The 72089-nt window shown below is 30.2% G+C and overlaps 9 protein-coding genes across 9 annotated transcripts; 7 read left to right on the forward strand and 2 right to left on the reverse strand.

The window, feature by feature from the left end:
- The first annotated feature begins 5174 nt into the window (after positions 1–5174).
- Positions 5175–8803, forward strand: LOC125841099 (protein STRICTOSIDINE SYNTHASE-LIKE 10-like). The gene is made up of 3 exons (XM_049520109.1): positions 5175–5558; positions 7437–7700; positions 7935–8803. Exons 1-3 carry the CDS (start codon positions 5275–5277, stop codon positions 8503–8505), a joined length of 1119 nt encoding a protein of 372 aa, XP_049376066.1. The 5' UTR covers positions 5175–5274; the 3' UTR covers positions 8506–8803.
- A 5977-nt stretch (positions 8804–14780) lies between these two features.
- LOC125806951 (uncharacterized) lies at positions 14781–17733 on the forward strand. The gene is made up of 6 exons (XM_049486703.1): positions 14781–15251; positions 16210–16316; positions 16519–16627; positions 16748–16909; positions 16989–17162; positions 17519–17733. Exons 1-6 carry the CDS (start codon positions 14928–14930, stop codon positions 17546–17548), a joined length of 906 nt encoding a protein of 301 aa, XP_049342660.1. The 5' UTR covers positions 14781–14927; the 3' UTR covers positions 17549–17733.
- Positions 17734–17913: 180 nt separating this feature from the next.
- On the reverse strand, positions 17914–20075 carry LOC125806950 (protein HYPER-SENSITIVITY-RELATED 4-like). The gene is made up of 2 exons (XM_049486701.1): positions 18889–20075; positions 17914–18303 (listed from the first exon to the last, which is right to left on the reverse strand). Exons 1-2 carry the CDS (start codon positions 19894–19896, stop codon positions 17914–17916), a joined length of 1398 nt encoding a protein of 465 aa, XP_049342658.1. The 5' UTR covers positions 19897–20075.
- Positions 20076–21445: 1370 nt separating this feature from the next.
- LOC125806875 (IAA-amino acid hydrolase ILR1-like 6) lies at positions 21446–32535 on the reverse strand. The gene is made up of 5 exons (XM_049486633.1): positions 32021–32535; positions 30796–30921; positions 24912–25226; positions 24055–24183; positions 21446–22140 (listed from the first exon to the last, which is right to left on the reverse strand). The coding sequence occupies exons 1-5, from the start codon at positions 32528–32530 to the stop codon at positions 21772–21774; spliced, it is 1449 nt and encodes a 482-aa protein (XP_049342590.1). The 5' UTR covers positions 32531–32535; the 3' UTR covers positions 21446–21771.
- A 13013-nt stretch (positions 32536–45548) lies between these two features.
- On the forward strand, positions 45549–47168 carry LOC125806812 (transcription factor ORG2-like). The gene is made up of 3 exons (XM_049486562.1): positions 45549–45860; positions 46191–46556; positions 46995–47168. The coding sequence occupies exons 1-3, from the start codon at positions 45549–45551 to the stop codon at positions 47073–47075; spliced, it is 759 nt and encodes a 252-aa protein (XP_049342519.1). The 3' UTR covers positions 47076–47168.
- Positions 47169–48908: 1740 nt separating this feature from the next.
- Positions 48909–50644, forward strand: LOC125806810 (transcription factor ORG2-like). Its single transcript, XM_049486561.1, has 3 exons — positions 48909–49247; positions 49866–50231; positions 50561–50644. Exons 1-3 carry the CDS (start codon positions 48933–48935, stop codon positions 50642–50644), a joined length of 765 nt encoding a protein of 254 aa, XP_049342518.1. The 5' UTR covers positions 48909–48932.
- Positions 50645–52284: 1640 nt separating this feature from the next.
- LOC125807015 (uncharacterized) lies at positions 52285–53746 on the forward strand. The gene is made up of 4 exons (XM_049486766.1): positions 52285–52407; positions 52909–53015; positions 53100–53181; positions 53267–53746. The coding sequence occupies exons 1-4, from the start codon at positions 52285–52287 to the stop codon at positions 53744–53746; spliced, it is 792 nt and encodes a 263-aa protein (XP_049342723.1).
- Positions 53747–55681: 1935 nt separating this feature from the next.
- On the forward strand, positions 55682–59503 carry LOC125806808 (tRNAse Z TRZ4, mitochondrial-like). Its single transcript, XM_049486559.1, is given in 13 exon segments — positions 55682–55723; positions 55962–56051; positions 56170–56214; positions 56290–56344; positions 56468–56523; positions 56611–56973; positions 57071–57330; positions 57404–57557; positions 57640–57678; positions 57975–58205; positions 58207–58376; positions 58489–59047; positions 59237–59503. Coding segments are annotated over 13 exon segments (2331 nt in total).
- A 4137-nt stretch (positions 59504–63640) lies between these two features.
- LOC125806874 (transcription factor bHLH100-like) lies at positions 63641–66011 on the forward strand. The gene is made up of 3 exons (XM_049486632.1): positions 63641–64015; positions 64948–65319; positions 65919–66011. Exons 1-3 carry the CDS (start codon positions 63641–63643, stop codon positions 66009–66011), a joined length of 840 nt encoding a protein of 279 aa, XP_049342589.1.
- Positions 66012–72089: the final 6078 nt, after the last annotated feature.

Consider the following 72089-nt stretch of genomic DNA (forward strand, 5'->3'; position numbering starts at 1 on the left):
TCAATAAAATTTTGACCCATTCATTATAAAACCATTATTTCAATTGATATAACTTATTGTGTATTTTTTGAAAGTAAATCAAATTAGAGATTTTTTTTCAGACGTTGTATTTAGTGGAAAATTTTTTATTGACGGTGTTGATAGTAAAGTCGTTAGGTAGAACAAGATGGATATAAATCCATACCAAAAACTTTTGTTCGTTGCCTTCAAAAAATTTGCACACCCTTCATAAAAAGTCTAGCTTCGCCACTGTTTTGACAGGGTAGTGTTAGTGAAAAATAAGTAAAAAAAAGATTATGGTATAGTGATGAGATTACTCTATTCTTAAGCAGAGATCTCAAATTTGAGATTTCGATATGAAAAAGATTATGTTGGAAGCAACATTTTCGAATGGACATTGCAATGCGTGCCTCAAATTTTACGAACAACTTATTCAAATTTGATGTTTTAACCTATTTCTTTTGTCTCATGTCAATTGTTATATATTTGACTTCTTAAAAGTCAAATTATGTGAACTTTAATCAACATTTTAAAACATTCTATATATTTTCATCAAATTAATAACATGGTAAAAATTGTAATTCATGTGCATTTTACCTATGAATTATGATTTTGCCATGTGGTTTGTCTTAAGCTGTCGTTTCATTGATGGTTAGAGTTATGCAAGTTATAATAATTGATAATATTAAAATTAGTTATATATAAATTAATCATGTAGCATAAAAATTACACTTCCTTTTTTTTTTTATATAAAAAAAGACACACTTTCCATGCCTACAAACATACCCTTAATTATTCTTCGTATTATTGGGCAACAACGTCCTTCTTATCCTTTCATATATATATATATATATATATAATTTTGTTTTTTTCGTTGATTACCTAAAATTCAAGGAATTCTCTATAATTAGAATAATTTGGTAGATTTGGTCGATTGATTCATTTTAGATTAAAAATATTTCTATAAAGTTTTTTCATGTTATTTTTATGTTCTCTTTACTCGAATCCAGAACCTCTTGATTAAGGATGAAAGAGTAATTACCACTCTATCGCCGCTTCTATGATTATTGGTGTGTTTAATTAGGTTAACAATATTAAGTTAGGTTTTGTTTGGAGGGTAGCAATTTATGCTGTTTAGGTGGTACCCCACTACATAATAATACACAATTTAATGTGCCCTAATTAATTAATTAAGGACTATTCATATTGCATGTGTGACTGTCCCAAAAGTAGTACTTTGTGATGCTGTTTCTATCAAAACACAATATTTGGATTGACATGTGTGTGAATTATTAACTAATTAAATTGACCAAATAAATAGAAATATTTTTTCAAGTCTATCATATTATTAAAAAAATGGTAATCATATAGAAGTCAAATATTAGGAAGTATTTTTAAGCCTTAAGTTTGGAAATAAACGTCCATGCATGGTAATTTCTTCCTGGAAAATTATACAACTATATGATGTCAAAATTTTAGTTATTCCATTTTTGGTATGATTTATTCTTATCGTAGTCTTCTTAAACTGAAAGAAAGTCGTGTATAAATCGTATATGAAGGAGGAGTAAAATCGTATCTGAAAGTGATTTTTTTCAGTCGATCATAGATTCTCAATCATATTGTTTGACTTCCACTCTACGTGATCGATTTTGAATTTTCAGACACATCACACCAATTCTACTTGGATCTTGACTTTCTATATATACAAATTACGTTATCATGTTTTTCATATTGTTCCTACTTGATCCAATTTTGTTAATGGATTAATTGATGAACCTAACACGATAAGATATATTATATATCTTAAACATAAGTGTGAAAAACATGTTTATGTTTTGGTGGGATCAGGCAGGTTAATCAACTCAAAAAGTAGGTATGTTAATTAATCAACTCAAAAAATAAAGAATATATGTTGAAAAAAGCATCTTCAATTTCTGAACATTATAATAAATTATGAAAATACACATTATTTATGCTGCATATATAGCGCGCTTAATTTACAAAGAACTTATATCTAGTGAAGCAAAAGTTCAGTTTCAAAAAATAAAACAACTCTATAAATGTTCCATAATTTAAGTCGAGAGGGCATAATGTATTTCAAAAAAAAAAAAAAAAAACCACAAAAACCCACGTACATTTCTACCATCTCATGTCGGATCGCGTAAAAAACATATTTCTCGAAAAGTATAATTCCAATTTTTGAACACTACAGAAAACTCTGAAAATTAATACTGTCTTTGTCCCAATTTTATGTGACACTTTTCGTTTTTTGAGAGTTCAATAATTTAAGTTTGACTGGAAATTTGCGCGTGGAATCTTCATTATTTTTTAAATGAAATTTATATATTTGTAAACTACGTAAAAAGTACTATAAGTCATAATAATTAAAAGACATATGAATAAATTACAGTCCAAGATAGACTTGTTTGAATCTTGAAATCCGAAAAGTGTCACATAAATTGGAACGGAAGGAGTACTATTTTGTTGGGTCTATGTTAAACTTCTTGGCTAATTGGGCCTATGATGTTTGGAGATCCAATAAGACAATGGTTGGGCTTACTTCAGTGTGGGCCTATATCTTGAATTGAGAATGGGCTGTTTTTGGAGATCCAATAAGACTAAGTTGGCTAAGAGAATAAATATGGAATATCACTTGTTGTCAATTGTGGTTTAGTGGTTTGGTGCTACTAAGCTAGCATTATCGTAGATTTTAGATAAGATTTTGAAAATTTACATTTACTTATCTATATGGTCATGTTAAGATTGGATCTTTAAATATTTTCAAGTTTTAAAATGACTTAGTTTTTGAGACTCTCACTCATAAAACTTCAAAAAAATTCCAAGTAATATATAATTAGGATAAATTACCTATATACACATCTTTATTTTCCATAATTTCCATTATTCCCTACCATTTCAAAATATTTCCAAAATCCCTTATTTTTTCCTAATTCTCAAGTCAGCCGGATACATAAGTGTCCAACCTTACCCACGTTTCCCTTCCTTTTTTCACTCCTTTAATCTCTCCCTAATTTTACTCCACAATCTTATCAGTTACAATTTCAACTCAATTTGAATGGTAAAAGAATTCTCTCTCCAGTCAACCAAATTCAAATCAATTAATTTGTAAATTTTCATCTTCTTTGTTGCTGTCTTCTCCACTGTCATCTTCTTAAAAAAAAAAACTCATTCTTATTTTCTGATATGGATCACGTTCCTTCAAAAAAAGGGTAGAAAAATTTCGTCTACAATTTCTCGACCTACTCTATCCAAGGTAATGATTTTTGATTTATTTCTACGATTTTTTTGATGTTCAATCTTGCATCTAGTTGTCGATTTAAATGCATGATACATTGCTGGAAAAATGATAGAAAAGTTTCATCTACAATTTCTTGACTCACTCTACCCAAGGTAACGATTTTTAATCTATTTCTACGCTATTTTTTTTATGTTCAATCTTGCATCTAGTAGTTGATTCAAATACATGAAACATTGCTGAAAAAGTAATTTTATTATATTGCATGTATCATATTCATATTTAAGGTATTGATATATACACTAATGTTGTTGAATCAAGTTCTTTAATGTATCTTCAATCTTATTTAAATGTTAGTTTTATAAAATTTTGTTTTAAAGTATTTGCAGTTGCGTTTGCTGAATTTCTTAACGATGAAATTTCAATTCCATCTAATGATTTCTGATTCGATTATCTCCGCTCAAGATATGCAACTTTGCTATGAAAATACGGCAGTGAAAAGGCTGAAGCATCAAAGCCTAGGGGTCATTTCATACTACTAGACTATAAGGATTTAGTTAATATGGAATAGTTATAGTGTAACAATGGAATATATATAATAACAGAAGTGAAGAAACTATGAAATTACGTAACCACACAAAAATATGGATAAATATAGTAAGTTTTTCCTTTCCACCGGTTTTATTTATTGAAATAAAGTTCTAACTATGACGATTTTCATAGGCAAAGAAATTTTTCGATATCTATATAAAGTTGCTCATTTATATTAAAGTTAACACGATTTTTTTTTACTTTACACATTTTTTTAGAGCAATTTTCCTTTGTTCCCCCCACTATAGCCAATACCCTCATTTCTGAGATATTTAGAAAGTAAAATTTTGATAATATTCAAAAGATTGTTTATCAATGCTTTTTCAATATCATTTTTGCATTATTGGGAGGGAAGTAATTTGAGATATTGGTAGTTTTCTATATTCATTTGCTTTCTTGAATTTTTAAATGCTGGAAAGTTAGTATAAATATTTTTTTTGGGATCTTTAGATCATGATTTCACAAATAAACGTAATATCTTTTAGATTGCTTATTTGATTTGATTTTTCTTATAAATTTATTTTTAAGAATGATTATTTAGTTAACATTTAATTTTTTATAATCGCATAAACAAATTAATTAGTTAAAAAAAATACATGATGAGTTAACCTAGATATCCGTTCATTTAATTATTAGTATTTAAATTAGAAATAATTAATCAATGTGTAATATTTACAATGTTTAAAAAAATAAAGAAGACATTTGAATTTTGCATTGTTAAACTAAAATTATGTTGACTGTATCAAGATATTCTTTGACCTTAATGATCTTACAAACATGTCATATTATGAAGGACATAATCACCTAATAGGAGATTATGGGTGCCGAGAATTAGGGCAAAAGGAACAATTAGTAATAATTGAGAGTTTGTCTCGCTTATCTTTCATACTAATAGTCGTAACTTTACTTTGAAAGTTTCATGTTACATTTGTCTTGACTTTGTTCACTTGTGTTTGTTTTCTTTCTCCAAACTACTTTGTGGTGATACTTTTACTTAAAACATCAAAGCTTGTGTACATATTATTCTCTCTAGATTTCACTTGCGAAATTATATCAAACATCTCGTTAACATATCACATAGTATGTCGGGCTCATTTGATACGAACGATAAGATAAGAAATAAGTAATTTCAAAATTAATCTTAAAATAAATTTATTCCATACTATGATTGAAATAAAATTACGAAATAATTTATTCTGATACTAATTATTTTGAGATTATAATTAAAAAGTAGAATAACAATTCTGAAATAACTATTCCTCCGATTTAACAAGGCTTCAAAAGGAACAAAGGTCCCAAACTCCCATTGAAATTTCCGTCTTTGTTTAATATATAATCTGATTTCTTCTTCTTCTTCTTCTTCTTCTTCTCACAACTTCCCCTGTTTTTTTCTTCTACTCCACTTGTTAACAGGGAAAATTAACTCCATGAATGCTACAAAGCTCATTTTGAGCGCAGCAGTACTTGCAATAATCACTGTCCTATTGACTTTAAGCTCCAAAAATGTTTACAGTCCACCTTCAATACCAGGATCCAAAGATCTCTTATCGAAATCTGAAGTAATACATCTGAAAGGAGCAGTTGGGCCGGAGAGTGTTGCGTTTGACCCGAACGGAGAAGGTCCATATACCGGCGTTGCTGATGGCCGGATTCTTAAGTGGAATGGAGATTCTGACGGTTGGGTTGATTTTGCTGTCACTTCGTCTCAAAGGTAAAGCAAAAATCCCCAATTTCTTTTGCTAATTTTTGGTAATTTTTGTTTTATAGTAATTTTTTTATTCTCAAGCCTTAATTAGTCTTGTTAGATATGCTTGTTACGGAGTTGATTTCTCATATGGTCAGTCGAGTACTCGAGTAATAGTTACTATTAGAAGTATCTCGAAAGTCACTGTCTTTGTTAGAGAAAAATGGAATTAAGAAAGAAAGATGGCTTTTTGAGTTGAGTTATTATGTGAGCTATTAAAAAATCCCTTATTAGAGACGAATTCAGGATTTAAAGTCTATGTGCTTAACTTTTGAAATTATGGGTTCTTATATACTATTTTGTGTGATTTTAATGAACTTTTAAACATACATTTATGCTATGCGTCGAAAGTACTGAGTTCAGATAAACGATGGTTTGTGTCTGCTTCTACCCTCTAAATTGTATTGTTATCATGGATGATGGATAGTTTGGAATGAGAGGGACATATTGAAGGAAAAACTAACCATAGGAATTTGGTGTGAAAAATTGTATGTATAGGATAAGAAAAGTATGATAGAACTGTTAGAAATGTTGCATGAGTGAGTTTGTAAATTTTTTTTGTTTCATTTTTCTGATAACCAAGAAATTGTCGAGGGCTAACTGGTAGACAGTTTGAATCTCGGAATTATCATTAAACTGTTAATTTTTGCTTTGATTATTGATTATTGTTAACGGTGATAATCGTAATCGTATAGTATCTTTTAAAATGATAATGGTGGTATACAGGCCAGTTTAAAAGTATGTCGTGTAATTCTAGGTCTTGTGAGGTAACTTTCCTTCTTAAGCTCTGGACTTACTTTTCTTATGATTAATGGAAGTGTCCATTTAATCTTTTTCCTTGAGTTGAGGGTCTATCAGAAACAACTTCTCTACCTCTGAAGTAGGGGAAAGGTCTGCGTACACTCTACCCTCTCTAGACGCCACTTTGTAGGACTACATTGGGTATGTTGTTGTTGTGTTAATGGAAGTGTCAATTGTGACCAAAGTTCAAAATTTTAGACATATTTATATGAGTTAATGGGCCTCCGGTTGTGGAGTCTATATATTCCGGAGGTTGAAGAATCCTACTTTACTCAATTTATCTTTCTATAGTGACACATTTTTTCATAGATGGAGTCAATTGTAAAATTGTTTATTAAATCTCAAGACATAGAAAACAAAGATTTTGGAAAAATCCATATACTTTATAAAGACCATCAAGTGGTGTGGTGGGATGGATAAGATCCTTCTATTCTTACCTAAAGGTCTTGGGTTCGAATCCTGTAAATAGAGAAACCTTTAGTAGGGAGAGTTCCCCACTTTCATTGGCCATACTTAGCTAATCTGGATTATTCGAGCTAGTGGGTTCCGGTAAACCTTTAGTAAGTTCCAAAATGTTAAGTTGCGATGTCATGTTCCCTCTATTGCACCACCTTTACCTTCAAGTTCAAAAATAAATCTTTAGTAACTTGTCTTATAACTAGAATATGTAAGTCATCTTCTTATTTGTCTAGTTCATATCTTCTGTCACATGAGGATTCATACTGTACGTAATTACAGTATGTCATCCTTTTAGTTTATGGCTAGTTCACCGTTGTTCATGTGGTGTTTATTTTTTCAGATTCCTACTATAAACAATCCTTAATACGAGTATTGTCAAAGACGAACACAAATAGCTTTGTCTCAGCAGGGAAACACTTGCAATTTAATGTTTTTTGTTAGTGTGTTTGATAAGTATGACTATATCCTTTTCCTCATTACCCCCAAGAAACCGTTGAGATGAACTAATTTTTGGCTTCTCTTTATATTTTTCTGTGTACACCTTTTTCAAAATTATCTAATGGAACTTGACATGATATCATCAAGGAAGGAATGTGTGCACCCTTTTGCTCCCCAAATGGAGCACGTATGCGGAAGACCGCTGGGCTTACGATTTGATACAAGAACCGGAGACCTCTACATTGCTGATGCCTACTTAGGACTTCACGTTGTGGGTCCATCTGGTGGATTAGCTACCCCACTCGTCACAGAAGTTGAAGGCCAGCCTCTGTGCTTCACAAATGACCTTGACATTGATGAGCAAGAAGATGTAATTTATTTCACAGATACCAGCACACAATTCCAGAGGAGGTAATTTATTGCCAGTGGACTATATTTTAATTTGAATCTGTTCATGTGAAGCTAAATTGGGTGTGATAGCCGATAGGTTGGTATAATGTAGATTGCGTATAGGGTTGTCATTGATAAACATTAAGCAAAACAGAGAAGTCAGTTTCATTATTAGCTTATAATTAGTTATATGCCACTTTGTAACATATAGATACTCGTGCAGAAACTGATTCCGATTTCTCATCTTATATCTAGGCAATTTATTGCATCTGTTGTAAGTGGAGACAAGACTGGCCGGCTGATGAAATACGACAAATCAACCAAGGCAGTGACAGTCTTACTACGAGGCCTTGCTTTTGCCAACGGTGTAGCCTTGAGCAAAGACAAGTCGTTTGTACTAGTGGCTGAAACTGCTACCTGTAGAGTAGTAAGGCATTGGCTTAAAGGCCCTCATGCAGGAAAACACGATACATTTGCTGATCTACCAGGATATCCAGACAACATCAGAAGAAACTCGAGAGGGGAGTTTTGGGTTGGTTTGCACTCCAAAAGATCGCTGCTTGCAAAATTAGTCACATCCTATTCATGGCTCGGAAAGACAATACTAAAACTTCCATTCACCTTCCAGCAACTGCATTTCTTGTTAGTTGGGGGACAGCCTCATGCAACTGCAATTAAGCTAAGCGAGGACGGGCAAGTTTTGGAAGTTTTAGAAGACCTCGAGAGCAAGACGTTGAAGTTTATAAGCGAGGTTGAGGAGAAGAATGGCAAGCTGTGGATTGGTTCTGTACTGGTGCCTTTTATTGGAGTTCATGAATTGTCTTAAAAGTTGCAGCATCCTAAATAGGTTAACTCCCAACTTTCTGATGAAATTTTTTTAACTTGAGCCAAGAGTTTATCGGAAACAATGTCTCTGCCTTCACAAGGTAGGGTAATGCTGTGAAAACCCCACCCTCGTCAGACCCTACTTGTCGGATTACACTGGATTTGTTATTGTTGTTTCTGGTGATAAAACTTTCTTAGGTGAACTATTTGTGAATTTCTCAGTTTCTTCTGTAGTGGCCTGACTAAGTTTAAACTTTGAATTAGAGTTATTTAATATACCTGTGTTCTTAGTTATCTCGGGATTATAGCCATGAGATTATAATTTTCAAACTAATTTATTCTATCTACTATCAACCAAACGCAATATAAATATAACTCAATCATGAGAAGTATTCGATTTCATCGACTTAATGCACATACTAGTTGTTGATCACATGCTGCTGACTAAAAGTAAGGGGACTTGGAACACATTACCATATCTTCTAATAATAATAATTAAATTATGACCATATAATATATATCCACATTCTTGGGAACACAAATATTAGAAGCTTCCTCAAAAAAATATCCAAGTTCAACCTTAGCAGATGATATAATATAGTAATTAATTTTTATCTTGTTAATATGTAGTGGAGTGTTGTCTTTCTTTCGAAGAAATCAGATTTGTTGGTGTTTGTCGTTGAGTTCTATTCTTATTAGTTTTTAGTTATTGATAATTATCTTTATCTGTTTATTATGTTTTGGCTATTATACTATTCTGTTGTTTGTATTTTATTTTTTTAAGCCTTGCACTACTATTAGTTGTTATGTTTTGCTACTGTTTTCTTCTTCTTTTTACCAGATGGTCTATTAGAAACAATTCTTTTTACTTTTATAAAATTATAATAAAATCTATGTACACTCTATCCTTTTCAGACTCCATGTATAATTTTTTACTTGACTATGCTATTGCTATGCTCCTCTACTTGTATTTTGTGTAATTTGGATACATTATTTGAAGCAAATCCAAAGTGAAGGAAGATTCTTCTTTTTTTCCTTTTTAATAAATTTAACAAAGTTAAAAGAAAAAAAAGTGTTTATAAGTTTTTCCTTTCCTTTTCCTCACATGCTTAACATAAGATGCTATAAAGTATAAACTTTAACAACCTTTTGAGAATTATTATATTAATTTTGAGTAACTAATTAATTAATTACATAGAAATTTCAAAAGTTACTTTTTACTATTTAAAAATACTTATTAGTTATGTTAGTCTATTCAATTTTAGAATAAAAACTTATTCAAACCTAACACATGCAATAAGCTATCACTAATTAACCACCTCCACCTACAAATTTAGTGACAGACAACTTTTATTGTGAAATATTATAAGTTTTATCGTTAAATAGTAAATTTTTATTATGAAACGTTATAATTTTTGTCGTTAAATAACAAAACCATCCATATAGCAATGTACTATTAAAAGATTATGTTAGTTATATTTAATATATCAATTTCTATTTTGTTTTAATAGTTGTGTTAACTAATTGTCATGGTTAGGTGATACACTTGAGGTGAGAATAACTCTAATGTTATTCAAAGTCAAATGAACCAATTATTGAAGACAAGTTTTACTTAATAATAACTTATTTATTTTTGAATTTATCACTAAACAAATCATATAATAATATCATGTGATCTCGAAGTTCTTAATTAGTATTCTTTATTAAAGCCAAAATTTAAAAAAAATATGAAAGCTCACATGATTTTAATGGAGGAAAGTCTATCTAAACTTTGGATAAGAAGGGTGATATTACTTGCGAAGAGAAGTCAATGTTATAGAATTATTCCGAATGTGGCTGCTCATTTTTTAATCAGGTTTCGGATTTGAGTCTAGATATTAAAAAAATATTAGTAAGGAACATCCCTTCCATCCCACCTCTCGATGGTGCCTTACGTGGCGTAATTCTAATTGGTCAGACTTAAATGTGAATATTCGACACCGGATGAAAAGTTAGACATGCACCTGGATGGATGTGGTACTAACGTATGAACTTGGTTACTGATTTGACTAATTTTGCAAATATATTAGTGATTGTGCGGACCGTATTTCTAATTACACTAAAAATAATTGTTTAAGATATAAAAATATATTAAAAACTCATTAAGCTATGTTTTCTAAGTTCAAAAATCATAAAGTTAAAATTCAAACTTTTGCTTTTAAATATTAAACTCTCTAACTAAAAAGAAATTGTCAACATTATCAATATCCATCAAGCCTAGTTGCTATGGCTACCAATACATTAGCGTTCGATAAGTGAATTATTACAAACGATATTACACATAGTTTTTCTTGCCTTTTTTGTCACTGAGCAGTCATTTAACGATCTTAACGAATCGAGTGGTGATAAGCATTTTGATTTTCTTACTTTTTTTTGTGGCTAAACTTTAAAGAAATAAAATTTGGGTTCCCTATTTTGCTTGTCAAGTTAATCAATCAAATGTCCAAATCATCTATAGCGATAATTTCAAAGACATAGGGGTCCCAATTTACAATTTGTGTGCTTTGAATTTGTTGATTTTAATTTGAATCTAAAGTCTTTTTGGTACATATATATGGTGGGACTTGAAATTGCCTATTCCACAACATATTTGGAATGGATCTTAGCCATAAAATAATTGTGTGTTCTTCATTGAATTTTAAATATATGACTTTTGTGAAGTTAGTTTTGTGGTGTTGTTTCAATCCTTGCCTTCTCCTTTTTGTCATTTATCTTTGAGATTATCCTTGAAATAACATATATAAATTATTTACTAAAGTTTTATATATATTTTATATCGATAAAGATATTCAAAGTTATTATATATATAAAAAATAATCTTTAGCAAGAATTAACTAATGAAAAATATTTTTAAAGCTTATAGTAATGCTGAATCTAATAACACTTAACTAACGGTGATAAAAATTTGATCAACCCACACCAAATGCTTTGACTAGAGATTTTATTTCACAAGATAAAAGATAAAAATATTTAAGAAAAAATTCAATCCTTTTAATTAACTTTTCTTCTTGATCAATATGTATATTACTTATTATAGATGTTTTCTTTCTTATAAGAAAAAGGGATAGTTTCAAAATTAATTGTATTAGCATATTGATTTTTCAACATAATTTATGTTTTAAGTTTTCCATATGATATCTATAAAAAAATTAGAATATCATTATAGCTTTATTTTTATATGATTTTGAATTTCTTTTAGTTGAATTCCAACATCTCCATTTGGGGATATTAACTCTGATCTAATTCTATTTTATACGTGTATTTATCACAAAAATAATTTTTCTATAAAAATAAGTACTTACCAATTTCCATCAAAATGTTTTTTTTTTTTTTAAAAAACAAAATGTTATCTCACTGCTCTAACATGATTTCTAAATGAACCTGGAAGCGCATTAGTAAAACGCATGGGAGGCATGCGATTTATATAATCCAACATAGAGTAGTACGTTAGGTAACTTAATATTTAATATTATATAAAATTATATTTGGGAAAAATAATCAAAATATCGTGTAATTTCAGAAGTGAAAACTATTACGTGAATGTAGCCTTACTTATAAAGATGGAGATACTATATTTTCAACAGACCTTGACTCAAATACTTGAAATATCTTCAATTGAAAAATACTATTGAATCGGATTCATCCATTAAAAGGGTGTTAGTTCATCTTTACACGTCTAATCTTCCACTTATAAACCTTTAAGCAATTACTTACAAAAGTACAACTTTAACCTTCTAACACACTTCATCTTCACCCCAGTTTCGTACCTTCCCATATCCTCAGTCCACACCACGTACCTCACGCTTACCCATCTCTATTTTATAATATTTGTTTAGATTATAATATCAAGATTCTAGCCCCAACCCCGCCCTCACAATTAGAGGCGAACCCATGATTTGAAAACTTCGAGTGCATCACCAAACTTCAAATAAAAAACAAAGAAAAATAAGGCTCTAGTTGGATTCGAAACCTAGTCTCAGGGGTGGTTCCTTTAGCTTCTAACAATAAAACAAGGACATTCCTATACTCGTCAAAAATGTACTGTTAATTATATCTTATTTTATATATGTGTGTAATTTTTTCCGAAGCTAACGAATGCGCATGACACCCACATATGGCCGCCTCTGATCACAATGCATACACAGAAAAAAAATATTTCAATTTTTAAATATTAACTTGCCTTTCCAATTTGCAATCAAACAATCTTTTGAAGCTTTTGAAAGCAACACACTTCTCTTTGAAAAAATAAATAATAAAAAATCAAAGACGAAATTTATCATAATGTATAACTACAAAAGAAGTATGTCAAGAACCTAATTTCTTTGTCTTTTTCCTCGTAACCAATTTATTTTATTTTTATACTTCAAAACAAGGCGTCAAACTCATTTGAATTAAAAAAAATTAATAAAATAAAAAAATATCTAGAACCTTTTTCCACACATTACGTAATAATAATATTAAATTATGAAACAATCATTTCGAGAACCATACTTGTCCTTTAGATAAATGGAACAGTCGTTGATGCCAACAAGTACTTGATGCCACTTTGCCCATTTTGATCGACTCCACGTAGACTCAAATAATGGTGTTCGAAAATTATTTTGCTGGTGAGACGTGACAGGTATCCCATAAAATTAATCGAGGTATGTGAAAATTGACTCAAACACTATGATCATCAAAAAGAAGAAGTAAAGACACGTTTACTGATTAAGTTAAGAATATAATAAGAAAAAACGAAATATATCATGCATTTTTTCGTTCAGTAAAGCACTAAGCGCAAATAAACTTTTACCATTTAAATTTACTGATCCAATTAGTTAACATTCACAGTATAAAAATAAGTCATGAAGAGATTTTTTAAATTTCATATCTTGACTCTCGATTGTTCTTTTTACTTATTTAAACGATCATTTTTTTTATATTAAAATACGCCTTGATAATTAGTTATTGATACATCTAGCGGACACTCCATTTTAATTGAAAAAAAAGTGTCTTAAGTCACACTCCACATGACTAATTTCATTCACCTAATCTAATTTTTATGATGTTTATTAGTAGTAATTAATTATAATTAATTAGTGATTTTAACAAAGTATGGGATGTGGACCTGCTGACGCGGATTCAACTGCTTATAACGACATTTGTCATCTGGCCACGTCACTATTCCCTAAAGAGCAATTTTTAGTTTTAGATCTAAAAGAAATTATGACAAAATATTATAAAAAATATGACAAATTAATGTGTAAAAAAAGAACTATAACCACAACAGAATAATGCGAGAATCGAAGAATACTCGTAACCTCTATCTCCACCACCCCACATTCCCATCCTCAGCGCCCCATCTCTTATATCACGTATTGAAGATAATTATTTTTACTTGCATATGAATAAAAAAATTCATTTGTTTTTTTTGAAAAATCGCTCGAAACAACCCTAAATAAATCAAACTACTTTCTTGTCCAAACATTTTTATAAAATTGAAATATAAAAGAAATTCAAAGTGTCCTACACCATGTAGTTTAACGATTTGTGATTTGAAATTAAGATTCATTATTAGTTAATGAAAGCTTTTGGATATACCAAAAGGGCCACTTAACCCAAGCATCGTGATTCATGACCAACTATTTAATAATATCAATTAGTAATATTGAATTATGCAGAACATCTACGTAAACTTTAACGTATGTAGTCATTGTTTTTCGAAGTAAATTCAATTTTATTTAATAACTCATAAATTATATAAATAATATAAAGCATCGTAATTCATGATCAACTATTTAATAATACCAATTAGTAATATTGAATTATACAAAACATCTATGTAAACTTTAACTTATGTAGTCATTGTTTTTCGAAGTAAATTCGATTTTATTCAATAACTAATAAATCATGTAAATAATATAAAGTATCGTGATTCATGACCAACTATTTAATAATACCAATTAGTAATATTGAATTATACAAAACATCTACGTAAACTTTAACTTATGTAGTCATTGTTTTTCGAAGTAAATTCGTTTTTATTCAATAACTAATAAATCATGTAAATAATATAAAGTATCGTGATTCATGACCAACTATTTAATAATACCAATTAGTAATATTGAATTATACAAAACATCTACGTAAACTTTAACTTATGTAGTAACTATTTTTCGAAGTAAATTTGATTTTATTCAATAATTCATAAATCATATAAATAATATAAATTGCATTAGGATAAACTTGATTAGAAATTACGTTGCACCAACTCAGTTATCCTTACTGAATATTCGGGAACCAAACCCGGGGTGTTAAATAACCACCTTTCTTCCTCTTCCTTTTTTTCTATAAATAAAGCATCAAAAAAACGAAAACGAATTTTTGAAAAAAGATTGTTCTCTAATGGCGTTAAGGACGAGGATAATCACTAGAGCATTTAGCAATTTGATCCATAAACCAAAGTTGCAGGTTCTCGGAAATGGGTCTTCTGATGTGATTCGGGCTGACCCGACTGGAAGTCCGGTGTCGAATTTGGGGTCTTCATTTTCGACGGCGGCCGCTGCTGTGGAAGCGCCGGCGCCGGCGTCGGCGTCGGTTGAGAGGTTGTTTGGGTTAGTGAAAGAGTATGAAGATTATAGAAGGGGTTTGTATGGTGGGCTTACACATAAAGCCCTTCTTGTTGATGCTGTGGGTACTCTTGTTATTCCTTCTCAACCAATGGCTCAGGTAAAATTTCATCAAATTGTTAGATTTATTGACTAATTTTGGATACACATTTTGTAGTTTTTAGCTTTATTTGATTTACGTTGTTCGGACTCTTCGAAAATATTGTTGGGTGCATGTCGGATTTTTCAATAGTAGTGCATTTTTGGAGGATCCAACACGGGTGCTGCAACGTATTTTGGAAAGTCCTTTTTTTTTCTACTGTTTTCATGTTCTGTGGTTTTCTTTCTGCTTTTAAGTATGTCTATTCGTGTTTTCATAACTACTTTGAATTGTTGTACTTGAGCTGAGTATCTGGAAACAATTTCTCTACCTCCACGACTCAGTTTTGTTTCTGCTTGTAGTATATTGTATTTGTTTGTTCTGTTTCTAATGAAAAAATTGTCAAAGAAGTGATTTTTTTTCTGGATCTAATGGTGAAGGTTGAAGAACCAGAAAAGCTAGTAACTTTTTTTCCTTTTTTGCTTGTATCTTTGATGTTCTCTCTGTAATTGAAAAAATATTTATCGAATTCCTCCTTCCGTCTTAATTTATGTGTCGTTGTTTGATTGTGCTTGAAGTTTTAAGAAAAAGAGGGAAGATTTTTGAAACTTGTCGTCTAAAACAAATCTTAAACATTTGTATGGCTAAACATGAAATTTTAAAGTTTAAATTGTTTCTAAATATAGAGAAGTGACGTTATTTGAATCGTCTCATTCTGCGACGTTGTGTTTGAATAATTTGATTAACTTTTGGATCTTTGGATGCTTCTCTCTGTTTGTATATGTGTGTACACATATATATATATATATTTTACATTATTCTGTCTCTTTCATTATGGGCAGAGCAATGTTCCTAATTTTCCCCCCTAAAATGACTTCTTTAGTATATATTAATGTTGTTTTTATGGACTTCTCTCTGTTTATTCTGCTTGTCCGTTTTGTTCTTGTTAACAATATTTTAACCATATTGGATGTTGTAGATTTACAAGCAAATTGGTGAGAAGTACGGGGTGGAGTATTCTGAAGATGAGATATTGAAACGATATAGATGGGCTTACGGGCAGCCTTGGGGTAGATCTAGGCTCAGGTATCTTGTTTTGAACCACTTATTATCTTACCTGTTGTTTGTATTTATATCTGTAATAACTTGCTTCCTTGTCGATATTGTTTTAATCGTACGAAAAGAAGAACATCAGTCACTGCTAATCATATTCTGCTTTAATTCATTGCTGTTTAGCGTTCATTCCTATGTGATAATTTGTTAAATTTCTATTGCCTGCATATTGCAGATATGTCAACGATGGACGACCATTTTGGCAACATATAGTTAGTTGTTCGACTGGCTGTTCTGACTCTCAGTACTTTGAGGAGCTGTATAACTATTATACGACTGAAAAGGTTCTCTCACGTTTGAATACCATTTCTGTTTACAGCAAGTTGGTTTATTCTTCGAGTTGACAACAGAACATTTCCACTAATAAGAAGATACTAAATAATTTTACTTTCATTCTTCAATAGGCTTGGCATCTTTGTGATCCAGAAGCCGAAAGGGTATTCCAGGCCCTTAGAGCAGCAGGAGTAAAGTTGGCTATAGTGTCGAACTTTGACACCCGGTTGAGACCAGTGTTGAGGGCTCTGAACTGTAATCACTGGTTTGATGCCGTAGCAGTTTCAGCTGAGGTAATGTGTTTGTCGTCTTTAAAACTTCCTTTTCGTACTTTCTGATCCAATAGCTGATATTCTTTTTGGCGTTTAACAGGTAGAAGCAGAGAAGCCTAATCCAACAATATTTTTAAAAGCTTGTGAGTTACTAGGAGTAAATCCAGATGATGCTGTTCATGTAGGCGATGATCGTAGAAATGACATCTGGGGTGCTAGAGATGCAGGTTGTGATGCCTGGCTGTGGGGAAGCGACGTTGTCTCCTTCAAAGAGGTATTTTTTTTCCAGAACTTGCTTTATTTGGTCAAGTTACTTAACAAAAGTGGGGAAACAAAGATCTGCTAGCATGAATTTGATTTGAATTCCCGGTGTCTAAAAGTCATGGGAAAGAAGTTTCCTATACCATCTGTAAATTATACTTTCTACTGCATTATTGTAATCAGAACGGGAGCCTTGGCATAACTGGTAAAGTTGTTGCTATGTGATCAGGAGGCCACATTTTCTAACCAAAAGTATTGGTCGCGATTCACTAGAATACTTCTCATTACTAGTAGCACAACCTTCTTAGATTCGACTAAGCTAATCTTTCGCCTGAAACAGTTGCATGACCTGATATTTGTCTCGTGCAGGTTGCTCAGAGAATAGGCGTCGAGGTCTGAAAGGGTAATATTAGTAGATGCTTTCGTTGTGTAAAATGCCGCTGCTTGTGTAGAAATCTCCTCATAATCCTATGTATGTATATATTCCGCTTTTTTGTAATCAGTATGAGAGATATCACCAATGCCTTTGTTAGTGGCAATGTTTAGTTTGTTTTGAATAAAGAGGCTGTAGAACTTTGGTTTAATTTCTCAATGCCATATTTTTGTAGCCTCTTTTGTATATGTTGGTGTAAGCTGCTGTTCTATCAAGTTATGCATCTTTTATTTTTAGAAGTTGTGCAAATACAATAGTTATCAAAGTTCATACGATTTGACTCTGGAAAAGTAAAACGTGACAAAGTAAAAGTGAACAGAGAGAGTAGGTTCTACTCATTTTCTTCCTCCTCAACCTTGATATCTTCATGTTCTTTCTCCTTCATATGAAGAAAATCAATCAAGCCTTTAAGTGCAATGTCAACTTCATCATCCTTCATCAGTTTCTCAGCCACCTCAGCCGGTGTCACCGCGGTGGCTCCGATTAAATTCTCAATTTCTTGAAAAAGTTGATGCTCTGTAATTCCAAGGTAATTGGAAGCAAGAAGTTTGAAGCCACTAGGAGTGCAATATGACATGTGAATGTGCACGTCCATTCGTCCTGGTCGCAACAATGCAGGATCGAGTTTTTCTACGTGATTTGTTGTGAAAATTATGATACGTTCATCGCCACAACTTGACCATAATCCATCGATGAAGTTCAGCAAACCGGACAATGTCACCTATAATGATAAAAGACGGAGAACGAAAACATTGCATTTTTATAAGGCGGGAAGAAAGTCTCACATTGATAACAGAAGGGAAAAAAGCAACATTGTCAATGTTAATAGTGCTAGAGTAACAATTGATTCCTTTTCTCAAACTTTACTCTTAGCAACTCCTATGTTTGATGCAAGATGTTGTCTAATTAGACTACAAATTACAAATGTATGGAAAAGTTCTAATGTTATTTCACGAGGCAATCTATATTGATGTAATAAAGGTGATGGACTATGACGATAACAGAACATCCTGAACAATCAACTCGTTTACTAAGCAATTTCTAACCTCGTTTCAACTGAGAAAGATTGTCAATCTTGGTGATAGGTTGGCTCGTCATCTTAGGGACGAGCCATGTGGTACTAGGTTTGAGGGGTTTCTCAATCTTCCATGACGGACTATGTGGAACTTGACCAAGGGTAATTATATCATATCATGCTAAGAGTATCTTTGGACTAGTGTGAGAGACAAGATTGTTTTTGTTTCTATCAACGACATTATACTAAATTAGAAAGTGTACAAAGTGTGAGAAAGATGAAGACACTAACCTTGCTTTCTTCCTCATGAGAGTCCTTTGAAGGAGAAGCTCCGCGACTAGACAACTTCTCTTGCAAATCAATAGTAGCATCAATATCCTCCACCACCAAAATGGACTTATTAGCGGTTGCCACAAGCAACCTCCTTAAGTCCGAGTTCTTCTTCACCTCTGTCAACTCCAAATCATATATATCAAAGTTCAAGTAATTCGCCATTGCTGCAATCAAACTAGATTTCCCTGTCCCCGGAGGACCATACAACAAATACCCTCTTTTCCACGCCTTCCCAACTTTCCTATAATACTCTTTCCTCTTCACAAATCTATCCAAATCCATCAAAATCTCATCTTTTTGCTCTGAGTCCAATGCTAATGTCTCAAATGTCGCGGGATGATCAAGATTCACCGGTGTCCACACTTCACTAAGATCATGCATATTCTCATAATCCATAGTGTGGATTTTCAGTGTCTTGGTTTCAAGATACTGCAATTTCGCCTCATTGATAATGTAAGGCAAGTAACATTCAAGGACAAAGTCCTTGCTTTTTCGCTGAAACATGAGTTCGTAGGATCTTACCTCAGACCTCATAGTAGAGTTGATATCGCGAGGATTGTAAAACGATTCTCTTGATGTTTGAATTTGTTTACATACCCAAATCCACTTGAACTTATGGCCTTTGTAATAGTCAGTGACCTCCTCATTTCTTTCCATGCTCGTGTTGAAACTCTTTTCCTTCTCAGATTTGCTAATTTTGAAACGACGTGTATCAGGAGAGAGCTTTGAGCCTAAGTAAATTTGAGCTGATTCGTATACTTCATTGCTCACCATTCCATCAAATTCGTCAATCACCATAGTTAGTTGATTCGAGAATTTAATAAATACGTGTCTGAGCCCGAAAAAGAGGTAATCTTGAACTTCTGGTGGGAGATTATGTATCAACATGGACATTGCAGCAGCTGAGCCAATTGCTGATATTACAGTTTTGGCAATTGCTAAATTTGATTCACCAGAAGAAGACATTGCTGATTAGTGAAATTAATCAAGACTATAGATAATTAATTGTTGATAGCTCCCTGTTTGCCCTGTTTCTAGTTTTTATAATCTCTTGGAACAGAGGATTAAGATGGGAACAGAATCTTGAAATGCAGTTAATTAATGATTAAAACTATGCTTTTCCTTTTTAACAAGTAATTAAGAACGTGCTAATTAATAAAATGTTGAAGTAAAGAAGATTGTAATGAACAAAGAATATTGAGCACTTTCCATGTGATCGACACCCCTCAAGAAGGGCCGACTGATGAGGGCAGGTCAAGCAGGATTGACCGACTTTTAGACTGACAAACAAAAAGGAAAGCTTTTGTGATGACCGACGCCCCTCAAGAAGGCTGACTGATGAGGGCGGGTCAAATAGGATTGACAGAGTCTAAAGCAGGATTGATAGACTTTTAGACTGACAAACAAAAAGGAAAGCTTTTGGAGAATTAGACCCAGGGTCAATTTCATTACAAGATAATACAAACATCGATCTTGCTATATTATATTATAATGAAATGGACACTGAGTCTAACTCAATCGTAGAAGTCAACTGATCAACGAAAGATTATCCAACACCATATAAAGAGACCAATCATCCTTCTTTCATCCGATGTGGGACTCTTCGACAAACAATTCAAACGTATGTACAACACATGTTTAATTACTTACACTGATAATGCAAATGAATTTTTACGCAATAATTGGAATTTTGCTTGCTATAAAAGATTGCTCGCCTTATTTTCACGTAACCAATTCAACTAGGTATGATAATTTAACTTCTTATTTACCTTTTTTCGTGACCTGATAGCGTAAAAATATTTGATTCACCAGAAGTAGCCAAGTTGATTTTTTTTAAGAATTTGGATTATGGGGTTATTAGTTAATTAATCAAGATTATAGATAATTGATTGTAGATAGCTCCCCTGTATTTCTCTTGGAACTGAGGATTAAGATGAGAACAGAATATTGAAATGCAGTTAATTAATGATTAAACTTATGCTTTTCCTTTTTGACAAGTAATTATATTAGGAACGTGCTAATTAATAAAATGTTGAAGGAAAGAATATTGTAAAGCCACAAAACGATTGATGAAAAATTAGAAAACTACAAAAAGTTGATTCCTCATTATCAAAGAATATTGACCACTTCCCATGTGACGCCCTCACGAAGGACAGACTGATGAAGGTAGGTCAAGCAGGATTGACAGACTTTCAAATTGACAAGCTTTTGAAATAGAAGTGAACATAACATATTATACCTCAAGGGTAGGCTGATGAGGGCTCGTCAAGCAGAATTGATAGATTTTTAGATTGACAAGCTTCTGAAGATGAGGTGCACATAACATATTAGACGAATCTCACATCAGAATGAGAGACGAAAGTGAATTTGTAAGACATAGCTCAAAGTGCTTTTGAACTTAATGTGACTTAGCCCGAAAGACAAATCCATATTGTCCTAGACCCAAAGCGGACTATACGATGCCATGAACTTAGGTTGTGACATTCCAAGACAATAAGTACAAGAATTCAAATTGTAGTAAACACCTTTATATCATATATCTTCTCTTATCTCCATGATTCATATATGTCCAATCTCATGAAGAAAAAAAACATTAGTACAAGAAGGGACATCTTAATTGTCAATCATCACATAGGTGGGCATACAATGTGGGAGTAAAAGAAAAGAAAAAAAAAAAGGCAAAAATTGCATTAAAGAAAATTCCTATTTCATGATCGATAAGTGAGGCCTGTTCAAGTAGTTGAACACCTCCATGACTACCAACAAGGGTTCAAGTCACACTTGAGGAATAATGAGAACACTATTGATCCTCCTGGTGTGAACGAAAGACGAAATCCAATTTCAAGATCCATATTCATATAGGTATCTTTCTGCAATGGCAGCATGAGTAGCTGCACCAATAGGCAATACATCTTCATCAATCATAAAATGTGGTGAATGTCCTGTATGAATTGATCCTAAAGTCTCATTCCTTATGCCAATATAGAAAAATGCAGCAGGGATTACTTCAGAGTAGAATGAAAAATCCTCTGCTCCCATCATTGGCGGAACGACCTTAAAATTGGTCGTTCCAACCAAATCACTCGCGACTTTCTTTACATGCTCGTACATTGTGTTATCGTTCACAGTCGGAGGGTAGATCGTGTCCTTGTCTTCGAAAAAATCAACTGTTGCACTGCATCTGAATACACTAGCTTGTTCTGTGAAAACCTGTTGTTAAAATGTTATGTGAAGATCAGTACAGTTTACTTATTAGTCCGTTTAAAAAAAGAATGAAACTTTTCATTATTTTAAACTTTATACTCTTAGCCGAAAAATGTATACTCGATGACTTAACTAGTATCTCTTAGAAAAAGAGTATGTCTTGTAGAATTTGAAGAAGATATTTAACGTTTAGTTATATTGATTTTGTTTTCTTTAGTTAGAGTAGTGTGACTATGTTACTATTGTCAAGTTTCACTGCCACCTATGTTGCTCACACTCTTTAAAAATATCAAAAGGTGCGTATCCGATTCATCATAAGTAATGTATTTTTGGAGAATTCGACACAGATACGACATTGAAAGTGAAGAGCCCACGCAATGACTATCAATAGTTTTTTTTTTTTAGTTTCTAAATTGAAAGAAAGTCAAATTTGTTTAAATACTAGACACGCGAAAGTGGGGGATAAATGCAGGGAAGAAATAAATTCTGGGAGGGATTATTTGTCCTTCTAGTCTTCGACACAAGAAAGTGGTGTAGAAAATCCTCTTCTCTTTTGTATCGAAACGAAAGAGTAATGATTTTTGATGATATTTGTACTCCTCAATTTTAACTTGTACAGTACTTGTGGACATTCCAATAATTGAGTTACTTTATTACACGATTTTCAATATAGCTAAGTGACCATATACTAAAAGATTATAGTATTATTTTATTATGCACGTTTTTGTTATATTTATGTTTTCTTGTTCTACTGTTTTGGATTTTTTATTATTTTTTCATTTAATGATAAGATCTTTTAGAAGATTGTAGAAAGGACTAGTCCTTCTTATATATGGTGCAACATGAATATCTAAGAGTGGTGATTTTTTTGCTTATTTTTAAAAAACTTTTGGCCCAATCACCTTGGGATCATACCATGTGATGTGTAATTCTTCAATCAATTCTTTATTTTTTTTGTGGATATGAGCAACATTGGGTCCCTATGATATTTTGCCAAAACAGGCCTATCTCTCTGCAATTTTAGGATAAGTGTTGCATAAAGCTCAACATGGTATGGTATGATATGGTATGGTATGGTAGATATCGAAATCAAAAGTTTTGATATCGCAATTTCGATATTATAATACTTTCCCCGTTTTAACTTATATGAGCAACAAGTTTAAGAAAGAAAGAAAGAGTTTTGAGATTTATAGTCTCAAATAAGTCATAGATATTTGTGTGGTTATAAATTATTTCACTAAGGATAAAATAGATATTTTAAAGTTAAATTGTTATTGAATATGAAAGTGTGCCATTATTTTTGGTATTGACTAAAAGGAAAAAGTAAGTCATATATGAATTGGGACAGAAGGAGTATATGATATACAGTTTAATTTTTTTTGGTATATTGAATATCATATCGAAATGTATAGACATATACAATTTATATTTATTATTATTATACTAAAAAATATGCAGTAGCTCGTTTATCTTGATTGAAATACCCTTTTTGAGTAACTGATTAACAAAGAAAAATGTTTATACTTTCTTTTGGATAGATTTTTATTTGTATAAGGTGTTAGTATACTATAATTTAGACGTTCCTTGAAAAGATCTGGTCATAATTCTCTATGAGTATATGTAAATCAAAATCAAATAGATTATGACTATTGATTTACTCTACTGTAAAATACGAATATCAAAATTAAAAAATCCCAAATTAATTTGATATGACAATAATATAGTGTAATATTTTTATGTCTTTTCAATATCATTCATTTAATACCATGCCTATCTAGCCCTAGTGGTGACTCATGAAATGAAATGATACTTTATAACTAAGACTAATAATTGTTGTTGAAGTAAACTTTATGATATGATTTATTTATTTTTAAGAATGTCAAAGTCTCAATATTAGTACTAATTATAGTATTTACTAACCTCTCTTATCCTTTTAAGAAGTTGATAAAAATTGGTGGTTGAAAAAGCCCTGAATGTCCCACTGAGTGTAACTGTTTCTGGTATCACATCAAGATTATCTCCGGCATTGAAAGATGTCACAGAAACCACCTAAAAATTAAAATCACAAATCAATCCAAAAATCAATCATTGAAGATGACATCAAATTATTAGTATATTTTAACATGTTATAATTAGTAACTTATTTTATAATACAAGTTACTAATTGAATGATAACTTTATAATTATTTTTTAAGTGATTCAATAACAAAATTACTTGAAAACCTCACTTATAAAATGAATATATATAATCTTTGATTCAACTTATATATTCTTGACAACCACTTATGAAGTTTTAGAAAATATTTTTTTAGGTATATATGAGGGTAAAATTCAGAAAATTACTTGAAAATCCCACTTTTAAAGTGAGAAAATATTATCTATTTAGTACAAAAAGATAGACAAATTTTCAGATAAGATGAAGCCAGTGTTTGATCATAGATTTTGAAAATTTAATCTTCAAATATTTTCAAGTTTTCAAAAACTAACTCAGATAGTTTGGGGAGTTTTGAAGTTTCCACTCATAGAATTTTGAATATTTTTTTTCGCATATTCAAACACAACTTCAAAACTCAAAAAATATGTGGTCACACGGGAGTGAGATCTTGATATGATCCACGATTGTGATGTGATGGGTAGGCTCTTTATGGAAACATTCTTCATAGGGGTTGATTCGCTCTATTAAGGCCTTATGCAACATGAATACTAATTAATCAGACTCTAATATAAATATAATAAAAAAAGAATTTTAATAATTACTAGTTGCAAATATACCCCACCTGAGAGTCCAATGGATTGGATTCACGAGAAACAATGCTTTGTAAGCTGATAACAACAGCAGAGGCAGCAAGTACAGGGTCAATTGAGTGGTGGGGATTGCTTGCTTGACCTGTTTTTCCACTAATGACAGCTTTAAAAAACCCACAGCCAGCAAGTAAAGGGCCTGTTCTTGATCCAATGACACCAGTTGGATGTTGATGTGAAACATGTGCAGCAAATATAGCTTCCACATTTTCCAATGCACCATCTTTGATCATCCTTTTTGCTCCATTCCCTGCTTCTTCTGCCGGTTGAAATATTAGAATAACTGTCCCCTGATAAAATCAGGTGACGGAATCAGAATTTTCATTAAGAAGATTTGTAAACATTAAGTGTATTAAACAGTGTCGAAATCAAGATTTTCACAAAGGGGAGTCATAAACATGGAATCAGAATTTTCATGAATGGGAGTCATAAACATTAAGCGCATTAAACAAAGTTAGAATCAAGATTTTCACGAAGGGAAGTCATAAATATTAAGTGCATTAGATAGTGTTGGAATCAGGATTTTCACGAAGGGGATTCATAAACATCAAGTGCATTACATGGTGTTGGAATCAGGATTTTCACGAATGGAAATCATAAACATCAACCGCATTAAACAGAGTTAGAATCAAGATTTTCACGAAAGGAAGTCATAAACAATCAAGTGCATTAGATAGTGTAAAAACGGAATTCATAAACATCAATAACAATAGACAATGACGGAACCAAAATTTCACAAAAGGGATTCAAAATATAAAAAACTAAACACAAGAAAAAAACCACAAAATTCAATATATACTTTGATATGCACAAAAAAACAATTTAATTTTAAATATACAATATAATTTTTTTAACCAAAAGTCCCTAGCTTCGCCCTGACACATTTTATCATCAAGAAAACTGCTAAAAAGGAGCTCTCAAAAACAAAGGTTGTAAAGAGAAAGAGAAGATTGGATTGATATTAAGAACAAGTTTTATTGATTTGCTGTTTTGCTTTGTCCCACAGAGCCCATGTTGTAATAGATTGTTATTTAAGAGTCTCACATCAAATGAAAAAAAAAAAAAAAACCTTCTCAAGCAGAAATGGATTCAGGGTCCATTATATTGATTCCAAATCAACTAAAGAAGTTATGAAGAAAGGATTATTCAACATCATATATAGCTATCAATCATCTTTCTTTCATTCAATGTCGGACTCTTTAACGAACAATTCAAAGTATATACACCACCTGTTTAATTACTTACATTGATAAAGCAAATGAATTTTACACAATAATTGAAATTTTAGCCTTTCTATTTACCTTTTAAGTGACCTAACAACTTAAATTTTTAATGTCGTTTATATTGTCAGTGTATAGAAGGTAAACTTGAAATAATTTACCATTTGTGCCCACTAACTTGCATAAAAAAGGTGACACGAACCCACATGAGTTGTGGTGGAGTACTGAGTTCCTCTCATTCTTAATCAAAGGTTTTTTATAAGAGCCTAGAGTATATAAGTATCTTTATTAAGGAGCGTTTTACTTCTAATGATGAAATCAGGATTTTCATAAAGGATATCATAAACATCAATAGCATTAGACAGTGATGGAATCAAGATTTTTATAAAGGAAAATCATAAATATCAACAACATTAGACAATGATGAAACCAAAATTGTCACAAAAGGGATTAAATGAACATTAGTATCATCAAAGAGTGATAAGGCCAAACTTTTCATAAAAGTAAACATCAACAACATTAGATAGTGACTAAATCAGGATTTTTACAAAGGGATTTGATAAACATCTACAAGATTAGATAGTGATGAAACCTGAATTTTCACAAAGGGAATTCATCAACATCAATAACAACAGACAATGATGAAACCAAGATTTCACAAAGGAGATTCAAAATATAAAAAACTAAACACATGAACAAAGATCACTAAATTCAACATATACTTTATATACACAAAAAAATAATTTAATCTTAAATATACGATATAATTGCTTTGTCCCACAGAGCCCATGTTGTAATAGATTGTTATTTAAGAGTCTCACGTCGAATGAAAAAAATAAAAGCTTTTTGATTTGAGTTAAATTCAGGGTCCGTTTTATTATACGATAATATAAATATCAATTCTGCTATAATATCATGTAATGAAATGGATACTGAATTTAACTCAACTCAAGAAGTTATGAAGAAAGAATTATTCAACATCATATATAGATATCAATTATCCTTCTTTGTTTCGATGTGGGACTCTTCAACAAATGGTTCAAAGTATATACACCATCTATTTAATTACTTACATTGATAAAGCAAATGAATATTTACACAATAATTGAAATTTAGCCTACTATAAAAGATGGCTACCCTTATTTTCAAGTAATCAATTCTACTAGTTATGATAGTTTGATTTTTTAGTTACCTTATTGTCAGTGTATAGAAGGTAAACTTACAATTATTTACCATCTATGTCCACTAATTAACTTGCATAGAAAAATGACACGAACCAAAAAGGATTTTGGTGGAGTAGTATATTCTCTTTCATTCTTAATTAAAGGTTTCAGATATGAGCCTTGAGTATTGAGTCATCTTTGTTAAAGAATGTTTTACTTTCACTGTGAGTCCCTATAACATGAATTTGGATTTAGTCTGGCTCAATACAAAAAATTGAATGAAAAAATTTATTAGTAACACATAACAAATAAGATAAAATGTAATTGGATGTTGTTTGGAGAGTGACGGATCCAGAAGCTTCTGGGATTGAATTGGACTCGTCTCATGTCGAATGAAAAAGAAAGCTCTGAGAGTTGAATTAGATTCAACATCCATTTCACTACAAGGTAGTACAAACATCGATTTTGCTATACTATCATGTAATGAGATCAATGTTAAATCAAACTGAACCTTGGAGTCATCTCATTAAAGAAGAACTAATCAAAATCATATAAAGAGACTAATCGTCTTTTTTTCATCCGATGTGGGACTCTTTGACGCACGGTTCAAAATGTATACACCACATGTTTAATTACTTATACTGATGGTCTGATAATGCAAATAAATGTTTACACCATAATTGGAGTTTAGCCTACTATAAAAGATTGCTTGCCTTATTTTCAAAGTAACCAATTTCACTAGTAGTGATATTTTACCTTTCTATTTACCTTTTATGTAAACTAAATAGCACACAAATTTTGTGTCGTTTATATTTTCAGTGTACAGAAGATAAACTTTGAACAATTTACCATGTGTGCCCACTAACTTACATAAAAAAGTGACACGAACTTACGGGAGTTGTGGTGGAGTAGTGAGTTCTCCTTTATTCTTAATTAAAGATTTCAGGTATGAACCTTGAGTAAAGATATATCTTTGTTAAGGAGCGTTTTACTTTTAATGTGAGACTTTCTAACACAAATTCAAAATTAATATATATATATATATATATATATATATATATATATATATATATATATATAAATGAAGGAAATGATTTAGATCAAATGAGGGTAATTTTTTGCAAATAAATCTTTCTATAATAACATCATTTCTTATGGATGAAAAAACAAGAAAAAAAATTCAATATTGTGACTTGTGAAGTGATGGTTAATATGGGCATCTCTAAATTCTAAAGTAATTAAAGAGAAGAGAAAACTCCCAAAAAAGAAAAAGAAAAAAGAAGCACTATAAAAAAGGTGTTTTAATCTACCCCATTTTATTAACCCATTGGCCCCCCATTTAAAATATAGCACATTGGCATTTTCTTCAAAGTCCTTAAATTGTGAAAATGACTTGAAACAGAAATAATACCTTGCATATATAGTTCCATGGTCCCAATTATACTCTCAATAAAGCTGTTGGATGTCACCCTCAATAAGTCCTTTTAAAATTAGACTTCTTAACCAAAATAAAAAAAAAAGGTATTCTTTTTGACAATAATTAAATTAAAATTAAAAGGCAAGGCCGGATATAATACAAGTTCAAATGTACTGATCTTTAATTTTATGCCCTTAACAATTGAATTTATGTCTAGCGAGGCATAAGTTCTTTAACGAAACAAGACATAACTAATACATAAATATAAATTTACGTCTCGCAAATATATACTTTTCTTTAGGAGTAAAAATTAAACACCCAACACAAAATAGTACAAACTGCAAATAACCTTTTCTTTTAGTTATAGATAGATTTGTTCATGTAACTACCAGTCTACTAGACATTATAGTACACAACTATAATGACCATGGGACCAATTCTTTATTTTTCTCTATTTTTATTGATTATTTTTTAATATATGCTCATATTATAATAAAGTTTGATAATCATAGTACTATGTAAAGATTCCCAAGTCAAATCTAGTACCCAACTTGTTCATGCTTCTAAACTATTTGCTGCATAAAGGTTGAGGGGCTAATAATTAAATAAATAAAAGAGTCCAATAGTTGAAAATAAAATATTTGACTTAGGTCGTGTATTTGTTTCTTTTTCAATGAAAGGTTATATGGAGGATGAGAGATGAGAGTTGAAGGGTTGTGGTTCTTTCAAAATAGATTATAAAAATATATCAATCAAATATGTAGATATGAATAATTAATGATCACATACACTAAAAGGACAGACGTATAATATTATCCTACCACTTGACCTACTGGTTCATGTGACTAAAATGTTCAAGTGACAACTTCTCTATTGTCATTACTTGGCCTCCATTTATGGAAAGATCAAGTAGATATAATACGTTAGATACAAGTGAGGCATGAGTCAAAATCAAATACCCTATCAAAAGATATGGAAAATCAATGGACGAGGAGTTAAATCTGCTCTAAACTATCTTTAATTTCCTTTTTTTTAAATTATAATTATAATGTATGAATCAGCTTACGCGTACGTTAATTTATTTCAAGAGATGTATGTTATCTCCCACTAACTTAGATATCAATCGAGAGCCATATGATGTTTTCTTATATGAAGTTCAAAAATATAAAGACCACCCAAAATGCACTTTCAATGGAGAATCCAATGCAATTACATTTGCACAAAGCTCTAAAAGAAACATTAGAAAGTAGATCCTCTAATTATTTTTAATTTAAGTACTATATATTATAACTAATATTATTCGTACAAAGTGCCCTTATCTAAAAAGGTATCATCATAATAATTAACTAAGCTAAATGTAGATCACTAGATTTGCTATTTGGCCAAAAAGTTTAGGTGGTATTCTCATTGTTGAAAATAAAATAGTCCAAGATACCCATGACAAATTAAAATGACACAAATTTAATAAGTGATAATTTCTCAAATATTCTTCAAATGTTGTGCCAAAAATTATGGAATCCACCATATGGAGAACAAAAGAATATTTTAGTTTTATTTTAAGGAGTCACAAGAATAAACGTGTTCTTTTATCTGTCACTCACAAGAACAACCTTGAATTGATAGGCTACACTTTATCGACAGTCTAACGAAGATAATTTTTCTAACGTATCCTACATAAATAAGATCCTTTCCAAATCCTATGCGTGCATGGAACTATACTGATTATGTTATTATTGTTATTGTTGTCGTTAATAGTCTACGCTCTTATTTTCTTTTAATTGGGAGTATGGAAGGAAACTAAGGAAAGAGATTACAAAATGGAGAATCAAACCCTCACCAACAAGGTGAAAGTTCAGATAGTTAACCAACTAAGCTATTAAGATTCTCTGACGTTACTAGGTCTTTTCACTAAAGTTTGAGGGAATAAAGACCATTAACATTATGTGACTAGAAATGAAAAGATTAAACTTTGTTTCACTTTCAAGAAAAAAAAAAGTAATTTTATGACTAGAAAAAAGTGACATATTTTGCAAAATATGACTATTATTGTAAAACAAACCTTTAAGTTCTTCTCACGAGCCTTTAAAATTCTAGCCGCACCAATGAGCATAGCCACATGAGCATCATGGCCACAAGCATGCATTTTACCAGCAATTTTGCTCTTGTGCTCCCATTCAACAGCTTCCTAATATTTTTTTAAAAAAAAAAAATTAAAAAATTAAAAGATTAAAAAAATTAAATGTGGATGGTCATAATTTCAAGATAAATACTTTCATTTTATTAGAATTTAATTTAGATATTTTCAGGTGTTTAATAAATGAACCCGAGTATAAGTCAAACTGACAGATAGTTGATGTCAGATATAAGTGAGTCACATGTTGTGAAAGTACATAAGATTGAACGAAAAGAAGATCTAATCTTGTCGTTCAAAATAAGTTAGACATGTATTTTCAAGTAAAAAGGAATGTAGATATGAATATAAAGATTTGACACTTTACTGAAAATGGTTATGCATGTGAGACTAAAATCAAACATATAGTTGATATCAGATATACATGAGACACGTATCATGAAAGTACATAAAAATTTTGGATAATCTTATACTGTCGTTAAGTGCAAGCAAAATACAGTATTTTAAAAGTAGAAATAACAATAGATAATGCTTGATGTTTTCTTAAAAATTAGATATTTCATGTGAGAGTATACCCCACATACAAATAAATAAATAAATAAATAAATAAATAAATTAGAGTAATAGATCCCAAGTTAATAATATACAATTGTAAATATATTTACTTATTTATTCTCAATTAAACTGTTAATTCTTCTGTTTCAAAGTCTATTTTATACGTACAAAATAAATAAGTAAATAAAAAATGAATATCAAGTTTCAAGTTTCAGAAGTAAGATAATTTTTTAAGAAAACACCAAAAAGGAGTTAATTTCTCAAACATCACTCAATTAATAATTAATATTTCACAAAATTATTTTTTCATGATTTTAATTCTTTTTCATTTAGAATAATTATTACTCTTTTTGTCTCAATTATACGCACAATTAAAATTCTGAGAATTAGCCAAGTTTTTCGTGATCAAACTTTTTTTTTAAAAATAATCTGTTAGTTATTATAATTTGGAATTTATAGTAATTTATACATGATTTTTAAATATATAAATTCAATTTTTTTAAAAATATTTTATGTCTAATTAAGTGATTATCCGAGAAATTTAACCCCGAAAACAAAAACATGAGAAGGTTACATTTGAAAACTAAAAATAAAAAACCTGAATTGGAAGGGCATCCATATCAGCTCGAAGAGCAACAAACGGCGGCTGGCCGGAGCCGATGATGGCTCGGATTCCGGTGGTAGCCAACGGAAACCGATAAGAAATTTCCATTTTTTCAAGTTCTTGACGAACAAGTTTGCTAGTTTCAAATTCTTGAAAAGCAAGTTCAGGGTGTTCATGGATTTTTCTCCTCACTGATTTTATCCATTTAACATGCTCTGTTTTCTGGGCAATTTTCAAAATTTCATTTGAGCATTCTTTTGTCCAAATTGAACAATCAGAGGATGTAAAAAGAGTGATTTTTGATGTTCTTGATTGATTTTGAAGGTCTATAATTGTGGGTTTTTTCAATAAAGTTGTGGATTTGAAGTACGTGATCAATTCTGGTTGTTGATCAGACGAAGAAGAAACAGAGGTTTTTGCCCCTTTTAATGGAGTTATTATCATGCAATAGAGGAAAATGGTAAAAAAGATTGCTTTTTTAGAAGAAATTGGAAAAAACTTCATTTTTGTTGTTGAAAAGACAGAGAGATGAAGGTATGAAGGTATGAAGATTCAAGAGAGATGGAAGTGTGAGTTTTGTTGATATGAGTAAATAGAGAATAATAGATAGATGGAAAGAGTGAGTGAGTGTGTGTGAGAGAGAGAAAGAAAGAGTGTGAGTTAAGGGCGGATTCAATGTTTCGATATTGAATTTATCTGAACTCACTATTTTTTATATAAGATGTTATTGGTCGGATTTGCTTGAATTTACTATTTTGTTATGAATTTATTATAGAAATAAATTTAGAGTTTGACATGATCATAAAAAATAGTTGAGATTATGATTGTTCGAGATCATTTAAGGATACAAATTGTCATCTCATTTACCAATGTGAGGCTATGAATACCCTATGGTTACGCCGGCCATCTATAGTGTGGACAAAATAAACAGAACTCCGCATGCACAATTTACGTGTTGTTTTTCGCTTCTTTAGATACGTCATAATTATAACCAAGGAAGTAATACACTAAGACTCTGAAACATTGATATCTGTCTAACTATGAAACTTCCTAATCCTCAAACACTTTGAATTGATCGGATTCTCAAAATTTTCACTCGTTAAACTATGAAACACAATTTTTCAAGTTCCAACTTCAAAATTTAGGACAAAATCAATAATAAAAAGTTAGTGAATTTTCTTCAATTAGTGGGGTAGGGAGAGGACGGAGAGCGCCACAAGGCGAATAGTAACAACACGTGGTGATAAACAAAAGAGAAAGGGTATAATAGTACAAATAAAAAAGTAAAGAGGAATTTATAGTGATTTGTGTCACGTTGTGAAATTAAATTGCGTTAATTTATGGAAAACTAACGTAAAGTCTGACAACAATTGAAAGAAAAGTGGGACCCGACCCGTTTTGTCATTTTCCAATTCAATTCGGGTGGGTCAACTCTTGTGGTCACTGGTAACTGATTGGATGGTAGAAATTTAAACACAAAAAAAATTTTTAAAAATTAAATTTTTTTCGCCATAATAAGTATAAGCATGTGTATAGCATAAATCACCGAAAATTGAATTATCGAGTCAAACTGAAAATTTCAATATTCAAAAATAAGTTTCAGCAGTACTTGATTTCGATAGTCGGTGAATTCGGTAATTCGATAACCGATACTACTGTATACGGCAAAATTGATGTCCTAGCAGATATTTCTCCTTATGCTTTAAAAACCTACTATGATATTATTTGATATAATATGAAGTTTTAATAAAAAAGAGAAATGTTTCAATTTTTATGGTCTAAAATAAGTCGTAAATGTTTGTGTGGTTATGAATCAACTCATGATTAAGGATAAAATTAACATTTTAAAATTAAATTGTTATTAAATATAAAAATGTGCTATTCGTTTTTAGGATAGAGTAAAAATAAAATTATGTCACATAAATTGACACAGAAAGAAGGGATGGCATATACGAACGGGTTAAAGGGGTTAATTTACGGGTTAGATAGGTTGTTTAAAAGAGGTGTTTTAATTTATTTATTTTTAATATAAATGCCATGTGTTAATTTAAAAAGGTCGTGACAATTCCATTTGTCATTTAAAGAAATGGAAAATGAGTCGGATATTTCCTGCAAACCAACTAACGCCTATAAGGGCATATCTATGTCAAAAGTTGGACGGCGAGGGCACGAGTGAGCCAAATTTCAAACGGGGGTATATTTAGACATTTTCAAATAATTTAGAGGCATATTTGACTATTTTCCCTTTTTTTAATAATGTCTGTTTAAAATCTTTAAATTGTGATCTAAAAAAATTGAATATTCTCAAAATGAGACAACCATAAAGAGAGACATTAATTTTATACGGGACAATAAGGAAAAAAGGACGTAAAAAATTAATTAAGATGTTGCAAGCTTGCAGCTAGTCTATTTATCAATTTATATAGACTAGTAGACTATACTAATATAGTACTAAAACTATACTATATAAAGTTAGTTCAAAAATTTATATAGACTTGTAGACTATACTAATATAGTACTAAAACTATACTATATAAAGTTAGTTCAAAAATTTATATAGACTAGTAGACTATACTAATATAGTACTAAAACTATACTATATAAAGTTAGTTCAAAAAATAAATTTACTATTTGCTGTGATTAATTAGTATACAATAGATAACGTGTTGATTTTTTTTTCCCTGGTGAAATAAATGATACTACTATTTATTTATAGATTAGGATGTGTGCAATTATTTCTTCTTTTTTTTTTTGTATGAAAAGAAAATTTATAGTAGGAAGCATTTTTTATGCTTTTAACAATTTATGCGATGTGAATTTAAATTAAGTAGTGATTCGTAAGTCCGGGTTGCTTATATTATATTTGCAACGGTCATAGAGTTGAGAGGAGACAAATGCTTCCAAAACATACTCATGATTCTTTGCTTCGATTGAAATTTCTTTGTGAAATTCGTATAATATCTACGGTAAAAAAAAACAATCACTTTTTAATACATATATTAAACAGTAGCATAAGAGACTATTTGTTTTAATTCTATAAATGATTCATGAATAGAAATTACAGGTAAATCCTTGATTTGCACTCAACTAAATATTCGTTGATAAGGATTTACTAGCTGCTACGTACCAATTAAAAGTGGTCAAAATGAATATCGAATATTGAATATGAGATTGAAAAAAAAACTTCGGAAATTGGTAGGGGGAAAACGACATTTAGAGGGTGTTTGAATTGGCTTAAGAGTTGGTCAAATCTACTTTTAAATCAGTTTTTAACTTCTGGAAGTGTTTGACAAATATAAAAAAAATAACTTAAAATAAGTCAAAAAAAAAAAAGTAGGTCTCCCCCTACTTTTTATTGTTTGACTTAAAAGTCATTTAAATTTGACATTTTATTTTTGACTTAAAAACTACTTATTTTAAGCGAATCTAAACCAGCTCTTAATTTTATGGCCTTAATTTAGTCAAACAACTTATCCATTGGAATAATGTGACACATTTAATTTTTGGCCAAGATTATTTATCATACATTTAAATTAAAAGTTTGAAGGTGAATTGTGAAACATTTTTTTTTATACAAAATTGTCAAACTAGCTCCCTCAAATTTCAAGAAAATGTGAAAGATGCACTTATGAATTAGAAAATGACAATTTATATCATGTACAGAAAAAGGTTATAAATAGATATAATAGGTATATGGTCTATACCATAGAATATAAATGTAAATTATACCAGTGGCAGTACTGGTGAAGATAAAAAAATTTACCATCAGATCGATTATTTCTCTTTATATGTTATAAGAATTAACATAATCGATAATACTAATGAACTGAATATCGATAAAGTATATTATATTAATCGACCGTTCATATTAACCAACGAGGCATGATAGCTACCTAACTAATTGGATGGTCCAGGCAATTAATCATTTGTCAAGTTTCAAATCAGGTTTTTAACTAAAGAATCATCACTTTTTGCTTTTTTATTAGGTCATAAAAATGATTGAGTTGAAAAAAAAAAAAAAAAACGAATATATTGACTCTTTATTTTTTTTAAAAAAAAAATCATATTAACGCATAAGAATCTTTCTTTTGAGATATTTTTTGCCATTTTCTAAAATTCTATCATCAACAAAACTTTGTGTGATGTTCTATTCACCTTGTGATATATTAATTTCAAATTATATTTTTTTTTCACACTAGTGAAGAATTATTTGAACTAGAAGTACATATATAATATTACTTTCGAATATTATGCTCATAGACAAATATTATGATGATTTTTTTTTAATTTTAAGTCAACATTCTTTCAATTTCAAAGTTAAAATATATATTTAAATATATCTTACCCTTATTTTTGGGATAAAGGTCTGGAAAATATCTCAACTTTGACCGAAATTGTTGTTACTATATCAAACTTTAATGAGGACCTATTATCCCCAGACTATTTAATACCGTATTTTAAGCATATATATTTGTCCACTTGGACATAAAAAATAATGCATAATTATAAATAGTAATGTGTCCACATGGGCACATATATACCTTTAAAATACACTATTAAATAGTTCAGGGGGTAAAAAAATATACTATTAAATAGTTCAGGGGGTAATAGGTCCTCCATAAAGTTTGGTATCGTAACAACAATTTCGGCCAAAGTTAAAGTATTTTTCAGACTCTTATCCCCTTATTTTTTGATGTTTTATATTTTTAGATCAATTTTCTGTTGAATTACTCCACGTTTAGATTTTTTTCCATAATACATTTATTAAATGACAGTTGTGAGGAGAATATCACAGTGCCATTTTCATAATAATAATTGTTTTGAAATTAATTAAAATGCTGGTGAATTAAATTTGATTCACCTACACAAGTGGAACCAAAATGTTGTGGGCTTGGCTATGATGGGACATATAACATACAAATACGGTAACAAATAAATGACTTAGTGGTAATAATATAATTCTCATTATGATAATATTATGTTAATGGCATTAAAAGTTTTTGTGACTCTGAATACAATGTCATTAACTTCATTACTATTAATTTCGTTTAATTGTCACTAAATATCTCTTTTATTATTATAATAATAAAAAACTATGGATCCATATCTAGAATGTATCTCATGGCTACTATGAAAAGACGGATCTAATTGTTTTACTAAAAAAATACAATACAACTTTTTATCGATGAAATTAGAGTGAATGCACTCGTCCTCCTAGATCTGCCCCTGCTACTAAAGACCTAATGGTGTAATTGGTATGCTTAGTTTTTGTAATGACTATTTTAGTAATTAATATCCACTCTGACCTCTTTTACTTGTTCAATTTGACTTTTTATTTGTCATTTTTGACAAATCAAGAAAATATAATAATTTTGATGTATTATACCCTTAATATATTTAGAAAGTTAATGTTTTTGAAAATGGTAGAAGTTCTTTAATAAGTAAATCGATTTTGAAAATCTATCAATTGATAGAGGTAAAATGATAAACTCACTATATCAATTTATTTATTTTTAATAGATGTGTTAAGTAAAAAATGAACAAGTAAATAAGAGACAGAAGGAATAAAAATGTTAGTTATAAAGAAAGAGATTAATTAAAGTAATTTCTTTTTTTAATGATTAAGTGGCACCTTATCTATATGTGTACAATTTAGTGAGGCCATTTTTGTTGACCACAAGCAGTATTTAGTAATTAATGTTGACAGTCAAATCTAGAAATAAGTAGTGCCTTTGAGAGACTTTTATTAATAGACATGTGACACTTTTTAAAGGTCCACATTTTATTTATTTATTAATTAAGCTTACTATCATTAGTGCTTAATAATTTCTTGCAGTGTTGCAACTTGTAAGTTGAGTGGTTTCTTATCAAGCTTAATTAAAATCATTAGAGCTTAAGAAAATTGTGTCCCTTAAATAAATTTAAGTTACATAGGAAGGGATCACTAGTTTCAAATTTGTGCTTACATTAAGCTAATTATATAGCTCAAATTGATCCAACAAAAGAGTTAATTAAAATATTCTCAAGTTTTTTTTAATAATTAGGCGTGTTAGACTTACGTCTCATTGTTATTTGTTAAGTTTTTTTTTTTTTAACGATAAAACCTATTTTAGCCAAAATAATGTGTACTGTAATGATCAACCATGTTTTCCGCCCAAACAGAGGTAGGCATGGTAGGGTAGATATCAAATACCATGTTAAAATTGAAATTTTTGATTTTGCAACTTTGATATTATGATATTTGAAATGGTATTTGATATGCATTTTTTTAAAAATTGGTATTTTGTATATATATATATATATATATATATATATATATATTGAATACCATATCAAATATTTGATTATATATAATAATTGCAAACATATAAAATAATATAAAACTAATTATCAAAGTATTTAATTATATATAATAATTGCAAACATATAAAATAATATAAAACTAATTATTAGACGTCAGAACTTTGACTAATCTACTTTGATTGAAATATTCTCTCTGGATGATTGATTAACGAAGAAAATTGCTTGTACTTCTTTTGAAGATTTCTACATGTGTAAAGTGCTAGTATGATATAACGAAAACGTTTCATGAAAAACCAAAATCATAATCTCTATTATATATGTTATATGTAAGTTGAAGTCGACCAAACTATGATTATCAATTTATTGTACCACAAAATATCAAACTCGAACTTTAAAATACCAGATCATTTTGAATTAATTTTGTATGACAACAACAACAACAACAACACTCAGTGAAATCCCACTAGGTGGGGTCTGGGGAGGGTAAATAGTACGCAGACCTTACCACTACCTCGTGGAGGTAGAGAGGCTGTTTCCAAGAAAATCGAAATTACCGATCAAAATTTTCAAATATCATACCATGCCTACAACCAAGTTGATAAACCAAAGTTTGTTCAATGGGCTTTATCTTATCAATCTAACCCAAATTCTCAATATTGGGCCTATTCTAGGTTCCAACTATTTCTGGAAAAACTACGAGATATAGCAAACATCAATATATATTTAAGATAAAGGACAAATTATTTAACTACACTCCTTTACTTACCTTAATATCCATTTATCTCTACTTATTTCAAAAATTTCAAAAATCCCTTATTTACCTATGTATCCCGCATGTATCCCGTGCACAACGCTATGTATCCCGCTATGTGGAATGTATCAAACGCTATGTATCCCGTGCACAACACTATGTGTTCCGCATGTATCCCGTGCACAACGCTATGTATCCCGCTATGTGAAATGTATTAAACCTAATGTATCCCGTGCACAACGCTATGTATCCCGCAAACATCATTTTTAAGGGATTTTTGGTAAATAGAAAACTAGAAGGGATATGATGTTATTTAGTACTTATAATATGTGGTTCCTACAATTTATACTAAGATAAATAGCTATAATTTACTTATTTTATATTATATGGATGTAATTAAATATGAAATAGCAAAGTTAATTTACTACACATGAATAATCATTTCTTTTCAATGTTATATGTATATTAACAAAAATTAAATAGCAAAGTAATTAGTACACACCTAATCAATTATGTTAGGCATGTCTTACGGTGTTGGTTTCCATGTTTATCCTCTTCAATGTTTTCCCTTTCAATATTCATATATCATCGATATATTTTTTTCAAAAATTCTTCCGATTCACTAACCTTTTGCATGATTGTAGGAGTTATTTTTGTGATTCATCTTCATTAAGATATTCTAATTGCATTTTTTCTTGTTTTTATAAAGATTATATTTGTATACATCTGTTTCATCTATTTTCATAGGGTTTCAATTGAAGATTTTTTTCATTACGATGATGGAAAGCAGTTTGAGATAATCTTTTTGTGTGTGTTCGTGTCATTCAATTTCTACAGTTTCAATTAGAATTAACCAAAAGGAACACCAAAACTTTTTACTCTAATGGTAGACCAAACAAAGCACCATCTTTGGCTTTGTATTTGTATTCATTTGTATTTTGAATCAAAACACTATGTTTGTTCTGAATTTATATTCATCTGTATTTTGTATTCAAATATAAATATTTGTATTCATCTGTTTATTTGTATTTAAATTCATTTGTATATGTATTTAAATATATATATATATATATATATATATATATATTGATGTATTTAAATACAGATACAAATGAATTTAAATGTTTGTATTCATATATATAATGTATTCATAAATATATTCATTTGTATTTATATTTAAATGTAAGTACTAAATACATTATAAATGAAAGCATATTAATAGTTATATAATTGTATTTCTCTATATTTGTATTCAAATATAAGTATCAAATACATTATAAATTATAGCTGATTGATAGTTATAAATTTAAATTCATTTGTATCTATATTCAAATATAGATTTCAAATACAATATAAATAAAGTCTATTTAACTGTTATATTATTGTATTCATGTATGTTTGTATTCAAGTGCAGGTATAAAATACAATATAACAGAAGACTAGTTGACTGTTACATAATTGTATTCATATGTATTTGTATTTGTATACTATTTTCATCTACATGTCTTTATATGCATAATAATAATATTGAGATATATTTTTTCAACATACAAGTGTTCTCGTTTTTCATTTTTTTTGTACAAAGTTTGCATCTTCGGTTTTGATTTTTTGAATTTTCAAAATAAACAATGTTAGACTGTCACTTTAGACTACATATTCAAACTGGCAGATTTTTAGGAGTGATTTTAGTTTTGTAACATATCTAAAAATATCTTATTTAGTGCATTATAATTATAAATGTACCATTGTATAAATAATTTATAAAAAAATATAGCTAGATATAGACATAAACTGTAGTCATTTTTGGTAAATAACATACTTGTAGCTATTGAACTTCAATAACCCTATAACTATAGTCATTTTTGTAAGTTACAAATTATTTTTCTTAGAATTTGGGAAGATTCTTTAATTTGTCCTAAATAATTTCTTTTCTGGTTTATGAAAGTGTAGTTCATTAATATTTTTCTCTTTTTTTTTTGTATCACAAATAAAATATAATGGCAGCTGACTTAATGATTGTCTCAACACTATGTTTTACAGAAAAATAAAAGGAATAAAATGTAAACATTATATTAGTCACAAGCTTTATAAATGTTTAGTCGAAAACGACTGATTATTAATATTAATTTTAAGTTTGTAACAATAGAGTATCAATATTAGTTTTACTTTTGATGTGACAATTCTTTTCATTAAAAAAAAAGTAGGTATATTTTGAGAGTTAGTGGTTCTCACTTCATCTATATGTTTCTTAACACAAAGTTTTAAAAATAAAATATCAAAAATTAGTGGACCAAAGACAAATCAAAATAATTCATGAGATATTTGAAAATACCTAATTTTAATTATACGTGATAAAATAATTCTAAAAATAATATGATATATTTTTCTTTAAATATATGATCGAATAAAATCAGAGACATCGTATCCCTACTAAAATGCATCTTATTTCCTGACCAAAGCTTCATTTTCTTATGCAAGTAGTTTTCTACTTCTAATAAACTGTTTTATGACGAGCTTACCTCTTTTCTTAGCTCTATATGTGTACAATTTAGTGGGGCCATCTTTGTTGACCACAAGCAGTATTTACTAATTAATGTTGATAATCAAATCTAGAAATAAGTAGTGCCTTTGAAAGACTTTTATTAATAGACATGTGACACTTTTTAAAGGTCAACATTTTTTTTATTTATTAATTAAGCTTACTATCATTAGTGCTTAATAATTTCTTGCAGTGTTGCAACTTGTAAGTTGAGTGGTTTCTTATCAAGCTTAATTAAAATCATTAGAGCTTAAGAAAATTGTGTCCCTTAAATAAATTTAAGTTACATAGGAAGGGATCACTAGTTTCAAATTTGTGCTTACATTAAGCTAATTATATAGCTCAAATTGATCCAACAAAAGAGTTAATTAAAATATTCTCAAGTTTTTTTTAATAATTAGGCGTGTTAGACTTACGTCTCATTGTTATTTGTTAAGTTTTTTTTTTTTAACGATAAAACCTATTTTAGCCAAAATAATGTGTACTGTAATGATCAACCATGTTTTCCGCCCAATAGAGATAGGCATGGTAGGGTAGATATCAAATACCATGTTAAAATTGAAATTTTTGATTTTGCAACTTTGATATTATGATATTTGAAATGGTATTTGATATGCATTTTTAAAAAAATTGGTATTTTGTATATATTGAATACCATATCAAAGTATTTAATTATATATAATAATTGCAAACATATAAAATAATATAAAACTAATTATTAGACGTCAGAACTTTGACTAATCTACTTTGATTATAATATTCTCTCTGGATGATTGATTAACGAAGAAAATTGCTTGTACTTCTTTTGAAGATTTCTACATGTGTAAAGTGCTAGTAAGATATAACGGAAACGTTTCATGAAAAACCAAAGTCATAATCTCTATTATATATGATTATATGTAAGTTGAAATCGACCAAACTATGATTATCAATTTATTGTACCACAAAATATCAAACTCGAACTTTAAAATACCAGACCAATCTGAATTAATTTTGTATGACAATGATCTAGTATTCTTAAAATCGAAATTACCGATCAAAATTTTCAAATATCATACCATGCCTACAACCAAGTTGATAAACCAAAGTTTGTTCAATGGGCTTTATCTTATCAATCTAACCCAAATTCTCAATATTGGGCCTCTTCTAGTTCCAACTATTTTTTTTCCTAGAATTTGGGAAGATTCTTTAATTTGTCCTAAATAATTTCTTTTCTGGTTTATGAAAGTGTAGTTCATTAATATTTTTCTCTTTTTTTTTTTTGTATCACAAATAAAATATAATGGCAGCTGACTTAATGATTGTCTCAACACTATATTTTACAGAAAAATAAAAGGAATAAAATGTAAACATTATATTAGTCACAAGCTTTATAAATGTTTAGTCGAAAACGACTGATTATTAATATTAATTTTAAGTTTGTAACAATAGAGTATCAATATTAGTTTTACTTTTGATGTGACAATTCTTTTTAATTAAAAAAAAAAGTAGGTATATTTTGAGAGTTAGTGGTTCTCACTTCATCTATATGTTTCTTAACACAAAGTTTTAAAAATAAAAAATTAGTGGACCAAAGACAAATCAAAGTAATTCATGAGATATTTGAAAATATCTAATTTTAATTATACGTGATAAAATCATTCTAAAAATAATATGATATATTTTTCTTTAAATATATGATCGAATAAAACAAGAGACATCGTATCTCTACTAAAACGCATCTTATTTTCCGACCAAAGCTTCATTTTCTTATGCAAGTAGTAGTTTTCTACTTCTAATAAACTGTTTTATGACGAGCTTACCTCTTTTTTTTAGCTCTAGTAGCTACCATTAGCATTAAAAGAGTAGGTATATCTGAAAGTTAGTATAGCTCATTTTATCTATTATTGTTTTTAAAATAATAACCGACTTTTAAATTTTAAATTGAAGCTTTGTTGCTTTCGGATAAGAAATGAGAATCTTAGTTACACATCTGTCATATTTGACGTTTTGAAAATGAAATATTGAAAATTAATCAAATCAAACTGAAATAGAAGTGAAACCCAAATGATTAAGACATTTAGAAAGCGAACTTAATTGATTGAATCTAGCCATCGATCCCTTCACATTTATGTAGAAAAATGAAATAAAATAAAACAACTTGTATTATATTATTAATTTTATTAGTTATTCCATCATCCTAAAGAACCTTGCATAATATTTTAACATTAAAAATGTAGACGTGGCATATTTAATTAATTAAACGTGTTTAAGTGTGACATATCCACTAATTACTCGAGTTTAAATTTTAAATCTATTAGAGGCTCGTGCATGTCATGTGATCCCACACGCAATGACTCCTTACAAACATTTATTAATAAATAATTAGTCATTTGATGAGTTTTTGGCCAAAAACATCCCTCAACTATACTCTATGTTTAAACCACATCCTTGCACTATCACAATGAACAAAAAACATCTCTCAATTATCTTAAAAATGGCAAGATTCATCCTTTGATTAATTTTTGTCAAAAAAATTAACAGTTGATCAACCTACAAATCCCCTATTTTATTTGCTCCCATTCTTCTCTTAGCTTATAGTAGTAATAGACAATCCTAACTAAATTGAATGAGCTAGAAAGAGAGGTTTGCATCCTCAACTTCACAGTAGCAGCCAGGATGTCCCGTAAAAAGTGAGCAAAATATTTCAAGTAAAATATTTTTCGCTCTATATAATTACTGATCAGATAAGCAACAAAATATTATAAGAAAAAAATGTATAATTTTCTCTTTATTTCCTAGAGAATGAGGGAATTTAAAGTATGAAGGTAGTCTATTTTTATTTTATTTTTGTTGATAAACACTAGTTACTGTATTTTTAAAAATATAAAAGTAGCATATTTAGATATTGCATAAAAAATATATTTTTTTATTCCAATTTATGTGACGTTTTTCGCTTCTTAAGATACAAACTATGTGAAATTTTTATAAATATTTTACTATGTATTTCTCATCATATTCACGTGAGAAGAATTACAACTTTAATATATGAAAAACACCACATATTTATCCATAGTTAATTCTAGCTTCATTTACATGAAAGGAAATGAATTTAACCATTAGTTTCTATCAAGAAAAAAGATGGAAGGGTGAATCTGGCCATTTTTAGGATAGTTAAGGAATGTTTTTTGCTCATTGTGGTAGTAAAAGGATGTTGTTTAAATTTAGAGTATATTTGAGGGATGTTTTTAGCCAAAAACTCATCATTTGATTGTATATTAATAAACGGGTTAATAGCACTTTTAGTTCTCTAGTAATTGGTAAATTATTATTTTGGTCCTTATAATATTTGACTATTCGTATTTAACTTCTAATTAATTAAAACATGTGTTTTTAGTCCTTTTACGCGGGAGAATATTTGGATTACTTTTAAAATCATATTACCATAAAACATAGAGTAACAATACAAACATAATGTGACACGTGTGATTAAGTAATGGAACAATTGATACTTATGATAAAGGAAACACAACGATCCCGTAGTGTCTTACAATCTTCTTTGACTCTGCGAAACAACTTTCTTTCTTCAGAGTGAAGTCAGGGCTCTGCTGAGTGTCACTTCGCTCGACCCTGGCCTACATACCTATTTAAGGTATTCTCAGAGAGAGTCGCCCCAAAGTGTTTAATAAGATGCCAGAAGGATTAAAATCAAAATTCTTCAATAATTGAAGGACCAAATGTGCAATTATCCCAAATAATTAAATATTTCTTAATTAGAGTAACTATCATGATGAGCTGTGCTCTGATGAAATCTATTGGTTATAAACTATAAAATCCTCATATATAAACATCATGTCAACATTGTCTTACAAAATAGTACTACTCCCTAATTAGTACTACTAATTAGTAATTAAAGTACAAAAAAAGTCTTAAGAGTGTGATTAGCAAAAATGCTAGCCGTTTCTTCTCCTATGTTTTCTACTAATTATAATAATTTTGGTTGGCTTTTGGAAGATCCAATTAGCCAACAAATTAACATTAATCCCATGGAACCTCTTCATTCCTCATCATCATCACAAAAAAACCTTCAACACTCTGATTCAAATAAATTTGATCAGATTACTATCAACGGTGGTGATCATCATCAATCTGATCAGACGGTGAAGAAGCTTAATCATAACGCAAGTGAACGTGATCGTAGAAAGAATATCAACGGCTTATATTCTTCTCTTCGTTCTTTACTTCCTCCTTCTGATCATACGGTATGATTTCTTTTCTTTGATCATATTCATCCCAGAAAATCTGTTTATTTTGAAAAGTATTTTTGTCATACGTGCTTTACAAAAAAATACTTTTAAAAAGTAACCTTCTATGTTTGACTTATCAATTTGGAAAATACTCCTGTCAATATTAGAACAATAATTTGTGCTTGACTAGGAAAACGATCTTTCTACTACTCAAAATCAAAAAAAAATTAGCCTAGCAAACACTTTAGACTTCTCAAAAATTTGATCAAACAGACGATTAATTTTGGAGTAATTTTTTTTATTGTCATATGCTTATGAGACTTCATTAATCTTCATGTTTCACAGAAAAAGCTAAGTATTCCATCAACAATATCAAAAATTCTAAAGTACATACCAGAGTTACAAAGTGAAGTGGAAAGATTGGTTCAAAAGAAAGAAGAATTTACATCAACAACTATTTCCAATAAAGAAAATTCAGGTGATTTTAACAAGCAAAAAAGAAGAAGTGGAGGAATTGAAAATTCTTCATTAGTTATTTCAACAAGTAAATTAGGTGAAAAAGAAATAGTGGTTCAAATATCAACTTTGAAGATCAATAAAGGTTCAATTGGTGAGGCTATTTCACAATTAGAAGATGAAGGACTTGTTCTACTAAATGCAACTTCTTTTGAAACTTTTGAAGATAGAGTATTCTATACCTTGCATTTTCAGGTATTATCACATATCCTTTAATTTCTGTCTGTCGATGCATTTGCTTTGAATCTTGTTATTTTATTACCATGTTTTTCTTTCAACCTTGCTTCGAAAACTTCTCTTTTGAGTCGAACGTCTATTAGAAACAATCTTCCTAGACTCCACTTGTAGGATTATGTATGTTATTGTATTAAATGTCTTTTTGTGTTCCTTTTAATTGTATGGTATCTGAACTTCACCTACCGCTTAATCAAGAATAATAAAAAAGGACATTTTATCACAAGAACAAAACTGAATTATACTAATAAGAATAAAAAAGAGCAATTATTTGTCTTTTTATTAGACAATATTCAAAGCATGATCATATATATATTGATATATTAGTAAATTTTTGTTTGTTTTCTATTTTACTAATTATTATTTTTTCTTCTTTTGATTTGGGTATTTGTTCAACAGGTTGAAGGAAGTATGGTGGCTGATGTTGACATGTTAAGAGACAAACTCTCATATTATTTTGAGAAGGAAGACAAGTTATAATTACTACAATGAATTTCTAGTTTAATTTTTAGAAAGATTTAATTTATATAAAAATGACATTGTAATTTCAGTTTAATTTTTTCCTTTTTTGCTAATATATATGTAAATTCCATCTTATTTTTCTTGTCATTGTGAATGTGCCTTCATTTTCAAGAGAGGCAATATCTTGTAATCATAGACATGTTGACTATAGTAATATTCTTTGGATCTTGAGTCATTTGCATTTCCACAAATTTGGGATTTAGTAGATTTCTATACAAATTTGTTTGATGGGGAATTTATATCAAATTAAAGCTCCTTCTTAGGTAGAGACGAATCCAAAATTTTGAAGTTTATTATTAATTTCTATAACAATTTTAATTTATTATATGACAATAATTGAGTTCGTAGTCAAATATTATATAGGATTTAAGCAAAAGTTGTTGAGTTTCCGTGAACTCACACCTGACAAACTGGCCCGCTCCTGCTAATAGTGAGTTGTTATGGCTGAATCCAAATTAGTCGGGTTTGCTTGAATTTAAAACTTTGAAATCGTAAGAATTTGATTAGCAAAACTGCTAAAGCATCTTGTTTCGTAAGTCGTAAGTGTTGAAATATGTTATCGATCTCATCTAATATTTTTAGTTATTGAGCATAAGCACATTTCTCTATAGTTATTAATTCACGTATGGATCAGATTGACGTTATGTCTAACTCAATCGGAAAAAAAAAGCTCCATTTATCAAAAACCATATATAAGGGATTTAATTATCTCACCTAACCAATGTGGGACACTAATATCTGACACATATAAAATTTTATATATTTCATTGTATCACATTAAGCTCTACCAAGTACCAAGTAATTCACAAATAAGAGTTATTTGCACTCCCTTTCTATTTTCTTCTAGCTCTTCTAGTTTGGAATTTTGTGGATTCCAAAATTAGATACTTAAGTTCAAATATTTTTGTTTATGAAATGTCAAAGTTCAAATATTCTCATAATCTTTAAAAGAGATGATATATTTAAATATGTGGTGATCTAAACCACGTCACCTACTATTTGTTTGGCCCAAGAAATTTTACGAATTTCTCACTTAGATATATTATTATCGAGCCCCGAATATTAGATTCATGTAACATGATAAAAATTTCTCATTTCTTAACCAAAAAAAATATATGGTTATGAAAGAGTGAGGTGAAACAAAACAAACTTGGTGATAGAGTCGTGAAAATGCTTTTTTCGAACAACAAGAAGCTCTAGAGATTTGAGGGCTCTTGCTATAGCCAAATACAAGGTAATTAAGAATCATTTATACCAATACTGATACGTATGTACCATATGATTTTGTATGCTTGTGTTATAAAGTTCTTTACTTTCTTCTCTCATCCAATATGAGATTCGCCTAAGATTTCACGTACACCTCTTCAGATCGAAAACTTGTTAATCTAAAAAAAATTCAGTCCTTATCTGTGACCGCTCCATGTCATGAGGCACCACATTTAATTTAATTAATTAAACGTGCTTACATGCACGTGACATGGCCACTAACTACTCAAGTTTATAAATTATAACTAAAAACATACTCAAAGCTTGTGCATGACATGGTATCCACACGCAATACACATTACAAACTTATACATTTTAAATGCAAATAAACATTGTCCATAGAATTACACAAGTCTATATTATATACAATTATTATTTTAACAGATAAAAAAGACTAAACATTAATTTATTTCACTTGTTATGATATGATGTATGTCCTTATCGAAACTATATAGTATAGATTAATTCTCATTATAAATGTCATATGACAACATAGTCTTAATCACAAATTAGTAGTAAACCAGAAAAATTAAGTGTTAATTAGCAAAAATGTTAGCCATTTCTTCTTCTACTTCTCCTTTATTTTCTACTACTACTAATAATAACTTTGGTTGGCTTTTGGAAGATCTTATAAGCCATGAATTAACAAATAGTGGAGAAACTTCAAATTCATCTCATAATAAGAGCCTTCAACATTGTGATTCAAATAAATTTGATCAAATTATTATCAACGGTGGTGATCATCATCAACCTGATCAGACGGTGAAGAAGCTTAATCATAACGCAAGTGAACGTGATCGTAGAAAGAAAATCAACGGCTTATATTCTTCTCTTCGTTCTTTGCTTCCTCCTTCTGATCATACGGTATGATTTTTAAAGCTTAAGGATATTTTTGGGAAAAATTGTGTGATTTTGGTTCAAAACGAATTTTAAAAAGTGTCTTTTATGTTGTTTTAGCATCGAATAAAGATTAGTATCAGAGCTAGTGATTTGATAAGACGAATATGAAATTGGTAGAGTGATGACTTGAGGCTTGACTTAATATCTTTACCCGTCTACGAGTTAATTTACTATCTTTACCTATAGCTTGAAAAAGCATACACACAAAAAGAGGCATATGTTTGGCTTAGATGGCCATAAATTAAATACTCCGAATGATGATGGTGTCACATAGTAAATTTCAAATTATCCCATGAATCTAGGTGAAGGGCATGTGGAACTTATATGGTTCAAGGGGGTGTATCCGAATAAAGTCATATATACATAGCTAGAAAAAAGAAGAAGTCATATGATACTTTTAATGATGTGAGACCTTTTTGATAAAACTGTGCGAACATGACCTCAAATGTACAATATCATAAAAAAGTATCTTTAGGTTGTTTTAGCTTTTGACAATATGGAGATTTACACTTAATTTTGAAGTATTTTTTTATTCATAATTATGCTCACTAATATTACTTCTTCATTTTTTATGTTTCACAGAAAAAGCTAAGCATTCCATCAACAGTATCAAGAATTCTAAAGTACATACCAGAATTACAAAGTGAAGTGGAAAGATTGGTTCAAAAGAAAGAAGAATTTACATCAACAACTATTTCCAATAGACAAAATTTAGGTGATTTTACCAAACAAAAAAGAATAAAAGGAGGAATTGAGAATTCTTCATTTGTTATTTCAACAAGTGAATTAGGTGATAAAGAAATTGTGATTCAAATATCAACTTTGAAGATCAATAAAGGTTCAATTAGTGAGGCTATTTCACAATTAGAAGATGAAGGACTTGTTCTACTAAATGCAACTTCTTTTGAAACTTTTGAAGATAGAGTATTCTACACCTTGCATTTTCAGGTATTATTAAATATCCTTTTAATTATTTCTATTGCTTTAATCCCCACCTTGTTGCTCGGATCCTGCAAAAATGTTGTCGGATGTGTGTTATATCCTCAAAAAATGAGTTGGGACGATGTTTTTGGAGGATTCGAGGAATGTAATCTTTAGGTATGTTTTATTTAGAGAGATGTATCGGGAACAACCTCTCTATCTCTATGAGATAGGGGTAAGGTCTGCGTATACTCTATTATCTCCAGACTCCACTTGTGATATTACACTGTATGTTATTTTTGTTTTTGTTTATATATAGTGTTTTTCCTTATGTTTTTTATTATTTTGGTCAACAGGTTGAAGGAAGTATGGTAGTTGAGGTTGACATGTTAAGAGACAAGCTATCATCATATTTTGAGAATGAAGAAAACTTATTATGACAATGAATTTCTAGTTTTATGTTTATTGAAAAACATTGTAATCACACTTTTCCTTTTCTTTTTTTTTCCATCTTTTTCCTCTTGGACAATACTCAAGAGCAATACAAAAATGTAAATGTCTTTTTATTTACCACGTTATTGTTATCACCATTTCCACAAATCTCAATTGGTTTTGTAGTCCTTTACAAATTCGTTTTTAGTTTTATGTTTGAAAGTGTGAAAATAAGCCTCAATTGGTGAATTAACAAACCTATCTTTGAAGCGTCAGATTTTTTTTATAGCAAGATATTGTTATTAAGAACATATTATATAGCATGCAGTTATTTATGTATTATATGTAAGTAACTTATGCAACAACATGAATAGTGATAAGATAAAAGAAAGGCTTGCTAGAGCTCAAAGAGAGTGAGTGCACCTGCATTGCTGCATGGCCTTTATATACATTAATTAAAGAGAGGAATTATTGAAAATACCTGTAAACTTATTAGTTTCATTTCCGAATTATCGATAGAGTGACAATCTTAAATCACCCCTCTACTTAACTAATTGAACTTAAATACAATCCTTGATCTTGCCACATGGGTGAAATACACTCCTGAATTCTCGTTAAATTTATGTGTGTATTCAACACTTTCTCGATTTTTTATTAAGAGCTTCATGCTCCTACCAAAGTTTGAAACCACTTCCTATGTCATAAGGCAGATATTAGGAGTGTATCTAAATTTAGTTAGTCAAGTAGAGGGATAATTTTAAGGCTGTCAATAGTTCGAGGACACAATTAATAATTTACGCCAATTTCAGGGTGTTTTCAGTACTTTAGTCTAACAAATTCTTGTACGTACAATAGCTAGCACTACCTGAAACTAATTTTTGGCTCTCTGTTCATCATATTCACGTTTTCTTTTTCTGCAAGACTCCATTAATAACATTCTCCACATTCATGAAGAAACTCCATATCCCTCTATCAGATTATACAGAAAATTGGAAAAACTTTCAAAAAGATAAACGCTACCAAATAATGTTAGCAAATAGAACTGATCAATATTTCAACAAGGAGCATTATGAAGCTGAACAGATCATCAAATATGGATATACGCGAATATTAGTACGTTTCATCTTCTTTTTTCTTCATGATTCAACTAACATTCTTGTTCCCTTTCTTGAACCCTTTTTTTTATGACAGTTTGAGAAGTTACCAGAGATTGTGAGAGATTTTACCGTCGGTTTAGCTTTGATTGAGCAGTTACCAAATATCGCGCCATTTTTGTTGGAGTCAGCTGCCTACAGGATCATGCTTTTAATAGTTAACAGTAAGATACGTCTCAAACTAGAATAAATGTTTTATCTTATAATTATACGGTTTATCATAGTCGAGGTGACATTTTGATTTTTTTTTTTTGGCACATTATGCAGAGGATGATGATTATTACAATCTTGACATGGATAGTTTTTTCAATAATGGGATTGTAGACAATCTAATTGAATGTTGTCGATCAAGAAATTGGCGTAGTCTTCGTGTGAGTATAGTAACTTATAATAGTAGTTTGATACATAGCAAGTAATATGTTACTGATTTTGCTCTTTTTTTTCTTAAGAGTCAAGCTGCTGAGACATTATGTGAATTGGTTAGATGTGGAACGATGGCACAGAATCAGGAATTGCTTAGACGTGGTGTCGTTACTATTTTCCTGCAAATGCTTAATGATGATGAAGCTATAGACCTTGATGATGAGGACTGGTTGGATGACTTACTAATTGTTGAGGTACAATGCTAATTTGGCATCCCTTGGTAGCGTATTGTAGGTCTAAAAATCTCGATAAGTTCACAATTTTTTGGCTAAGGAAATCCCATTTACCGGTTGGAAATGCCAGATACTGAGTTGTTTTGAGAGTCCACAGAGTGTAATAATAAATAGAGTTTATATTCCTGATATGATTAATCATCAGAAGGTGGAACTTCTTTTTAGCTTGTAATGTTCCGCGTTTCCTGATTGATGTAGTCAGATGTATTCTGTTTGTAAGATTTATATGGAAACACCCTTCCGCATCCAATTATCCCACCAAAAGTTGGATTCTCCTTCGATAGTCCAAACTAGACCTATCAGGAGGTGTTTTCAAATGTGTGATTGACCACTTCTCGGCTTCTTTGCCACCGGATGAGTATATCTGCAGTACATGTTCTATATGAAGGAACTACAATGATTGTACGAAACAATCGATGTTTTTAGATCTCCTAACTTATTTTTTTATTTTATTTACTAAAGGCTGTGCAGACTTTGGCTTTATTGTCAACTAAAGTAGATGTCAGGGATGATTTGGTTACTGCATTTGTTGAGCAAAATCTGTGTAGAAGGGTGATGTTGCTTTTCAGGTTAGTTCTTCTCGATCACATGCTTGTCGTCTACTGTTCTGCTATGTTTTGCCTACGCGATCTGATAAAATGAGTTGATTATAGGAATACTAGACACACCATAGTTGAAAATGTGTTGACATTTGTGGAGAACTTTCTTACTAGAGGAACTGAAGAGCAAATACAGGTAATCCAAACTCCAAAGCATTTGTTGTCTCTTATTCCATCATTTATTGTTTTACTAAGTTTTCATCTTATGTTATGTGTTTTAGGTTCTCCTTGACAACCAAGTTTTGCATCATCTCAGACTTGTAATTGTCGAGCCTGTGGTGTCCGATTTATACCTCCTTGGTGGACAATATAAGGCAGTAGAGATTTTGGGTAATTTTGCCCGTCGTTCAAGAAGGTTGAGGGACCTTGTTATTGACAGTGGTGAAGATCTCATCTCATTATTTCGAGTTCTTTGTTCCCTAGCAGATGATGCCATCGTTGCATTTGACGCTTCACCAGCAATCAGTGCTGCCAGGACAATAGGATACTTGTGTTTTGGTAGTCCACCCCCACCATTTGATAAGGTTGAGCTTGTTTTCTGTTCATTAAGATCTATATATCACAGACACCTCACTTATTTCTTTGATGCTGATACGCGCTACATTGTTGTTATTTCAGTTGAGACCATCATTACCAATCCTCTGGTTTCTCATAAATCAACTGGAGCCTCATATAGGAGAAAGAGCATGTCCTGCTACTAAGCATGCGTGCTTGATTGTTGCATGTCTGTCACGCGGTGGATTTGATCCTATAAATGCATTGATTGATGACAATATGTGCCCAAGCGTGGTGATGCTTTTGGCGTAAGTTGTTTTAGCTAGTTCTGATAAAATGTTTAGCTAGTATAACATAGAATCTAATAAACTTGAGGTTATACAGACATCCTGACAGTGAGGTAGTTGCAAGTGTGCTGAAGGTTGTGGAGAACTTCCTTAAGAATGGAACTGAGAATCAAATTCAGGTAATCTTGTATTGTCGACTTTTACTTGTTTCGTAGGTATTATGTCATTTTTGTGAATGAAAGTCTACTTAATTTTTCTAGGTTCTACATGACAACCAAGTTCTTCAACATGTTTTAGAAATTTTAATCAATCATGACAACCTACCTCCTTTACATCTGAGGAGTGTTTGTCGTGCCATCGCAAATATAGTGAACTACCGGAGCAGTCAAATCCAGGTTCATTTCCAGACATGTGCTACCTTTTTGTAGATGAGACATTCTATATGAATATTATTAACTAAAGCCTTATTCCATGAAGCAGAGAATGGTTGATGCAGGTATCTTCCCTTCAGTTATTCAAATTTCGATTAACCAAGAGGTTGGTGATACCAAATATGAGGCTGTATACGCCATCTCAAGTGCTGTCACGAGAGGATCTCACGAGCAGATTAGGTACAATCTTCTTTTTTAGATTCTTTAATGTTGTGATCATGACTTTTAGTGAAATTCTACGATTTGGTTTGTGTTTCACTTATCTGATTTGGAAGGTCTCAAATATGTTTATTTGGTATTTGCTCAGATACTTGGTAGATCATGGTTCAATTGTAGCACTATGTCAAGGCCTTTTGTGTGGAGGTTAGGGTCTCCGCGGTATTCTGAGGGTTGGAGAAGCTCACAAGGTAGATGGTGTGAACATCTACACACAGATGATCACCGAGAACGGAGGGCTTGCTAGGATCAAGAGTCAGAGGGATGACCGTGATGTCGGAGAGATAGCAAGAAGATTGTTGAGCTCATACTGGGCTGGGGAAGTATGATATGATTTGCCTTTTTGTTCAGACTACTAGTGTTGTGTACTTAAAAAACTTGATGAGCTTTGTAGTTCTTGCCTTGTAGGCTGCTAGTGTTGTGTACTCTTTAACCTCTAATGTAAAAGAGTGATGCTTTACCATTTACCGACATATCGTCAATCACCACACATTTTTCGGACATGACCATGAAAACCACCAATTACTAACATCAACAAGCTTTACTATCACAATCAACAACATCACTATCAACTGTCACCATCATGTCAGTCACTACAACACCAACCACCTCCATCATTACAAGTCACAACTATCACCATCACCATTACTAGTCACTAACACCAATCATTACCACACACCTACAAACCATTGCCACTGTCACTAACGAGTTTAAATATTTTATTTTTTAAAAATTTATATATTTTAATATTTAATTATTTTTTATTTGATTGATATATTTACAAATAAATAAAAAATACATTCAGATATTGAAAAACAAACTGTAATAGTATTCAAATTTAAAAATAACATTTTAATCTCTTAATCAAATATGTATTCAAATTCAGATGTGCTAATAATAGTTTAACATAAAAATAGATATTTAATGTCATGAATTTGCCATTTTAGTATATAATTGGCCCAAATAATATTTATTTTTTGTAGTTCTCCTAATAGCAGTTGGACGCCTCGAATAGGTTTCTTTTTTGTGTAACTGCGACCCATACGTGCAAAACCCGGAGCGGATCTAGAGGATAATCCGTTTTCGCCACAATATATATAAAGTATTTTTTTTTCTTAATATATACATATAGATTATGAAATTAGAGTTTTGTTTTTAGCGTCCAGGTTCAAAATTCACGTTGAGGTTACAAGTTCAAAATAAATTGATGGAGAGGAACAAAGACCAGAATACGCAAGCCTATGTTCAGGTTCCTTTTTTTTTTTTTGAAAAAAAATATTTGTGCAGTGCTTTGTTAATTTTCTTTTTCCTTCTTAGTGATAAATAGGATGGTTGTCACACGTTGTAATGTATTGTATGATAGTTTAAATATCATGTTTGTTTTGATCGTTACTCAAAATCTATTGTCCCATTATATGTAACAGCCAATTTGGTGTGATCGCATATTTACCTGAGCTTAGTAATTGCTATGTTTCCGCTTATTACAGATTTTGGGGACAGGAATGGATACACAAGAAACATCCCCATCTGTTCTGCTCTGCTTCGACCACGAAAGATTCATATTTAATGCTGGAGAGGTAACTCTTGAGAGATAATAATATCTATTTATCTGCTTGCAAGAGTTTCTAGTTTAGTAACTTAAATTCTAACAACACTTGTAAGGTGTTAATCCTTAAAGCATTGTTCATGATGCAGGGATTACAACGCTTTTGCACGGAGTATAAGATTAAATTATCTCAGGTATGTATGCCTCAAATGCGCGATTTCAGTTTCAAACTAGTACAAAAGTTGTTGATCACTGCTAAACAATTACAGATAGATCATATATGTCTTACTCGTGTCTGCTCCGAGACAACAGGTGGACTTCCAGGTTTGCATCACTTTCTTAGAGAACTAAATTGATTTTCTATGTGGTATAACTTATTACGATCCCAATAATAAAATCTCTCATGAAATCATTTTCGTTCATGATCCCTAATTCACTTTGTCTCAGGCTTGTTATTGACTTTGGCTGGCATGAAAAACGGAAGTTCTGAGAGTGATGATCATGTGAGTAACTCCCCTATTTCTCATTAAAATGAATAGAGACAGCGGTGTTACTACTTGCTAAAAAAGCCTCTCGATTTGTCTTTTAAGGTTCGTATATGGGGTCCTCCAAATCTAGATTTGTTGGTTAATGCAATGAAAACTTATGTACCTCATGCTGTCATGACAAAGAAAAATATCATTCCACAAAGTGGATCTGCATTAGCTCCCCCTTTACATGCAGAGGAGCTGCGAGATGTTGACAAGTTCAAGGCAGTTAGTATATCAGCGTTTCTCCTATCACCGACTCAATTTAGTTCGAATGATACCTCCATTGTATATATTTGTAAATTACATGACATCAGGGGGAAAGTTGACATTGTAAAGGCTAAAGCTTGTGGACTCGAAGATAAGAGAAAGCTTGGACAGTTGCAGAAAGGGATCAGTGTGAAGTCAGATCTTCTGGATATAGAGGTCAGTTATAATAAACTCGATGGTTAGGACTATAGTATGGACATTGTTTCTGCAGTATTCTTTGAAATCAGACGACTTTCATTTTTGCCTCGTTCAGGTCCATCCAGATGATGTTATAGGTCCACCTATTCCTGGTCCGATTGTACTGATTGTCGACTGTCCAACAGAACCTCATGCACAAGAGTTACTCTCTGCACAAGCTCTTGATGCGTATTATTTAGATTCCCAAAGCAACTCCACGAACGTTGTGAACTGCATCATTCATTTGAGCCCTGCTACTGTTGTCAATAGTCCAGTTTATGAGAAATGGATGAGGAAATTTGATTCCGCACAACATATTATGGCAAGAGCTAAAAGGTATGTAATTCCTCTTAATGCTTATTTTATATTTTTCGATAATCAACACTGGTTCATAGTCGTTCTGTCGCAGGAAGCATGAAACAACTCCAATTCTAGCATCTAGTGCTAGAATAGGTACAAGACTGCATTATTTGTGTCCTCAGTTTTTTCCAGAACCTAGTTTTCCTTCTGTTCATAATGATGATGACGGCGTTGCAGCTCCAAATATCAAAGTACCGGTGGAGGTTTGTTTTGAGCTCTAGAAGTCGATAATTACACATCTTTAAAAGTCGCGGAAAACTTGTGATACTCTACTTATCTTTGCAGGGTTCAGTTTGTGGCATATCTGCTGAAAATCTCTTAAAGGTATTGTTGACTCCAATTTTCCTGATCACGTTGCTCGGACTCTTTAAAAATGCCCCCTGTGCATGTTGGATACTTCAAAACTAGTGCATTTTGGAGGATCTGACACGGAACATTATTGAAGAGTTCGAGCAACATAGATGGAAACTATATTTACAGTTGTAAAGGAGCAAGCATATAACCTTAGGCTTCTTACTACAACCCTATGATACCTAACAGTGAATCGGCATCTTACAACAATTCATTTTTTATTTTTCATTTGCACGGAATGAACTTTTCTTGTCTAACCTGTTCAACAGTTCGCCTTACGTCCTCCTAGAAAACTGGGATTGGACAGATCATGTGTTCAAAATACGATGACCTCCTCCGTTTTCATTGAAGAGTTACTTTCAGAGATTCCTGAGATTGCTGATGCAGCTAAGAGCATAAGCAAATTTTGGCACAAACCTAAAGAAGATGAGGTAGAATTATCCAACAGGCAGGACAGTAATGATGTCGTGACTGAAGAACCTTCGAAATTCTCTGTCCCTAAAGTGTCTCAAGAATGTACAGAGAGATGATCTAGAGATTGTTTTTCTTGGCACTGGTTCTTCCATACCTTCAAAATATCGAAATGTCAGTTCTATCTATGTTAATCTTTTTTCTAAAGGAGGTTTACTCCTTGACTGTGGAGAAGGAACTTTGGCACAACTCAAGAGGAGGTAATTACATTGAACTCTTTCGATTCATGTTATGTCATTCATAATCATTTTTGTCATTTTTTTTATGTCGTGTTCCACTCCCCGGGGCTTATTTCAACTCTGTGAATAACAGATATGGCATTAGTGGTGCAGACAGTGTAGTTAGAAATCTTAAATGCATTTGGATTTCCCATATCCATGCTGATCACCACGCTGGTTTGGCTCGTATACTTGCTTTAAGACGTGATTTGTTGAAGGGAGTAGAGCATGAACCCATACTGGTTATTGGGCCAGAGAAGGTTGGAGAGTTTCTTAAGGAGTATATAAAATTAGAAGATCTAGACATGTTGTTCCTCGACTGTTGGAGCACTACGCGGTCTAAGTGGGATAATATGGAGGCTGAAGACAGTTCTCTGCAGCCCTGTTCGAAAAAATTGAAGCCAAGCACTCCACTTGATGACATAACATTGCTAAAGCGTTTAAGGAAAGTTCTCGGTGAAGCAGGGCTAGTGAGACTCATCAGCTTCCCTGTTGTACACTGTGATGACGCGTTTGGTGTTATCTTGGAATCAGCAGACAGAATGAATCGCGGGGAAGTAGTACCGGGTTGGAAGGTTGTGTACTCTGGTGACACGAGGCCATGCTCAGAAGTTATAAACGAGTCTCTTGGAGCAACAATTCTTATACATGAGGTCAGTGCATGAACTTCCCTTCGTGTCAAAATGTTTGTCTGGTTTTGACTTGACACGGAGTTTAAGAAAGTGAAGAAGACTTTTGAATCCTGTAACTTATCCTTGGTTATGCAAAGTACACGAATTGTAACGTGTAGAACAAGGAAATCTTTTTTTACGATTAACATGTTAGTACATTATCCTCTGCAGGCTACGTTCGAGGATGGCCTTGTAGAGGAGGCTATAGCAAGAAATCACAGCACAATCAAGGAAGCACTAGAAGTGGGAGATTCTGCTGGTGCATACCGCGTAATATTAACTCACTTCAGCCAAAGATACCCGAAAGTACCTGCACTTGATGAAGTGAGTATGCAAAGAACTTGTATTGCTTTTGATCTAATGAGTGTAAACCTAGCAGATTTGCCAGTGCTCCCTAAGGTTCTTCCCTACCTAAAATTGCTTTTCAGAAACAACTAAATTTTAAAGTATAGTCAAACCGTTCTATAACAGTCATCTAGTACTATAACAGTCTAGTTTTCTTTGGACCCGACTTTCATATATGTTATATTATACCTCTCTCGAATTCTTAAGCGGCATTTACATTTGTTGTTGATGAAAAAAGATGCAAAAGAAGAAAAGAAAAGTGTGAATACGTCACTCTATTTTTGTAAAAATAATGCCAGAAACTCATTTGTGGTAATTTCTGTTTTAAAAGGTTTTTTTTAAAAAAATGGCTAGACTCATGTATGGGGCTTAGTTCTCTGAGGTTTACGCCCCAAGTACTCGATTGTACGCATTAAAGATTGATAAGTTCAATGCTCAAGGCTCGATTAAGAGTTCTAACCAAAATCATGTGTCAAATTTCCTAATTAGCATTGTATTGACCTTCGAATTCTTTAACAAAAGAACGGTAGAAGTTTTTTTCACTATTAATAAAAGTTCAATGCATCGATAAAAACAGAAAGATTAAGAGTAACTTAAATAGTCCCCTTACATTGTCCCCTAGTATACTATACTTAAGAAAGCGATTTCTACGATCAACTTATTTTAAGTGATGAGATTGTGCAAACAAAGGCAATGAAGAGTGATTTGAATAATGGGTGGTGTCCTACAAACACATCCATTATCTAAGAAAGATTTATTCACCGACTAGTAATAGACTAACATTGAATAACTCTTAACTTATCTTTCGTAAATACTCCCAAATAAAATATTACTCTCAAACATCTATCATTGTTAGTTTGAAACTTTCAAATTTCAAAATATTATTCAGTATATTTCAAAAAGTTTGCATGTGTGGTAGAAACATAATCCATGATATTATCACATATTAACAAACATTATTATAATACTGAGGAGCCTTTATCATATTGTCTCTTTCTTCTCGCATTGTGAAAAGTGCCGACCTACATTGCCCTAAACTTGATGATGTTTTCTCCACATATGTCGCATATCCATTTGCAAAATATTGTGTAAATACATATGTGGAAAATCTTATTATACGATGTCTTCTTCACATATATTGTAAATTCAATTACAAAATATTGTATAAATACATATATGGAAAATCGTATTATGTCCGGATCATTAGTGAGTGTAGATATTATCGCCATTAACTTTATTAGCCTCTCCAACACCTTTAGATATTTAGGAAATTCAGCAAATAAGATTTTTTTTCTTGTGTAACCTTCACATAAAAGGCGCATAGACATGTACAGATGCAATCAAACTTCAACTAATCAAGCATCAGATAAAATGTAACACCATTAAGGGTGACTTAATATACAAACTTAATGATCTAAAGTTAATTTTTAATAAAAGATCTTAAATCTATTAAGTTCACAACAAACACCTAATAGTAATATCGTTACTTATAATAGTTTATGTTAATAAGACATTAGGCATGTCTTTGTAATACATTACTTTGGATCTTGTTATAAGAAACTTTATTTAATAAATAAAGATTTTAGTAGTTTAATTTAGGCATAACACATAAATACACCTTTTAACTTGACCTCAGTTGATATGTATGCCCTTCAATTATGAGTGTGCACAAGTAGACACTTAAACTTGTATAAAGTTGAATAAGTAGACACAAATGTCATACGTAACATAATACACGTAGAACGCCACATAGGATGTGCGAAATTGTCACGTAGGACGTGTGTGTCAACTTATTCAACTTTACATAAGTTTAAGAGGTCGTTTGGTAGAGTTTATTAGGACAAAATCGACCTTGACCCAATTACATGAAATTGAAAATCACATAATAATTCAAAAGTATAATTGGAAAGAAGCATTTTGTAGAGTTTTAAACTAAATTAAAGGATTAGGTGGGAATAAATGTACCAAACACTTGATAAAAGTAATCCCTACATAACTGATCTTTGCGTTATTAATCTTTGTACCAAACGATCCCTTAAGTGTCTATTGTGCACAACAAAAGTTGAAGGACATAATTATGAGATGATGCTAAGTTAAATGACATGTCCATTTATTATGCCTTTAATTTAAATCTAAAATATTTGTGTAATTTTTTATTTTTTTTTTAAAAAAAGACAATCTTTCTTTCTTTATCTTGTATTAAAAAAATTGTACATTTGTTTACAAACTTCAATTTTTAATTAAGCAACATTCTCCTGTAATCATATCAAATCAAATTATTTCCCCTCTTCAACAAAGCAACAATACAATATTTTAGTATTTAACAAAGAGAACAATTCAACCGGTCAGCCAACATGCATTCAAACACAATAAGAAATCAACAAAGAGAGAGTTTAATCATATGTAAGATTTTATTTTTTTCAATCCGTTAAGTTTCAATGTAAAAATTCTTTTTTTATTATGAAAAAAAATAATTAATTAAGCGAAAATTAAATCACTAATCCACCCCACCCCACACCCCTACTCATCCACGATAAATTTTTTATATTATTTAGTTAGAATATATATAAATATTTGTCGCGATGGCGTAACAATAAGCCAAGTATAATACTATAGATTATAAGTAAAAAATTAATGTCTGAAATGCAAGCACATCTTCTCTCTTTAGTCGTCTATCTAATAAAAAACTTTAATTTAAACTATAGGATATACATTTAACAAAGAAGAAAAAAATGAAAAAGATTCCTGGCTGATGGAATCAAATTAATTATATGGAAGTAATGAAATAATAATTGTAAGATAGTTGAATTTTTAAAATATATATAATAAAATTTAGAAAATAAACCTAAGTGGTACAGCCACGTGGTCCATCAACTTTGGCTCAAGCTTGTAATATGAGAGCTTGTGTTGTCCATGCATGCACACACACTTTTCTAACAATTTAATTTTTTATCACTAACAATGTATATTTCTTCGATCTCAAATTATGTGATAAAATTTAACTGATGAATCAAAGGTATCAAAATCATAAGCTTAATTGAATTTCGACGTGATAAACATAAAATAAATTGAATTAATAAATAAGCAGGTTATATTACTTGAGTCAAAATAGACTAAACAATCTATTATAGCCCTAACTTGTTTATTTTTTACTAAATTTTAGTTTTGAGGCTATGTATATATTCCATTTCTTATTAACTCCATAAGTGTTGGACAACTACTAAAATAAGATCCAGGTCATAGTATTATCTTAAACTTTGTATTTAATACAATAAGAAGTATTCATCAGTTTAATATATATCTTACTCTATTTATCAAAATATTATTTGTTGTTGATATATATTTTTTTTATCAATTATTTTTGTTGTGACTTTTTTATTATTGTATTTTTTTTTCATACATGATTTTATATGTTTTACTTAAACTGACAATCTAACAGAAATAACTTCACTACTTTCACAAGAAAGGGATGAGAGTTAGGACTGTCTACACACGACCACTTTTTTCAGACCCTTAAATTACACTGAATATGTTGTTATAAATAAATAGAAAATATATTATATCTATGTAGTTTACCCAAGTCTGAGCAAGATTCCATTTTTATTTATGTGCATCCAAGATAAGATCGTAAATTAAGTAATTAAGGTTACACCAAACGCACCAAAGCATTATGTTTATTTTAACTAATTTTTTCAACAATGAATAAATTAAGGAAATTAGCCTTTTTAATCCCTCAAATATTGATAAATTTTGTTTTTAATCCTTATAATATTTTGTTAAGAAAATTTAACCTTTAATTAATTGATATGTACGCTTTTGATTCCTCTGACGGTAAATCTTCACAAATTTAATGACTTTTAAGCGTTAAACCATTCAATTATCAATTTTTCTTGTAAATCCATATATCAAGACAATATATATAGTTCTAAAAGAAGTCTAAATATCAAAGTATATTTTTTTATAAAGGGATCAAAATACACATTTTAGTTATTTCAAGGTTAGATAAGCTTAAAACAATATTACAAGTACCAAAATCATAGTTTACTAATAATTGATGGATCAAAAGTTCAACTATCTCATTAATTGTAATTCTTGGAAATTGTAATTCTTAGATTAAAATAAAAACCAAACTATTAAATTCAACAAAAATTATATGTACGGTTACAACAAATTGTATAAATACTCAAGATAGTCAATCTCTCAATAAAATCATTTCTCCTTTAAAAAAAAATGCTAGCTTTTTCCTCTTCTAATATTTTTCCAACTATGAATAGTATTGGATGGTCCTTTGAAGAACCACTTAGCTATGATGATTACCAAAAAAATACGACAACAATAACTATGCCTCAGTTCCAAACCGATCAGACTAACAAGTTGTTTGAAGGTTTACGTGTCGATAATACTATTGATTTACCTTTATCTCATCATCATCAACAACAATGTTTGAAAGAAAGTGAGTTTGATGTTGATGAATTAGGGGTAGAAAGGTCATTAATGGAGAAGAAGCTAAATCATAATGCAAGTGAACGTAATAGAAGGAAGAAGATGAATTTTCTTTATTCAAGTCTTCGTTCTTTGCTTCCTCCTACTAATAAACATCAAAAGGTACAACTTTACAAAGTTTTTTTTTTTTTAGACGTTTCATATAAAATTTATTGATTCGATTAATCAAGATGCCCTTTGTGTAAGGTCCATTTATGTGAATAATGCTCAAATAGCACTAGGTATTCACTTTTTGAGACGCTATTTAAGGTTTAGCTAGATTAATTCATACCTTTGTGTCGATTTTTGAAACTTCAGATCTAAGGTTTGAAGTTTAATCGTAAGGCGGACAAGTTTAAAATTTTTGTAATGATGGCTATCTTTTAAGATGGTTATTTGTGCAATTTTTCACAAACGTTCCTTATTAAGATTTTTTTAATTTTCAGAATTAGAATTCGAAACTTTAAAGATAAAAGGATATCATCTATTTCATTATACATCTTAATGGTAAAAGGCCCCTCTTCAATTCACCAAAGAAATCTTACAACTTATTATAGTAAAATAAGATATCCATATAACAAAGTAATTTTATACAACAAACTACTGCTTCTTGCCTAGGGTGGATAAGGGGGTGGGTGGGAGGGGGGTTGTTCTAACTTCCAAAAGTTGGAAGATTATCTTGGATGAATTTTATTAGTTTAACTGAATTCATTACTTTCAATTCTACTTTACATGACGGAAATGAAGTATATAATAAAATCACACTCATTTTGAGTCATTTAATTCTAAATTCTGTTGTAGAGTAGGTTGAACAGTTAAAGGTATGCATTATTTGCCTTGACCTAATAACATCTAAAAAGGGCTAGAATCCTGAACTAATAAACTTCAGATCCCTAATCCGTCTCTCGACCAGAATTAATTAACATCTACCTCAACTTTGATGTAATTAATATTCACTTTTAATTTATTAATACTATTAGATGTGCATACATATTCTTTTTATCCATATAATTTATTTAACCTATATATGTCCCTTTTTTTTTTTTTAATTACAGAAAAAATTAAGCTTTCCAGCAACAGTATCATATGTACAAGAATACATACCAGAGTTGAAGAAAGAAATAGAGAGGCTAAGCAAAACAAAGGATTTGCTTTTATCAAAGAAATCAAATTATTCATTACTCCAAATTGATGACAATAAGAGAAAATTAATTATGGGTGGAACTTCTTCTAATTCTTCAACAACATCAATTTGTGCAAGTCAACTAAGTAATGGACAAGTTTTGGTACAAATTTCAATAACTCAAGAAAATGATTTTCCAATTTCACAAGTATTTGCAAGTTTAGAGGAAGATGGATTAATTTTGCTAAATGCATCATCCTTTAAATCTTTTGGAGACAAGGTTTTTCATAGCTTGCATTTTCAGGTATATATATATTAGTCTCTATGGTCGTTTGGACATAAAAAATGTGAAATTTGAAAGATAAAAAAAAACAAAAGGGGGTATTTGGTAAAAAAATGTAAAAACTTATATTTTGAAATTGAAGTTGTGTTTGAACATGTCGAAAAGAGTAATTTTGGAGTGAAGAATGTGAAAACAAGTATTTGAAATTTTTTGAAGTTCTAAAAACTATAGTAATTCTATGTCCAGACATGATTTTGGAATAAAATTCCAAAAATAAAAAGTAAGAATTATACATGATCAAACGGGCATTTAAATGTGTTGTTATACTATACTCCATAAATTGAAAACTAAGACTCCAAAGAAAAAATGCATGTGAAATTTTAATAAATTTTTTATATTTGTGCAGAAATAAGTATATACATATATAGATTTTAGATTATAGATAAATAGGGTTAATTACTTAATTTGACAAATGGTGGTTACTCAACTTTAGTCAAAAACCAGTTTTTTTTTTTTTTTTGAAACTAAAAAGCCCCTCAAACAATATAATTTTCAGCAGAAATTATGGTATTTCACTAAAGCTTAATTCTAATTTGATTTTCTTTTTGTGATTTTTTCAGACGCAAGGGCCAAACGAAATGGACATTCAGATTTTGAAGATAAAGCTTTTAGTAATGTGTGAAAAAAGAAAAAAAGAATCATATATAGTTTAACTTTCAAGTTCGGTAATTTGGTAATTGGCTATTAAAAGTAGCTATCAACTATTAAAATTTTAAATTTCGTTCGATAATTTGGTAATCGGTAAATTAAATTTGGGTTTGATATGGTATTTTAATACCGTATTGAAGTTGTAGCCGATTGTATTACAAAGTTAATACTATTTTTTCCAATCATTTCTAATTTTTTTTATGTTGAGACACGTTATAATAGAAGATCCATAAGTAAAAAGACATCAAGAAAAGCAGATTGATACAACTAAAAGATATGTATTAGGGTTGTTTATGTTCATTCTTTAACTTTCTTCTCTGAACTTGTACTAATGAGTAATGGACATGTTGATACATGATCTTTATTAAGTAAATAATTTTGTATTCGAGAATTACCAAATGGTACTAATGTCTCATACCAAACCCAAATCCGAATACCATAATTCTAAAATTTTACTCCCGAATGTCCAATTACCGAATACCAAATTACTAAAAATTTTGGTTCGATTCGATAGTACGATTTTTGGAATTTTATGTTAGCTCTAATCAAAATGAATGGATTGAACTGAATTTAAACAGATTAAATGAAATAAATTAATAAATTCACAGAGTATTAACAGTTGATTAATATTTTAAAATAACACCACAATAAATTATTTGAGAATAGATGTATGATTTTATGAAAGATACAATGTAAAAGAAGTACTATTGGGCTATAATCCCTTATAAAGCCCATTTTGATCAAATTCATGTAGGCCCAAATAATATTTGGGCGAGTTAATGATTCAAAATTTATTTATTAATTTAGTTCATTTTGATTCTCTTAAATTCAACCAACTCGTCCTCTAATATCTTTATATCTTATTTGTTTTTATTGAGATACATATGAATTTGAAAACACATAAATATTAAATATGCATTACGATCGAAATATATATATATCTGAATGCACATTTAAATTTTAAATAATTGAAATTCATGAACGTGAAGTCGTCAATGGTACTGAATGGTAATAGTTGATAATGATGAGAAACGACAATGATAGTTGATAATGGTGGAGAATGTCGATAATAGTAAATTAAAAGAATTTGTGAACTATTATTTTTAAAATCTTTAATGATGTTAACGATTGAAATCTGGATTTAAATAATTAAAATTAAAACCTTTATTAAAACAGTTAGATAATGATATGAATATATGTCAAACATAATTTTCAACAAAGTAAAACCACATTTCCACATTATACATTTTCCAAAGACATAATCATTTTTGCTTTCTACCTTACATAGTCAAATATTTAACCTTAAGATCTAAAGTTTTGCAATATGCCAAACCCGCCAACGCCAATGACAACAAAAATCCAAAGAAACGTAAAAAGATTATAGTATCGCGTTCATCTAAATTCATGAATTTTGATACAAAATATAAATTTAAGTATGAAAATTAATTAAAATCATACTTTTCTTATCTCAATTTATACAACACAACATATATTGTGTGAGTAAATTTTTTTAATTTTGATTAGGAATTCGAACAAAAAAATCTTAGATTTCTAAAAGTAAACTTACATATTTGGAATAACTACTAACAAGCATGGTAAGCTATAATGATTAATAATACGAAATATCTATTAAAAAACATATGAACAGTTACAAATCAAATAAAAACTCTTTTGGCACTCAAAATTCAAAAAATAACACATAAAAATGACGGAGAGAGTAATAAATGAAAACACATCTGACTCTTAAAATTCAAAAAGTGTTGCATAAACTGATACGTCTTGTAATATCAACATTTATTATCTACTTTTAATTTGAAAATATCATCTATAGTATCTTAATGGAGCTAAAAAGTTAGTACACGTACTTATTTATAAGTCAAATTATTGTCCTACTTGTATTTTGATAGAGTAATTTTGGGTCAATGTATCAATTGATGATATTAGCTAAAATTAAAGATATGTCTTATTTCAATGAATCAAATGTCTGGTCTGAAATATGGTAGAGGGGAAAAAGTACATTCTCAAAATCGAGGATACCAAAGGTCCTACGTTGTCTCAATATTCATCTCCCATTTTTGTCATGGAGTTTGACTATAAATAACACCATTCATGCTCCTAGTTTGTAGGGGCCAAATCGAAACGATGTCGGAAATTTTGTTAAGAAAGTCCAGATTTAATATACATACATATTATAATTTTTTGACGAAGGGGTCTGACTAGACATACTGAACTATGTGTGGCTATGTCCCTGGGGCCAAGTCATCGTTTTTGTTATGGATTCGGTAAAATTCAGTGATTTTGGCTTAAAATTTATATTTATATTGGAGAAAAAAATATTTGATATGTATAAATTAATAAGTTTTTTAGAATAACTTAGTAAATAAAAAATTATGATTTAGAATTTATAAACTAAAAATTCTGATTTCGACTATGGTGATTTGTGATGTTTAATTTGTACCAAATATGGTGTGATTTTTTTATCATTTCAAGCTAGGCCTTTTCCACATTAAGAACAAAATCAACATATGTAGGTGATATTTATACCAACCTTGTGTATATATTCGTGTGGGACTGTCCAAATTAGTTTGTGCAATAATACCAATTATTGCACGTGCAATAGTGTCTAAATTAATTTTGTGCATGAGGGTGTTCATGTATTAGATTCAATAGCGGATAAATCAAGAAATGAAACGAGTCTGACTCTGTTATTATAATAAAAATTAATGAATATTGGATATAAATATAAAAAATTAGCTCAAAAGGTCATGAAGAGACCATTTTTCTCATTCACAAACTATTGTAGGGCTTCAATTTTCAAAACAAAGCTCATGGCACAATATTATTCTTTTTGTCTAGAATATCGGTAACAAACCCAATAACAAGACCAACTCAATTCAAATTCAAACAATTGACAAATCTATTTCATCAACTCGTAATTGAAATTACAAAGAAATTTAAGAATTAAATGGAAATTGAAGAACACAAGTAGAAGAAAGGGGATGAGAAGCAGAAGTCATAGAAAGGGGATGAGAGGACTAGACATTTTTCTCAACATTTTGCATAAGTCCAATTTGCTCTCCCAAGTCGTATTTATCAACCCGGATCCCAAACATAGTTTCTTAATTCGGTATTTTGCCCATATTGGCCCTGGTCCGTTCATAACAATATCACATACGTTTATTAACCTGCCCTCATCCTATCGTCTTCCGTCAAAAGTGTCACAAATGAGTACTAAAATAATTCCTCTTAAAGCTTTCAATTAACTACTTGAAAAAGTAAAAAAAAAATTCTTTTTTAAAAGATAGATCCTTTTTATCAACATATATTAAGATTGTCAGTATTTCCATAATGTTTCTTCATAACGTTGTTCGACATAAATTGTCTAAATTCATGTAATAATACAAAGTATCTATCGTTTTTTATGTTTGTTGATGATTCAACTTTATTGCTTGTAATTTTTAAAGTGCTCCATATGATTAAATTAGTTGTTCCAAAGAATAACAACTTTTTTTTTTTACTTTTCATCAATTTGTGTACGTAATTGCAACATGAAAAGTACATATTCAATTAATCTACAAATGGGAGATTCCAAATTTAAATAAACAAATATCCAAAATGAGTTAAATGGTGAGATTTTTGAAAATATTATGTTTAAGAATTTATGCTATTTAGAATATTCACATTAAATATAAATATATTTTGTGTAGACCAAAGTTTAGGAATTTACCTTATTTAGATAATGTAATTTTTTTTTACCTAGAATAAGAAATTCTTGTAAAAACTTTTTTTTTTAAAAATAATTGGACTATATGAAGTACAAGGTGCGGAATCAAATTCACACGAACAAGGTGAGAGTTTAGTCAGTCAACCAATTGAGTTACGACTCGAATATTGAATTTATCGTAACATGAAAAAGATGATACCGAAAAAAGCTTAGTGTTTATAGCAACTACATACAAATGCTTTTGTGATAATCAAGATTATAAATATTTTTACGTCTATTTCTGATAGTACATGAATAATAGATACTACATATCATATGACATGTGATTCTAAATCGATTGCTTATCGATCGATACACATGTGATAGTCCATGTTTCTCTAACCTAAACAAGTGGAGAATTAAATACAAGTAAAAAAAAAAATCCTTTTTTAAAATTACTCAACTTGCATGTGGAATAATATTTTGACATCTTACATTTATCATTTCATTAAGTCCTTTATTAGCAAGAGGGTAATATTTTTTTTTCCAGAAAATAAAATAATTAATACCACCAATAATAATAAAGGCCAATGGTAATTAATTAATTAATTAGCTTTTAAATTGAAGGTTTTAGTAGAAAATTAGATGACCAGATACAGAGATTCTTGGTTTTAGTCATCAATCATAATTTAGCTTAATTGTCTTTTGTTTTGAAGTTATCACTATATCACCATCAGCATTCTATTAATTACTGGTTAATTAATTGATTAAGGAAATGTACCTACGTACTTAAGTGAAGATATTTTTTCTTAAATTGTACGTCTAGTATGAGATATTTTTCATATAGTCACTCAATTAACAATTGTCATCTCAGAAAGTCACTTTCTTTATTAAAGATAATTAAAATCAAGAAAAAAAACGTGACTTTCCAAAATAATACATAGTATGACAATAGAAAAAAATAACCGAGTTTGCGATAGATGGTAGATATATGCCACTATCACATAATGAAGTTAATTAGATGACAATTAAATATTTACATAAGCCCAAAAAGATGTCATTAACTAATTTTTGTGAAGATCTTGGTTATTATATTTTTCAGTAAATAACTTCATTATATTACCTCATAAACAAATATGCTACAAAAAAAAGCTTACACAAAATTTCACATAATTATGAAAGTAATTATTAATTTAAAGTATTTCCCTTTTTCTTCTTTAGTAAGAAAATATTTTTGTTTTCTTAAACAAAACAAATAATATCTTTTTGTAAATTGTAATCCAAACGGAACTCAATTTAAATGGTGGATGAATTACGTAATTAATTAGTATCAATGCATTTTTAATTAGCACAATGTGAAACTTAAACATAATGTAAAAGATAAAATTGACTAATCACATTCAACCATTTTTTTATTATTATGCACTAAATAGTAAAAACGTTTTAAATAATTTCATTCCCCTTATAGAAAATATCATCTACCATTAATTCAAGAATGTCTATCATACTGATAATCTTTCCATTTTATATCAATTCAAGAATAATAACTTAACTAAAAAAATATTCAAACGTATTCTGGAACATTCTAATTAGAAATTGGAAACATTGTATTCTTTTTGAGTTTTGCAAGAAACTTTAACTAAAGATCTTCTCATTTTTTATTTACTTTTTAAATTTTTCATCTTTGATTAAATCTGAGTCGTGCATTGCAATTTGCAGTGTTCATTCGGGATAGTGCTTTCAACAAAAAAATTTTTTATAACCAAAGCTTAAATCCAAAACCTTTGATTTAAGAATGACACAGTTCCGCTATTGCATCACACCAACATTTTGTTTGTTGAGTAAGAGAAGGATAATTACACTATTGAATAAAGCTTTTTTAAATATATGATAATCTTCTTGTATTATTATTCTCAACCTAATTTTTTTTTATTGGCATTTGAGGTCTCGATACTAAAATTTGGCCTACATAAAGTTCAACTTTCGACCATAAAGAAATATGGTTTAGAAGGTTTCAATATCAAGTTTTAAATATAAAATTTTAGAAATAGAAAATATTTCTTCTAAATATAAATTTCATACGATATAAAATTCAAATTAGTCAAGTTATAACGCGAAAAATATGGAAAATTTATCCTTAGTTCAATTTTTGGAAAAATCTCAAACAAACGGCAGTACCATTCATATCCATCTATTTTTTTTAATTTACTAATATACCCTCCTGTACGATGTATCCAACCCAAAATTTTGACATTACGTTTGTGGTTGGTGAGGTGACGTGTCGGTTTGACTATGACTCTTAAAGACCGATATTGATATTTTTTCGACGTTGAATTCATCTGAATCTAGTACTTTTTATGAAAAAAATATTTCGTTTGAA

The sequence above is a fragment of the Solanum verrucosum genome, unplaced genomic scaffold (genome assembly GCF_900185275.1).
Source record: "Solanum verrucosum unplaced genomic scaffold, falcon-dt-bn FXZP01000196.1, whole genome shotgun sequence".
Lineage (NCBI taxonomy): Eukaryota > Viridiplantae > Streptophyta > Magnoliopsida > Solanales > Solanaceae > Solanum > Solanum verrucosum.

Excerpts from the sequence above, each read along its gene's own strand:
- LOC125841099 (XM_049520109.1), top strand. The coding sequence starts at position 5,275 with ATGAATGCTACAAAGCTCATTTTGAGCGCAGCAGTACTTGCAATAATC. Across the intron at positions 5,559-7,436 it reads GCTGTCACTTCGTCTCAAAG|GAAGGAATGTGTGCACCCTT; the intron begins GTAAAGCAAAAA and ends GATATCATCAAG. Across the intron at positions 7,701-7,934 it reads AGCACACAATTCCAGAGGAG|GCAATTTATTGCATCTGTTG; the intron begins GTAATTTATTGC and ends TCTTATATCTAG.
- LOC125806951 (XM_049486703.1), top strand. The coding sequence starts at position 14,928 with ATGGCGTTAAGGACGAGGATAATCACTAGAGCATTTAGCAATTTGATC. Across the intron at positions 15,252-16,209 it reads CTTCTCAACCAATGGCTCAG|ATTTACAAGCAAATTGGTGA; the intron begins GTAAAATTTCAT and ends TGGATGTTGTAG. Across the intron at positions 16,910-16,988 it reads CCGTAGCAGTTTCAGCTGAG|GTAGAAGCAGAGAAGCCTAA; the intron begins GTAATGTGTTTG and ends GGCGTTTAACAG.
- LOC125806950 (XM_049486701.1), bottom strand. The coding sequence starts at position 19,896 with ATGTCTTCTTCTGGTGAATCAAATTTAGCAATTGCCAAAACTGTAATA. Across the intron at positions 18,304-18,888 it reads CTCATGAGGAAGAAAGCAAG|GTGACATTGTCCGGTTTGCT; the intron begins GTTAGTGTCTTC and ends TTATCATTATAG.
- LOC125806875 (XM_049486633.1), bottom strand. The coding sequence starts at position 32,530 with ATGAAGTTTTTTCCAATTTCTTCTAAAAAAGCAATCTTTTTTACCATT. Across the intron at positions 25,227-30,795 it reads CTCGTGAGAAGAACTTAAAG|GGGACAGTTATTCTAATATT; the intron begins GTTTGTTTTACA and ends TGATTTTATCAG. Across the intron at positions 24,184-24,911 it reads CCAATCCATTGGACTCTCAG|GTGGTTTCTGTGACATCTTT; the intron begins GTGGGGTATATT and ends TTTAATTTTTAG.
- LOC125806812 (XM_049486562.1), top strand. The coding sequence starts at position 45,549 with ATGCTAGCCGTTTCTTCTCCTATGTTTTCTACTAATTATAATAATTTT. Across the intron at positions 45,861-46,190 it reads TTCCTCCTTCTGATCATACG|AAAAAGCTAAGTATTCCATC; the intron begins GTATGATTTCTT and ends CATGTTTCACAG. Across the intron at positions 46,557-46,994 it reads TCTATACCTTGCATTTTCAG|GTTGAAGGAAGTATGGTGGC; the intron begins GTATTATCACAT and ends TTTGTTCAACAG.
- LOC125806810 (XM_049486561.1), top strand. The coding sequence starts at position 48,933 with ATGTTAGCCATTTCTTCTTCTACTTCTCCTTTATTTTCTACTACTACT. Across the intron at positions 49,248-49,865 it reads TTCCTCCTTCTGATCATACG|AAAAAGCTAAGCATTCCATC; the intron begins GTATGATTTTTA and ends TATGTTTCACAG. Across the intron at positions 50,232-50,560 it reads TCTACACCTTGCATTTTCAG|GTTGAAGGAAGTATGGTAGT; the intron begins GTATTATTAAAT and ends TTTGGTCAACAG.
- LOC125807015 (XM_049486766.1), top strand. The coding sequence starts at position 52,285 with ATGGCACAGAATCAGGAATTGCTTAGACGTGGTGTCGTTACTATTTTC. Across the intron at positions 53,016-53,099 it reads AGGGTGATGTTGCTTTTCAG|GAATACTAGACACACCATAG; the intron begins GTTAGTTCTTCT and ends AGTTGATTATAG. Across the intron at positions 53,182-53,266 it reads GAACTGAAGAGCAAATACAG|GTTCTCCTTGACAACCAAGT; the intron begins GTAATCCAAACT and ends TATGTGTTTTAG.
- LOC125806874 (XM_049486632.1), top strand. The coding sequence starts at position 63,641 with ATGCTAGCTTTTTCCTCTTCTAATATTTTTCCAACTATGAATAGTATT. Across the intron at positions 64,016-64,947 it reads CTACTAATAAACATCAAAAG|AAAAAATTAAGCTTTCCAGC; the intron begins GTACAACTTTAC and ends TTTTAATTACAG. Across the intron at positions 65,320-65,918 it reads TTCATAGCTTGCATTTTCAG|ACGCAAGGGCCAAACGAAAT; the intron begins GTATATATATAT and ends TGATTTTTTCAG.